At 42.4% G+C, this 72,089-nt stretch overlaps 1 protein-coding gene across 1 annotated transcript; it reads right to left on the bottom strand.

The window, feature by feature from the left end:
• Positions 1-60,180: 60,180 nt before the first annotated feature.
• SCD (stearoyl-CoA desaturase) lies at positions 60,181-71,451 on the bottom strand (the record flags this gene model as incomplete). Its single annotated transcript, XM_079718052.1, has 6 exons — positions 60,181-60,380; positions 63,754-63,986; positions 65,464-65,669; positions 66,639-66,769; positions 70,617-70,899; positions 71,425-71,451. 6 exons carry the CDS (start codon positions 71,449-71,451, stop codon positions 60,181-60,183), a joined length of 1,080 nt encoding a protein of 359 aa, XP_079574178.1.
• Between the last annotated feature and the right edge of the window lie 638 nt (positions 71,452-72,089).

Here is a 72,089-nt window from a genome sequence, read left to right as displayed (position 1 = left end):
GTTAGGGAGTGTTCCAATTTCATTCTTTTACATGTAGCTGTCCAGTTTTCCCAGCACCATTTATTGAAGAGGCTGTCTTTTCTCCATTGTATATTCTTGCCTCCTTTATCAAAAATAAAGTGACCATATATGCATGGGTTTATCTCTGGGCTTTCTTTCCTGTTCCGTTGATCTGTATTTCTGTTTTTGTGCCAGTACCATACTGCCTTGATTACTGTAGCTTTGTATTATAGTCTGAAGTCCAGGAGCCTGATTCCTCCAGCTCTGTATTTCTTTCTCAAGATTGCTTTGGCTATTCGGGGTCTTTTGTGTTTCCATACAAATTGTGAAATATTTTGTTCTAGTTCTGTGAAAAATGCCATTGGTATTTTGATAGGGATTGCACTGAATCTGTAGTTTGCTTTGGGTAGTATAGTCATTTTCACTATGTTGATTCTTCCAATCCAAGACATGGTATATCTCTCTGTCTGTTTGTATCATCTTTAATTTCTTTCATTAGTGTCTTATAGTTTTCTGCATACAGGTCTTTTGTCTCCTTAGGTAGGTTTATTCCTAGGTATTTTATTCTTTTTGTTACAATGGTAAATGGGAGTGTTTTCTTAATTTCTCTTTCAGATTTTTCATCATTAGTGTATAGGAATGCAAGAGATTTCTGTGCATTAATTTTGTGTCATGCTACTTTACCAAATTCATTGATTAGCTCTAGTAGTTTTCTGGTAGCATCTTTACGGTTATCTATGTAGAGTATCATGTCATCTGCAAACAGTGACAGCTTTACTTCTTCTTTTCCAATTTGGATTCCTTTTATTTCTTTTTCTTCTCTGATTGCTGTGGCTAAAACTTCCAAAACTATGTTGAATAATAGTGGTGAGAGTGGACAACCTTGTGTTGTTCCTGATCTTAGAGGAAATGGTTTCAGTTTTTCACCATTGAGAATGATGTTGGCTGTGGGTTTGTCTTATAGAATGGAATGTCCTATAAATATCAATTAAGTCCATCTTGTTTAATGTATCATTTAAAGCTTGTGTTTCCTTATTTATTTTCATTTTGGATGATCTGTCCATTGGTGAAAGTGGGGTGTTAAAGTCCCCTACCATGACTGTGTTACTGTCAATTTCTCTTTTTATGGCTGTTAGCATTTGCCTTATGTATTGAGGTGCTCCTATGTTGGGTGCATAAATATTTACAATTGTTATATCTTCTTCTTAGATTGATCCCTTGATCATTATGTAGTGTCCTTCTTTGTCTCTTGTAATAGTCTTTATTTTAAAGTCTATTTTGTCTGATATGAGAATTGCTACTCCAGTTTTCTTTTGATTTCCATTTGCATGGAATATCTTTTTCCATCCCCTCACTTTCAGTCTGTATGTGTCCCTAGGTCTGAAGTGGGTCTCTTGTAGACAGCATATATACAGGTCTTGTTTTTGTATCCATTCAACCAGTCTATGTCTTTTGGTTGGAGCATTTAATCCATTTACATTTAAGGTAGTTATCGATATGTATGTTCCTGTTACCATTTCCTTAATTGTTTTGGGTTTGTTATTGTAGGTCTTTTCCTTCTCTTGTGTTTCCTGCATAGAGAAGTTCCTTTAGCATTTGTTGTAATGCTGGTTTGGTGGTGCTGAATTCCCTTAGATTTTGCTTGTCTGCAAAGGTTTTAGTTTCTCCGTCAAGTCTGAATGAGATCCTTTCTGGGTAGAGTAATCTTGGTTGTAGGTTTTTCCCTTTCATCACTTTAAATATGTCCTGCCACTCCCTTCTGGCTTGCAGAGTTTCTGCTGAAAGATCAGCTGTTACTTATCGGGATTCCCTTGTATGTTATTTGTTGTTTTTCCCTTGCTGCTTTTAATATTTTTTCTTTATATTTAATTTTTGATAGTTTGATTAATATGTTTCTTGGCACGTTTCTCCTTGAATTTATCCTGTATGGGACTCTCTGCGCTTCCTGGACTTGATTGACTACTTCCTTTCCCATATTAGGGAAGTTTTCAACAATAATCTCTTCAAATATTTTCTCAGTCCCTTTCTTTTTTTTTTTTCACGGTACACAGACCTCTCACTGTTGTGGCCTCTCCTGTTGTGGAGCACAGGCTCCGGACGCGCAGGCTCAGCGGCCATGGCTCACAGGCCCAGCCGCTCCGTGACATGTGGGATCTTCCTGGACCGGGGCATGAACCCGCATCCCCTGCATCGACAGGTGGACTCTCAACCACTGTGCCACCAGGGAAGCCCCCCTTTCTTTTTCTCTTCTTCTTCTGGGACCCCTATAATTTGAATGTTGGTGCATTTAATGTTGTCCCATAGGTCTGTAAGACTGTCCTCAATTCTTTTAATTCTTTTTTCTTTATTCTGCTCTGCAGTAGTTATTTCCACTATTTTATCTTCCTGGTCATTTATCCATTCTTCTGCCTCAGTTATTCTGCTATTGATTCCTTCTAGAGAATTTTTAATTTCATTTATTCTGTTGTTCATCATTGTTTGTTTGCTCTTTAGTTCTTCTAGGTCCTTGTTAAACCTTTCTTGTATTTTCTCCATTCTATTTCCAAGATTTTGGATCATCTTTACTATCATTATTCTAAATTTTTTTTCAGGTAGACTGCCTATTTCTTCTTCATTTGTTTGGTCTGGTGGGTTTTTACCTTGCTCCTTCATCTGCTGTGTGTTTCTCTGTCTTCTCATTTTGCTTCACTTACTGTGTTTGGGGTCTCCTTTTTGCAGGCTGCAGGTTTGTAGTTCCCATTGTTTATGGTGTCTGCCCCCAGTGGGTAAGTTTGGTTCAGTGGGTTGTGTAGGCTTTCTGGTGGAGGGGACTGGTGCCTGTGTTCTGGTGGATGAGGCTGCATCTTGTCTTTCTGGTGTGCAGGACCACGTCTAGTGGTGTGTTTTGGGGTGTCTGTGAACTTATTATGATTGTAGGCAGCCTCTCTGCTAGTGGGTGGGGTTGTGTTCCTATCTTGCCAGTTGTTTGGCATAGGGTGTCCAGCACTGTAGCTTGCTGGTCTTTGAGTGGAGCTGGGTCTTAGCGTTGAGATGGAGATCTCTGGGAGAGCTTTTGACGTTTGATATTATGTGGAGCCAGGAGGTCTCTGGTGGACCAGTGTCCTGAACTTGGCTCTCCCACCTCAGAGGCACAGGCCTGACAACTGGCTGGAGCACCAAGACCCTGTCAGCCACACGGCTCAGAAGAAAAGGGAGAAAGAAAGAAAGAAAGAAAGAAAGAAAGAAAGAAAGAAAGAGAGAGAGAGAGAGAAGGAGGGAGGAAGGAAGAAAGGAAAGAAAGAAAGAAAAAAAGAAAGAAAAGAAAAGAAAATTACTAAAATAAAAAATAATTATTAAAAAGAAAATTTTTAAAGTAATAAAAAAAGACAAAAGAAGAAAGAAAGAAAGATGAGAACAACAAAACCAAAAAACAAATCCACCACTGATAACAAGTGCTAAAAACTATACTAAAAAAAAACAAAACCGACAGACAGAACCCTAGGACAAATGGTAAAAGCAAAGCTATACAGACAAAATCGCACAAAGAAGCATACACATGCACACTCACAAAAAGAGAAAAAGGAAAAAAAAAATGTGTGTATATATATATATATATATATATATAAAGAAAGGAGGAAGAGAGCAACCAAATCAATAAACAAATCTACCAATGATAATAAACTCTAAATACTAAATGAAAATAAACCTAAAGCCAGGAACAAATTAGATGCAGAAAGCAAACCCCAAGTCTGCAGTTGCTCCCAAAGTCCACCATCTCAATTTTGGGATGATTCGCTGTCTATTCAGGTATTCCACAGATGCACGGTACATCAAGTTGATTGTGGAGATCTAATCCGCTGCCCCTGAGGCTGCTGGGGGAAATTTCCCTTTCTCGTCTTTGTTCGCACAGCTCCTGGAGTTCAGCTTTGGATTTGGCCCCGCCTCTGCGTGTAGGTCACCTGAGGGCGTCTGTTCTTCTCTCAGACAGGACGGGGTTAAAGGAGTAGCTGATTAGGGGGCTCTGGCTTACTCAGGCCGGGGAGAGGGAGAGGTACAGAGTGCGGGGCGAGCCTGCGGCGGCAGAGGCCAGCCTGACGTTGCACCCGCCTGAGGTGCCGTGTGTTCTTCCGAGGAAGTTGTCCCTGGATCACAGGACCCTGGCAGTGGCGGGCTGCACAGGCTCCCAGGAGAGGAGGTGTGGAGAGTGACCTGTGCTCGCACACAGGCTTCTTAGTGGCTCCAGCTGCAGCCTTAGCGTCTCATGCCCGTCTCTGGTGTCTGCGCTGATAGCCGCGGCTCGCGCCCGTCTCTGGAGCTCGTTTAGGCGGTGCTCTGAATCCCCTCTCCTCACGCACCCGGAAACAGTGGTCTCTTGCCTCTTCGGCAGCTCCAGACTTTTTCCCGGACTCCCTCTCGGCTAGCCGTGGCGCACTAGCCCCCTTCACGCTGTGTTCACGCAGCCAACCCCAGTCCTCTCCCTGGGGTCTGACCTCCGAAGCCCGAGCCTCAGCTCCCAGCCCCCACCAGTCCTGACGGGTGAGCAGACAAGCCTCTCGGGCTGGTGAGTGCTGGTCGGCACCGATCCTCTGTGAGGGAATCTCTCCACTTGCCCTCTGCACCCCTGTTGCTGCGCTCTCCTCCGTGGCTCTGAAGCTTCCCTCCCCACCTCCCCGCCCAGCCCCCGTCTCCGCCAGTGAAGGGGCTTCCTAGTGTGTGGAAACTTTTCCTCCTTCACGGCTCCCTCCCAGAGGTGCAGGTCCCGTCCCTATTCTTTTGTCTCTGTTTTTTTCTTTTTTCTTTTGCCCTACCCAGGTACTGGGGAGTTACTTGCCTTTTGGGAAGTCTGAGTTCTTCTGCCAGCGTTCAGTAGGCGCTCTGTAGGAGCTGTTCCACAGGTAGATGTATTTCTGATGCATTTGTGGGGAGGAAGGTGATCTCCACGTCTTACTCCTCTGCCATCTTGAAGGTCTCTAACTTCTTAAGTTGTATGACGTTTTGTTCTCTTAAGTTGTATGACATTTTGTTCTCATTCTTGGGTCACTTGCTCTGGGGGAAGCCAACTACCCTGCTGGGGGCACACTCAACAGCCCTATTGTGATCATCTTCTTTTCAAAATCATTTAATGTTATAAATTTCCTTTCAGGTACTGCTTTAGCTGTGTCACATGTGTGGTATATTTATGTCACTCTACATATGTCATTCTACATATTTTTGAATTCTAGAGAATATATACTTGGTAATGTTGGGTATCTTCTAGGTATGTCCATTAGATTAAATTGTGAATTACGTTCAGAATTGTTAAAACTTCTTTTTTTAAAAATATTTTTAATTAATTAATTTATGGCTGCATTGGGTCTTCTTTGCTGCACGTGGGCTTTCATTGCGGTGGCTTCTTTCTTCGCGGAGCATGGGCTCCAGGTGCGCAGGCTTCAGTAGTTGTGGCTCACAGCCTCCATAGTTGTGGCTCACGGGCTTAGCTGCTCCGCGGCATGCGGGATCTTCCCAGACCAGGGCTTGAAACCGCGTCCCCTGCACTGGCAGGCGGACTCCCAACCACTGCGCCACCAGGGAAGCCCTGTTAAAACTTCTTGATGAATTGATCGTCTTTATCTCAAGTAATGCTTTTTTGCTTTAAAGTTTGTCAGATATTAATATAGTTGTTGTTAGTGTTGGCCTGGTATTTTTTTCCATCTTTTTACTTCAAAACGTTCTGTGTCCTTATGATTTATGTCTCTCTTGTAAAACCTCATATAGATAAATTTACTTTTAATCAATCTATCTTTGCTTTAACTGGGATTGTTTAATCCATTTACTGTGATTACCAACATATTTGAATTTCCTTCTATGCGATTTTTATCTGTTCCACCTTCCCCACATGTATCTTTTTCTATCTTTTCTTGCCTCTTTTAAAGGGATTGAATATTTTTTCATTCCTTATTTCCCTTAGAAATCATATACTTTCTCTATTCTTTTAGTGTTTACCCTTGAAATTTTATTATCCATATTCAACTTTTCAAAGTCCCAAGGTAATCAGTGTAAACCACACCTGCCAATAAAAGACTGTAGAAAACTTTGACTCCAATTATCTTCCTTCCAATTTATATGCTATTATTTTCATGCACTTTAATTCTATCTTGTTTTATTTAAGCCCCATAAGACATTGTCATTATTATTTAATCTAGTTATTGCTTTTTTAGAGTCACCCACATATTTACCACTTTCTTTTCTAATTATTTTATCTGTGGTCTCAAAAAAAAGATCATTTTCCTTCTACCTGCATTACAACCTTTAGAATTCCTGTAGTGTGTTGGCAAACTCAGTTTGTGTTTGAAATATTTTTATTTCATTCTTGTTTTTGAAAGATAGATTTACTAAATATACATTTTAGGTTTATAATTATTTTATTTGAGCATATAAATATATTATTGTTTTCTGGCTTCCATTGTTCTTTCTGAAATGTCAGCTGTAAATCTAATAATCTTTCTTTTGAAAGTAGTGACTGTCTGCTTTTAAGACAGTCTTTTTGTCTTGGATGTTCTGCAGCTACACTGTGCTGTTTCTAAATGTGGGTTTCTTTTCTCTTTTTTTTTTTGGCCAGACTACTTGCAGAATCTTAGTTCCATGACCAGGGATCAGCAGTGATGGTGCAGAGTCCTAACCACTGGGCCACCAGGGAATTCCCAAAGGTGCGTTTCTTTTTTAAAAAATTTATTTTATTGACATATACAGCAAAGTGATTTAGTTATACATATTTATGCATTCTTTTTCATATGCTTTTATATTATGGTTTATCACAGGATATTGAATATAGTTCCCTGTGCTATAGAGTAGGACCTTGTCATTTATCCATTCTCTATATGATAGTTTTCATCTGCTAATCCCAGACTCTCAATCCATCACTCCCCTCCCCCTCCCTTGGCAACCACACATCTGTTCTCTATGTCTGTGAGTCTGTTTCTGTTTTGCAGATAAGTTCATTTGTGTCATATTTTAGATTCCACAAATAAGTGATATTTGTCTTTCTCTTTCTGACTTACTTCACTCAGTATGATAATCTCTAGGTCCATCTATGTTGTTGCAAATGGCATTATTTCATTCTTTTTTATGGCTGAGTAGTACTCTATTATGTGTGTGTGTGTGTGTGTGTATATATATATATATATACACTACATCTTCTTTATCCATTTATCTGTCGATGGACATTTAGCTTGCTTCCGTGTCTTGGCTACTGTAAATAATTATGCCTCATTCTTGAATATCATCTAGTTTAAACGTTCCTCAGTTCTGTTTCCTTTTTCTCCATCTCAACTTTGAAGAGCTTTATCCCCAAAGCTCATTTTTAGTCTTAATAACTTCTCACTAAAGTGTGCTTTCACTGTTATCCATTCAACCTTCTTCTGGGTTGTTGGAATCCAGACCTTGTGCCTGTAACATGCTTTCTGTGGAGTTTAAGCTAAACCATAGATGGGCCAGTCAAGTTTAGGAGCTTTTCTAGGATCTGTGTCCTTTAGCTATTTCACTTCTCATTTGAACTTACAGATTCTTGAAAAGTCCAAGGACTTTCACAAAAGTCTCTTATAAAAACACATGTAGAACCTATCAAAAAAGAGATTAAGAAAGAGGTGGGGTGACATGAGGACTGCTCTTTTTAAGGCAGGTACTTATAAGTTGAGGTTTTCTTATGTAGGCACTATTTCAAGCAGTAGTGTTTGTGTCCAATATTGGGCTCACAGATGAAGCTTGAGACAGAGAATTTGACAAGGACAAAAGATAACAACAATGTTAGAAAATGTGAAGAGTAAAACTAGTGTTAAGAGGGCCTAATAACAAATTTATTCCTGACTATAAAAAGACAATTTAGTGATTCCATTGAGGACCAAATGGGAAAAGACAGCAATTGCTTTAGAAAGGATTTAGTCTGGATATTAGGAAGACCGTTCTGACAACTAAAAGTAATTGGATGCTGGAATTCATTTTCAGAAAAATGGTGAGATCTTCTCTGGAGATATTTAAAGAGAGTACAATCTGCTCTCCTTTCAAACTGCTTGAAGGTGGTTCATTCATTCATTCAACACATATATAATGAGTGGCTGTGTTGTTCTAGATGCTATTCTATGCACAAGGGATACAGCTCTCAAAAAGTAGGAATGAACTCTTTGTCATAGAACTTACATTACAGAGATGGTGATGGTGGGGGAGATGGATAATGAATAAGTGACAAAGCAATTTCAGATGATAAGTGCTATAAAGCAAGATAATTAATAAGAAATGACTAGAGACCTACTTTAGATCAGGTGGTGATGGAAGGCATTTCTGAAGAGGGGATGTATGAAATGAGACATGAAAGACAGGAAAGAGCCATCTCGTATGGATCCACGGAGGAGCAGTCCAGTGAATGGAACAGTAGATGCAAAGGTCCAGAGGTAGGAACAAGTTGGGCAGGTTTATGGAATGAAAGACCTGTAAGGCTGAAGCATAGTAAGCAAAGATGGGGAGAATAATTGGAGATAAGGTCAAAGAGGTAGAATAAACTAAATCAGGAAGAACCTTCAAGATATTTGGATTTGATTCTAAGAGAAGTGGGAAGCCGTAGGAAGGTTTTAAGCAGGGGAGTATTGTGATATGGTTTATATTATTGAAAAATGTATTCTGGTTGTTGTGTGAAGAATGCATTAGAAGAATGATAGAATAGAAGCAGGGAAAACCATTTAGGAGACTGCTGTGGAGGTCCAGGTGGAAGACGATGGTGGCTTAGCCAATGATGCTAGCAGCAGATGTAAAGAGAAGTAGACAGATCCAAAGATTTTTTCCAATACATTGGTTCTATGATTTTCAGAGGAAATTAATTTTTTATTTCAAAAAGAAAAATAATGTAGGCGTGCAAGAAACACGAACATTTAACTTTTACTGCCTATGATTTCACAATGGCTTGTACACTTAACATTGTTTGCAGATGGGAAAGGCATTCTTTAAAACGAGAGCACTGATGAAATCAGTATCATACTGGTGTTATGGAATGGTCTCAATGGAGATGCATTCTCTGCTTTGTACATTGACAAAGACCCTTCTCTTCTTCTCAGTTCTCTGCAGTCATAGCATGCTTATTAGTGATAAGGCTAGAAAGATCATTTATGGCACATCATGCAGAACCTTGTATGATAGGCTAAGGACACCATATTTTATTTTGTAGGGGGAGTCATGGAAGATTTTTCTGAACAGAGGAATACTTATGATTAAAAACTTTTATTAAAAATGTTAATTTGGTAAATAATGGATCAAAGCGGAGAGATCCTGGAGATAAGAGAATCACTTATAAAACTCTTGCAATTACCCAGGAAAGAAGTAATAAGGCTTGGGCTTCCCTGATGGTGTGGTGGTTAAGAATCAGCCTGCCAATGAAGGGGACATGGGTTCGAGCCCTGGTCCAGGAAGATCCCACATGCTGCAGAGCAACTAAGCCCGAGTGCCACAGCTACTGAGCCTGCGCTCTAGAGCCTGTGAGCCACAACTACTGAGCTCACGAGCCACAGCTACTGAGCCTGTGTGCCACAGCTACTGAGCCCGTGTGCCACAGCTACTGAAGCCCATGCGCCTAGAGCCCGTGCTCTGCAACAAGAGAAGCCACCACAATGAGAAGCCTGCGCACTGCAATGAAGAGTAGCCCCCACTCACCGCAACTAGAGAAAGCCCGCGTGCAGCAACCAAAACCCAACGCAGCCATAAATAAATAAAGAAAGAAAGAAGTTTTAAAAAAAAGTAATAAAGCTTTACTTTAGACTAAGATAGAGATAGAGGTGGGAGAGGAAGGAACTGATGAGATGAGAAACATTTTGGAGGCTGACTTACAGCCTTCAACACAACTTACAGATGGAACTGATTGGAATTAGTAAGTGGAAAAGAAGTAGGCAAAGGTTGTTTCTGAGATTTTGAATCGGATGACTAGGACGCTGTTAAGAGAAAGTGGGGTACAGAAAAGGAGATGGTTTGGGGCAAGAAGAAATAATTCACAATGATGAGAATTATACTTAACATTTCTGAACTGTACACTTAAAATGGTTAAGATGATAAATTTTATGTTATGTATCTTTTTACCACAATTTTTATGAAAAAAGAGGAAACAGAATAAAGGAAAGAGTAATAAGGGCAAGCTATTCTGTGTCAGCAACAGCAATCTGCCAAAGGACAGTCTGGAGAGAGAGAGAAGAATGCCTTAGTTTGGTGAATTATAGGGCAAGTCAAGGCGACCGATGGTGATTATTTAGCTTAAGTCCTGCAAGAGTGAAACATGGTATCTAATGACCATACCAGCCTGTCCAAAAGCCAGCCCTCCAAGAAATCCTCTGGGGTTTTATTTTGCTCTGGACTTCTGAAGAAATATGTTTCATATTTTTAGAAAATAAGCACCAAGCAATACACAAAGCTGTCCTTACTCAAGTGATCATACCTCTGCCAATGTGCTAGAGGAAGAGTGATGAAATGACACCTCACCTATGGCTTTAAATGGCTTCTTGCCTAGCCATTGCCTGTATTGTTTAGCTACCCAGGTTTCTTGAGCACCAGCCTGGATGGCTCCCTGTGAGGGTATTTTTTTGGTGTGTTTCCCACTAGTCATGGTTATCCCTTCCTTATCTGTCATTCCCTAGTCTTTCTCTCTCTCTTTTCTTTTTTTTGTAATTCAGCCATATTGAGGTATAATTGACAAATAAAATTGTAAGATATTTAAAATGTACATCTTGATGATTTGACATACATATGAAAGTGTTCCTCGAATTTGTTAATTAACGCATCCATCACCTCACATAGTCATCTTTTTTGTGTGTGGGAGTACACTTACGTTCTACTCTCTTAGCAAATTTCAATTATACAATGCAGTGTTATCAACTTCTACCCCTCCCCAGCTTCCTATCACATTTTATAAGCAACCGCTGATCTTTCTATCACTATAGATTAGTTTTCATTTTCTAGAATTTTATATAGATGGAATCATATACAGGATGTACTCTTTCTGTCTGTGTTATTTTATTCAGTATAATGTTTTTGAGGTTCTTCCAAGTTGTTCATTAATGAACAGTTCATTTCTTTTTTTTTTTTTTAGCTGAGTAATATTCCATTGTATGAATATACCACATTTTGTTTACCCATTTACCTGTAGATGGTCATAAGGATTGTTTCCAGTTCTTCATTTTTACAAAGAAAGCTGCTATTAACATTTAATACCAGTCTTTGTGTGCACATGTACTTTCATTTATTTGGGGTAAATACTTAGAAATGGAATGACTGGTTCACATGGTAGGTGCAGCTTAACATTTTAAGAAACTGACAAACTTTTCCAAAGTGGTTATATCATCTTACATTTCTACCAGCAGTGACCATTTTACATTTCTTCCAGCTACCTGGGGACACTGACAACACCAAATGCTGGTGAAGGTGTAGAGCAGCAGGAGCTCTCATTCATCACTAGCAGGGATGCAAAATGGTACAGTTACATTGAAAGACAAATTGGCAGTTTCTTACAAAACTAAACATACTCTTACCACATGATCCAGCAACCCAAAGGAACTGAAAACTATGTCCACACAAAAACCTGCCTACAGATGTTTATAGCAGCTTTATTCATAACTGCCAAAACTTGGAAGCAACCAAGATGTCCTTCAATAGGTGAATGGATAAATAACTGTGTTACATCCAGACAATGGAATATTATTCAGTTTTAAAAAGAAATGCACAATCAAGCCATAAAAAGGCATGGAGGAACCTTAAATGCATATTACTAAGTAAAAGAAGCCAATATGAAAAGGTTACATGCTGTATGCTTCCAACTATATGACATTCTGGAAAAGGCAAAACTATGGAGACTAAAATCATTGGTTGCCAGGGATTGGAAGGGAGAGATGAATAGGTGGAACACAGAGGATTTTTAGGGCAGTGAAATTACTCTGTATGATACTATAATGATGGATACATATCATTATACATTTATCCAAACCCATAGAAACCCTGGAGTGGACCCTAATGTAAACTATGGACTTTGGGTGATTATGATGTGTCAATGTAGATTCATTCATGTAGATTCATCTCCGATCTGATGGGAGATGTTGATAATAGGAGAGCCTATGCATATGTGGGGACAGGGGCGTATGGGAAATCTCTGTACCTTCCTTGTAATTTTGTTGTGAACATAAACCTGCTCTTAAAAAATATTTTTAAAAATCACTTAAAAGAAGTTAGAAGACAGCCTATCCTGGTATTAGAAGTAGATATGGGCAGAGGTGGATTTCCCATAAGACTAAATTAGAGCCCCTTGAACTGCCATATGTTTTTGTAAAATTTATAAAAATAAGACATTTTTGTATTCTTTTTCTTAGATGGCTCCCCAAATTGTATAAGCTATAGGACACAGAAAATCTAGATCAGTCCAAGTTATAGGGGATGGGATCCTTTATCCTGAGTGTTCTTTTTTGAAACTAGCTAAACCATACCTTTCCTGGGAAAGGGGGACTTAGGTTCTAATCAGTGAAAAAGTTCAAGATCATTGAATGAACTTGTAATCCTTTTTAGTTTAAGATAAACTAAAAAAGTTTAAAAATTCTAAACATTTATATTCCCAATATAGTTGGGATCTCTCCCAACTATGACAATATAAAGCTATCATCTGTATGTTAGATGTTCTTAGTTTGTCTTTAATATTTGTCACTTTCTGGGAATTCCCTGGTGGTCTAGTGGTTAGGACTCTGCATTCTCACTGCCAAGTGCCCGGGTTCGATCCCTGGTTGGGGAACTAAAGTCCCACAAGCTGCGCAGGGCGGCCAAAAATATATATATATTTGTCACTTTCTCTTTGATATTTTAAATTTCTTTTTGATTTTTAAAATTTCCCTCTTTTTCACCTTCTATTTCTCTTAAGGTGTTATCTGTTGTGTTTGTTCACTCTGGTGTTCCTGGTTGTTCAGTCTTTGTTTCTGAATTTTTTTCTTTTATTTCTAATTCTTTCATGAGTTCTGTCACTTTATTTCTGAGTATTTCTATTTCTGATTTCTACTATTCTTTTATGTCTTGTATCATTTAAAAATGTTTTTTGGTTTGTTTTGAAGCAGAATATAATAGCTTTAAGGTGTTCTGGTGTGCTTTCATTTTCATTGTCTGTAAAAATGTTATCTGCTTCTCATTCTCCTTTTCTTTATAATAACTTTTATCGGATTTCACCTTTAAAAATTTTTTTTATAATAATAACTCACCTTTATTGAGTACTTTCTATTCAATATATGTCAGACATTGTCCTAAATGCTTTACCTTTTTTAAAATTTTATTTATTTATTTATTTATTTTTGTCGGCGTTGGGTCTTTGTTGCAGTGCCTGGGCTTTTTCTAGTTGCAGCGAGTGGGAGCTACTCTTAGTTGCGGTGCGTGGGCTTCTCATTGCGGTGGCTTCTCTCGTTGTGGAGCACGGACTCTAGGCATGGGGGCTTCAGTAGTTGTGACACTCAGGCTCAGTAGCTGTGGCACGTGGGCTCTAAAGCGCAGGCTCAGTAGTTGTGGCACACAGGCTTAGTTGCTCCACAGCATGTGGGATTTTCCCACACCAGGGCTTGAACCCATGTCCCCTGCATTGGCAGGTGGATTCTTAACCACTGTGCCACCAGGGAATCCCTACTGGATTTAATCTTGATACTTTTCTGTTACTTATTTTTATGGGATGTTTGTTTTCCTGAAGTTTTACAAGATAGGTGTGTAGTGTTTAAAAATATGGTGTCTTACTTTCTGCAACTTCCTGACATTGTTCCCTTCCCCCACTTGATCTGACCTTCTCTTTCCCTGGCTCTGTTGATCACCATTACCAGGTGGATAGTTCTCTCAGGAAGGAGACAAACTGCTTCTGGTTGCTTTGAAAATAAACATTTAAGTAGTGTTAAGGTCCATCAAAAAATAACTGATGGCAGGTATTTGTCTGCACTTTGAGAGGTCTTGGCACTCAGGACCACTGGGTGAAGACCTCCTCCGTGAACTCTAGGCCGCTTTGCTCTAAGAAGATTCTCTTCGGGGGAATAGTCTAGGCTAGAGCCACCCACTGAGCTGGACTCTCTCAATACTGTTTTTCCTTTTCTCCAACTGGGTATGAGATTTAGTCTCAGGCAAAGAAGAAGGAGACTGTTGAGTTCCACTCATGAGACTGTAACATGGCACAGTAAAAAGGAAGTTCACAAAGTGAGGCTCTGGGCCCAGCTCCACCACTACTCGAGCAATAATGAGCAAGTCATTTCACCTTTCTGTGCTCAGACAAATTTCATTTGCCTAGCAAATTGGTTCCACATGCTTTGGAACTTAATTATAAAAAAGAAAAGAAGACGGGTAGGGCATGCACTTTCCAGTTCCATTTTGTAAGCATCACACCATTTTTATCCAACACCCTGTCCCTTCTTATATGTGCACGATCTGCTTGGCTTCTGAAAGCTTTTGAGTTTGATACCCTGGGACTGGGTAATTGTTCCCCCAGTTTTATTGAGGTATAATTGACATATAACATTGTATACGTTTAAGGTATACAACATGATTTGATACACGTATATATTGCAAAAGAATTACCACAGTAAGTTTAGTTAATATTCATCACCTGGGACTAAGTTATTTCTATGGCCATGTTTTTCAAAGTGTGAGCTAAGGGTTAAAGTGAAGATGCCTGGGCTCCACACCAGGTTTACTTAATCAGAATCCCGAGAAGTAGCCTAGGAAACTGTGCTTTTAATATGCGCTCCGGAGGATTCACTCGCTTACCAAACTTGAAAACTCCTGCTAGGTAAGTTCCAACTATATCATTCTAACATTAATGATGGGGGGATTAAGGACTGCTAAATATATTTATTTTATCTACCTGCTATGATTCAGAGGCAGGAAGAACACTTTCCTTATTTACTTTTTTTGCTTTGCGGTACGTGGGCCTCTCACTGTTGTGGCCTCTCCCGTTGCGGAGAATAGCCTCCGGACGTGCAGGCTCAGCGGCCATGGCTCACGGGCCTAGCCGCTCCCCTGCATGTGAGATCTTCCCGGACCAGGGCACGAACCCGTGTCCCCTGCATCGGCAGGCGGACTCTCAACCACTGCACCACCAGGGAATCCCCTTATTTACTTTTTTAACTGGTTATTGGAGGCAAGGATGAGCAGTTTTCCTCAAAACAGGGCATTAGGACATGAAAAAAATCATGTAGAGTCCTTAGATTACGCAGGTGCTCTAGAGATCAAGGTAGTGGGCTACTACTACTACTATTAATAAATACCATTTATTAATCATCATGTGCCAGGCAGGGTAAGGACATTAAATCACCTCATTTGAGTCTTTTATAGCCTTCAGAGGCAGGTATGACTATCTCCTGTTATAAATAAAGGTTCAGAAAGGTTAGGTAATTTTTTTAATGTCCCATAGTTGATGAGTTGTTGCTTAGATTCGAACTCAGTTCTGAATGACACCAAAGTTAGCCAGATCACCCCTGTTCCCTAAGTGGGATGATCAGTGAGTACATGGAAGGAAGACAATGCGGTCTCGTACTACGGAATTATAAATTTGTTGGGTCATCAAGTCTTTGCCCATAATGGGTGGGAGGAAACACCGAATAGAGGTCTGTTTAGTAAGTTCCTCAAGGAGATAAATGGGCTTAGTCAGTCAGTTGTGCTCTTATTTCCTAGAGAACTCACTGCCACAGAATAGATTCTCACTACATTCATTGTTTTTTTGTTTGTTTGTTTTTGGCTGCATTGGGTCTTCATTGCTCCATGCCAGCTTTCTCTAGCTGAGTACAGGGGGGCTACTCTTTGTTGTGGTGCACCGGCTTCTCATTGCGGTGGCTTCTCTTGTTGTGGAGCACGGGCTCTAGGCACGCGGGCCTCAGTAGTTGTGGCTTGTGGGCTCAGTAGTTGTGGCGCACAGACTTAATTGCCCCGCGGCATGTAGGATCTTCCTGGGCCAGGGCTTGAACCCGTGTCCCCTGCATTGGCACGCAGATTCTTAGCCACTGCGCCACCAGGGAAGTCCCCACGTTCATTGTTATTGAACTGAGAAATGAAAGCTGTGCTTGCTGCAAGGACTGATTCCTCTTAAAGTATTGTTTTACTTTCCAAATCTTGCATAAATGATCTTTGGGAGAGCTTTTTACTTTACTTTACTTTATTTATTTTATTTATTTATTTATTTTGCAGTACGTGGGCCTCTCACTGTTGTGGCCTCAGCACAGGCTCCGGACGCGCAGGCTCAGCGACCATGGCTCACGGGAGCAGCTGCTCCGCGGCATGTGGGATCTTCCCAGACCGGGGCATGAACCCGTGTCCCCTGTAACGGCAGGTGGACTCTCAACCACTGCGCCACCAGGGAGGCCTGGGGAGAGCTTTTTACAAAGGCAGGTGGGGACTTCCCTGGTGGTGAGGTGGTTAAGAATCCACCTGCCAATGCAGGGGACACAGGTTCGAGCCCTGGTCCGGGAAGATCCCACATGCTGCAGAGCAACTAGATCCGTGCACCACAACTACTGAGCCTGTGCTCTAGAGCCATGAACCACAACTGCTGAAGCCCGCGTGGCCTAAAGCCCTGCTGCGCGACAAGAGAAGCCACTGCAATGAGAAGCCTGCGCACAAGACCCAATGCAGCCAAAAATAAATAAATAAATTTAAAGAAAATGAAAAAAAAAACAGGTGACTGGCCCCTCCCCAAAGTTATGAATCAGAGTTTCTTGGGCTAGAATCTGGGATCTACACCTTTAAAAAAGCTTCCCTGGCGATTCTGTTGGTCAGGCAGGTTAGGGAACTATTGGATTAAATTTTCCAAAGTGAATTACTTGGGCTAGGGGATACGTTTCCTAATTGAAACAGGTCTGATTTGAGTTGCCAGGCAAGCCCTCTCTGGCAGAAAGAGCCAGCTTTCTTCCTTAGCCTCTAACTCCTCGTAATTCCCTTGTACTTCCCACCCTATATCTTCTCCCCGCTGTCACCCTGTCTTTCCCACCCAAAGCTGGCTGAAAAACGAGTTTAGAACAGCAGCGCCGCATTGTGGAGAGAAACAGTATAGTGCTACAAAAAGCACAGGACGCAGTCCTCATAGATTACTGGGGCTGCAGTTGCCATTTTGTCCTGAAGAGGGCACAACTTCCTTACGTTTTCTTAGCCGAGGAAGTTTCTTTTCCTTACCCACGTGGGTGATCTCAGTAAACATCCCCTATAACAAGGCACGGGGTGGAACATCGTGCTAGATCAGAAACCAAAAACCTCCCCGCTGTGAAACTAGAATAAACTGGGATGACTAAGTATGTAGGCATGCACAAAGCCTTCTGCTAAGTTAAATGCCAATCTCTGTGACAGTCTTGGTCAGGGTGAGACTATGGGTGGTCCCCATTCCCCAGTCAATATGTGACTTTATTTTTATTTATTTATTTATTTTTAAACAAGATGTTGGAGTAGGAATTTATTAATTAATTAATTTATTTTTGCTGTGTTGGGTCTTCGTTTCTGTGTGAGGGCTTTCTCTAGTTGTGGCAAGTGGGGGCCACTCTTCATCGCGGTGCGCGGGCCTCTCACTATCGCGGCCTCTCTTGTTGCGGAGCACAGGCTCCAGACGCGCAGGCTCAGTAGTTGTGGCTCACGGGCCCAGTTGCTCCGCGGCACGTGGGATCCTCCCAGACCAGGGCTCGAACCCGTGTCCCTTGCATTAGCAGGCAGATTCTCAACCACTGCACCACCAGGGAAGCCCCAATATGTGACTTTATTTTAAAAATGTCTATCTCGGGTAGTACCTGGTGTAAGATATGTCTTGGAAAGATTTATATTTTATATGGTACACATAAGTCAGGCATTAATTAATAGATCAGGCCTCTTATATAGTGATATTTCTCCCCAAGGACACATTGGTTTATTTTGGTGGAGCAGGTTGCGGTACCATAGTGTTGTTCGAATTATGCATCTTTTGATCGAATCCTACCTGGGGAAGTCTCTCTCTGTCTCTGTCTCTCTCTCACACATGCACTCCCATTTTTCTGGTATTTGTCCCTGGACACCTTTTTCAATGGCCTAATCATCTTTAGTGATCCAGCTAACTTAATACAGCTGGAAAGAAGAGGTATGAAAGTTTACATAAATCCATAGTCTACCTGGTTACATTCTCCTCTTGTTTTCTAACAGCTGCATGTAGGCTCCAAAGTTGGGAGGTAGAACTGGGGAGGACCCACGTCTCTGCAGATTTATGTAAGATTTCCTGGCAGGTGATGGCATGGCTTTGTTTCTCTGCTTTGAGACATCGAACTGCTTGGTTTTCTGAACTTTAGAGTTACACTGTTAGCCAGATCACAAGGTTTAGTGTCCTGGTTTCCTCGCGGTTTTACTTGCTCTGATATGTTTGCTGTCTCCCTAACTAGACTGTAAGCCCTTTGGCTGCAGGCTCCAAACCTAGATCTCTTTTATCCCTCAGACACTCACACTGTTGGATGTGCACTACCTGCTCAATACAAATGTTTGGGCTGACTGGATAATGAGGAAAGGTGTTTTAAAAGAGTGAAGTGTAAAGGAGAGCCAGGAAAGAGAAAGAGACAAAAAATAATGTTTCTAAAAGACTGATTTAACTGACCAGTGGAAGGAAGTACAGTTAAGAAGAGGAAGAACACGGCAGAGAAGGTCTAATCAAAGGCAACGTGAAGGGAGGAAATTAGAGTGTAGTTTTTTCAAAAAGTGGAAATGCTATTGTGAACAGTAATAACTTCTGAGGAGATATTCATGGTCCATACAGGAAGAAATAAGATTTCTTCACTGACTGAAAACCAAAATGAATGGTACAAAAGGTATCCTGTGAAAGAAAGTTATATTTTTGGAATGAGTCCCAATTGGTGAATGAGTCTACAGATTTAAAACAATAGGCCAGGCTTCAAATTCTTCCTGAATGTTACAATCAAATATTGAAGAACAAAACCATTTATTATTATTTATTTACTTACTTTTTTTTTTTTTTATGTGGACCATTTTTAAAGTCTTTATTGAATTTGTTACAATATTGCTTCTGTTTCATGTTTTGGTGTTTTGGCCGTGAGGCATGTGGGATCTTAGCTCCCCGACCAAACCCTCATCCCCTGCACTGGAAGGCAAAGTCTTAACCATTGGACCACCAGGGAAGTCCCCAAAACCATTTTAAAATCTGGCTTTATTCTTCTGTAGAATTGAGCCAGTTTAAGTGTCCACTAAGATTTCGGAGAGCTGGTTTCGCTTTAGCTCCTTAGATACAGTGAATTGAGGAAGACAGCCTAGCCTTTCTGACACTCAGTCTCATCAGTGAGGTACGTGTTCCAGAGACCCTTATTTAGCATATTTTAATGCTTAGAGAGATTTAGAATTTAGAAAGGATTAAAATTTATTGAAATAAAAACATACTTGGAAAATAGATTTTTTTTTCTTATTTTTACTTGCTTTATAGTTGCACATATACCTGACAGAATACATCTGGAGTGTTGTAAAGCAAAATTCGGGATTTTATCACTTCACTCATATCTATTTCTCTCTCTCTCTCTCTCTCTCTCTGCGCACACATGCTCTTTTTTTTTTTTTTTTTTTTTTTTTACAGTGGAGGAGAGCAGGAGTGCATGTTCTTTCCTCCTACCCAGGCCATTGACAAGAGACTCCCTTATTCCTGCCTCTTTAATAAACATGTTCTCAAACCCCAGCCTCTGCCTCTTTAAATGTCTTCCAGGCTTGCTTCTAGTCTCCTTAAAATGCCCTGCTCTCAAATATATGGACACCAAGGGGGGAAAGTGGCAGGGGGTGGGGGTTGGGATGAATTGGGAGATTGGGATTGACATGTATACACTAATATGTATAAAACAGATAACTAATAAGAACCTGCTGTATAAAAAAAATTAAATTAAATTAAAAAAAAAATGCCCTGCTCTCCTAAGCACCTACCACTTTAAATGTCTTCTGTCTGCTGAGCTGTCTGCTCTATCTTGGGCACCTGTCCTTTAAATGTCTAACCTATCCTGGGCCTTGGCCCCTTAATTTAAAAAAAAAAACCAAAAAACCCCCCAGAATTTTATCACTTCACTCTTATCTATTTCTTATTTAAATAATTGTTTTTTCTGTCTCTGAAGTGATTGTTTCAGTGGTAGCATCTCATATTATTTGAAGGAGAAATAATCCATTGATTTTAGTGGTATAAATGTGAAATGGTTGGGATCTGGATCAGTGATTTGGTGATGGTTGTAAAGAAGAATAAATAAGTCTGCAAACTGTAAACTGTTGGAATAGAGCATACTGGTTAATTGGGTTTCTGATTAACTATGGGTTAATGAGAAGACACTTTTGTTTGAAATCTCTCTAAATTGACTTGGTGCCTTTTCCTGCTTTAATAAGAAGTCTAATGAACATAATTAAATCTTCTCTTTCTGATTCAACCTCCTGCAATGCCTCAGGATCATTACTCTGAACATAATATATAATTCTATACCATACTGTAGTGACAGAAGGTTTAGGAGTTTAAAATGGCCCTGGACATTTCTGCGCTTTTGAAAAATAAGTCTCTGTGATCTATGCATTTCACTGTATGTAAATTTACCTTAATTAAGTAAATGCCTGTTACATATCATAGAATAATAGACTATTCGCTCCAGAAGAGACTTTTGAGATTATGAAATTCAATGCCATTATTTAATAGATGAGAAAACTAAGACCCAGAAAATAACAAGGAGGATTAGTATGGCAAGACTATGATCGATGTCTCCTGATTGCAAATCCAGAGGCCCTTTGACTCTACCATGCTGCAACTTTCAAATGGCTTGGGATTTTTGTCATTTGTCTCCCTTCCCCCATAAAAATGGAGTCCATTCTCAAAACTGGCTATTTGGGGGTCTTGGTCAAATGAATATAAGCTCCACTAAAATGTAAGCTCCCTAGGGGAGCCTGTTTTGTTCACTTACGTCTCTTCAACACCTAGAACAGTGCCTGCCCCTTGGAAGGCCCTATTTAAATGTTTGTTGAATGAAAGAATGAAATGAAAGTGGAATATGTGTTCTATACAAGATAACTTGATCTCAAGCTCATAGGCTACCTCTAGCTCTGTGTTAATCTACTCAGTATTTATTAAGACTGACATTATACAGATTACAGGTTAGAATCATTGGAGTTCATATGAACTTTGGGTCCATAATTAGAAAATGAAAGCAAATGGAAAAATATGAAATAACTATGGTGAAACATCATGAACTTTTGTCTCACTTTGACTGGGTATCTCAGTTTCAAACACCACGTATTTGAAGTGAGGGGCCCAGATGTTAAACTGTAAAAACCCTCTTCAGATGGTCAAATGGATCAACAAAAGAGAAGATGTCACAACTCAGCTTTGCCAAGCTGTTTGTTAAATATGAATTCTAATTCTGTTTAATATTTAAACATCTCTTCAAACAAGGCAAACAGAGCCATCAAAACTAGGGAGAACACAAAATTCTTGGACACTGTACCCTGTGCTTATTATCAGATATGCCCTTTGACTCTCAAAATTTGTGGGTATGTTTAAATCATCCGATAAGTGCTTCAGTATTAAGAAATACCTCAGAAACAAACTCAAGAATGAATGAATTGCAAAACTCCTCTATTTAAGGACTAGTTTAAAATTTAACAGTGTAAACATTTAAGGTTACATGCATTCACAGGTAGATTTAGACTTGGAGTCATGGTTTCAATAATACAAAAATCAGAAGATGGTACTTATCTACAAAACTAGATCCAGACGTTATCACTTTATATTCCTGAAAATGCTTTTAGGTCTCCAGAATTCTTTGAATTTCTTTTTTCTTGAATCACCGCTAAACCATAAGTTCCTCGAAGTGGACGATCATGTCTAATTCCCATTTGTATCTGCAGTGCTTGGCACAGTGGTGGAAAATAAAAGGAAATTAAGTATTTGTTGAATGAATGAATTTTAGGGACAGACTTAAGGGGCCTCTTGTAAATTATAAGGATATATGGAAACGTTAATAGGAAAATGTTTATGGTGTCCAGGAACATTTAACCAGAGTAAAGAGATGGGTAAAGATTAAAGGAAATGCAGACTTGTCTTCAGACTCCAATCTTGAGTATTTGTGAGCTTGCCTCTAAGCCCCTTAATCCTCATTATCACGAATATCCATTTCGAGAGCTTTGTGAGAAACACATACACACAAAAACATCTTTGCTGTTACCAAAGTACATTGAAAGGACAGCTTTCCAATAACTTCCTTATTTCTAATTTTGCCTAATTTCTGAACTACCATGCCTATTAATAAAGAATCTTACACATGCCATAGAGGTACTGCTTTCTGGGTAGAAATTTGACTTTCTATACTCTCTGCACTCGGATTTCTTTTCAAATCAACTTTAACCTCTCTGGAACAAGAAGTTATATGGTAGAAGGGATTACAAAGTGGTGAAAATGATTGGGCATAGGGAATGCAGAGAAGAGGAGACTCTTTCTGACCCTTAAACTAGGAACGTGCAGCCTTTTGGAAGCAAAAAAACCTGAGAACTGGCTACCCAGGCAAAGTCGATGGAATGTGCTTCCTCCTCAGTGAGGTGCTGTTAGGACCCAGCATCCCGTGGGGGTCAGCCTGAGACCTCAGGGGTCAGGGCTGTTGTGAGGGTCTGGTTTTTTGTACTTAAGGCTTGGAAAGTCATTGTTCATGCCAACTTTTCCTAATCTTATAATTCTAGAAATGTCAAGATCAGGGACGGAATCTGTACTTTATCTTTCCATTTTTCTAGTCAGCAATTGGGCTGAATGTGTAAACCTCCAGTAGTAACTGGCACTTTAGGTTAATGCTTAATTTATTAACCTTAGAAAAGGAAGTGTCCCCTTGTATTTTTATCATTGACTTTAAGGGTTTAAACATTTCACACAAATGTTTTTATTAGTTCTTCCCAACATCCTTATAACTAGATAAGGGGCACAAATGATGCTACACAACAAATCAAATTCCTGAACCACAAAAAGAGGTTAGCTGACTCTTAATCCCAACTTCTCAGCAAAGGGAGGTTTTGTTGTTGTTTTTAAACGTTCTTTGCTCTCTTCACTGGTGAGCTTCTTTGCAGAGGAGAAGCTGAGAAGCTTAGAGAAATGTCCTAAATATCTCAACAGAGCTTTATCTTCTTGCTATTTGAGTGAGGACCTTAACAAAATCTCTCTATGAGAGGTGGAGTTCCATCAGTTAAACTCTGACAGTAAATCCTTTGACCTTTTTGAAGGTGAGGATTAGGGCTGACATAAGGCAAAATGATGAAATAATCAAAGTTATCTACCTTTCTCTCCTCCCACTTATAGGCATGTACCCAAGAGTCTCCTTCTCAGCCCCACCCTCCCTGTTATCTCTTCATCGAGGACCGGATGACAGTCAGACTCTATTGCCCCTCTCTTTTCTTCGAAAATTCAAGTTCTTCATTTTATCCTTTCTGAAATCTAAACTGATTTTAAAGATGACAATGAATTAATCTGATAAATGAATGAATGAGCTGCTTACATTTGCTAAATCCATTTTCTCTTTCTACTTTCACCTTAATTCACTCTGGCTCTTTTGCCCACCACTGAATTGAAACTGGTTATCAGTTACCTTCATTGTTTGAGTTCCTAGATGCATTGGACATGTTGACCCCTCCTTCTTTCTTAAAATTCTTCTCTTAAACTTCAGACTCCAATTTCTGCTGGTTTTCCTCCTACGTAGAACAGTGTGGCCATTCCTCAGTCTCCTTTGTCAACTGCTACTCCTCTGCACGATCCTTAAATATTACTTCTTCAGAGTCCTCTCCTAGGGTCTCTTTTCTTATTCTAAGCTTTTAGTCTCAAATACTCCATGACTTTGACCATCTTTTCTATGCTCACGAGTCCCACGTCTGTCCAGCCCCTCTCTCTCCCCTGAGCTTTAGATGTGTATTTCCAATTGCTTCCAGAACACTTCCCCTGGGATGTTTCACAGGGACCTGCAACTCAACATGGTCAAAATTCAGCCTCCACATTTCTTCTTCCTCCTCCGTGTCCCTAACTCAGTGAATGATGCCACCATAAACCCATTTGCTCATAACCCAAAATATAATTTATTTATTTATTTATTTTTTGCGGTACGCGGTCCTCTCACTGTCATGGCCTCTCCCGTTGTGGAGCACAGGCTCCAGATGCGCAGGCTCAGTGGCCATGGCTCACGGGCCCAGCCGCTCCACGGCATGCGGGATCCTCCCAGACCAGGGCACGAACCCATGTCCCCTGCATTGTCAGGCGGACTCTCAACCACTGCGCCACCAGGGAAGCCCACACAAAATATAATTTAACAAACATATAGTTTCTAAGCACTGTTATGTGTCACATACTATGCTAGAACATGTACACAAGGATAAGGTGTTGGATAAGATTGGTCCCTGTCCTTGAGTTGCTTATAATCCAGTAGGGAAGGCAAATATTAAATAAATAATTGCACAGATACCTAATTCATCATAATTGTTACAAGCACTACCAAGGAAAAGATAAGGAATCATCTTTGACTCTTTCTCCTTCCTACACCTATCAATCTTTCTATCCTATCAGTTCTAACTCCTAAGTATCTCTTCAGTTTGTCCCCTTTTCTCTAGTCTGCTGCCACCAATAGCTCTCCCTTGAACTGAAATAGCTTCCTAACAGATTTCCTGTGTCTACCCTTGTGCCTGTGGTCTATTCACCACTCTGTATCCATAGTGATCTTGTACAAATGCACATCGGCATGTCACTTCCCTGTTTAAAACCCTTCAGTGGAATAAGATTGTTTATATAAAAAAGATAATAAAGTTGATAAGTTAATAGAGGTGAAAACATAACCTGGGGTTGTTGAGCAAAATGCTGGAAGTGGTTCAGAGAGGGAGGGAGATTTGACTTCCCATTATAAACTCATCTGTACCATTTCATCTGCTTTATGTACATGTATTACTTTAATAAAAATAAATAAGTGGTGACCATGTTGTAATGTATAGAAATATCAAATCACTATGTTGTGCACCAGGAACTAATATAGTGTTATAGGTCAGTTATACTTCAAAAACAAACAAACTCATAGGAAAAGAGATCAGATTTGTAGTTATCAGAGGTAGGGGGGAGGAGAGGGGGAACTGGATGAAGGTGGTCAAAAGGTACAAACTTCCAATAATAAGATAAATAAGTACTAGGGATATAGTATACAACATGATTGATATAATTAACATTGCTGTTTGTTACATATGAAAGCCTTTAAGAGTAAATCCTAAGAATTCTCATTACAAGGAAATTTTTTTTTCTTTTTCTTTAATTTTATATCTATATGAGATGATGGATGTTCACCAAACTTATTGTGGTCATCATTTCGTGATATATGTAAGTCAAATCATTATGCTGTACACCTTAAACGTACACAGTGCTGTATGTCAATTACATCTCAATATAACTGGAAGGAAAAAAATAAAGGCAATACTTCTCTGTAAAAAAAAGAAAAAGAAAAAATATTGAAAGTTAGTATACTTGGACCAGGGCGAGAGGAGCCTGTATCCTAAGCCCCAGGTTTTAGGGGCCCCTTTGATCTTCTTTCAATAGGTGGAGGCATCCATGGGACCAAAGGGCTGTGTCCACCCTGAATCTGTGTTCACCTCCTTCTAGACTAGGCTCTGGGGACTTGGAACCCCAGTACTTCTTGCCCATGTGGCCTCAAGTCCACTTCCGGAGCCCATGTGGGCCTCTTCCCTGGGTCTGCTCTCCAAGGGTGGACTGCACCACCTGTGCACACGTTGACAGACCCCAGGGGTGGCTGTTTGAAGGGTATGTGACTGGAGCTGAAGTGTGGGAGTTAGAGAGTTAGCCTTGAGGAGCGCGAGGACCCTCGCAGAGCAGGGGAGGTGTGGGGAAGTGTGTAGAGGCTGGGGGCTGGGAGCCGGCTATTCTTGGTGTGGAACTCTGTGGCATTTGGGAATTCTAAATCCAAATCTAGCCTTCTAGAACATGAAGGCATATGTGTCAAGGCAAAAGGAAAGATGACCTCTTTATCCTCTTTTACTTAACAGTTTGTTGGCTTCATTTATAAATTCTAAGTATTTGAGCACGGTATGTGGGCCTTTGTTCTCTTGCCATAGCTCTGCAAATGTTAGGGGCAAACCTGTTGAAAATCCTCCTGATAACCTTTGTTTCTCCCTTACTACTACAAAGAAAAGAAAAGAAAAGAAAGAAATTAGGAAAGTGTTGGGCCTCCCTGGTGGCACAGTGGTTAAGAATCCACCTGCCAGTGCAGGGGACACAGGTTTGAGCCCTGGTCCGGGAAGATCCCACATACCGCGGAGCAACTGGGCCCGTGCACCACAACTACTGAGCCTGCGCTCTGGAGCCCATGAGCCACAACTATTGAGCCAACGTGCCACTACTACTGAGGCCCACGTGCCTAGAGCCCGTGCTCCACAACAAGAGAAGCCACTGCAATGAGAAGCCCGCGCACCGCAACGAAGAGTAGCCCCTGCTCTCCGCAACTAGAGAGAGCCCGTGCGCAGCACCGAAGACCCAACACAGCCAAAAATAAATAAATACATCTATTAAAAAAAAAGAAATTAGGAAAGTGTGGTTCTAAAGCCCTCCGGACATGCCTGTGCCTTTCCACATAATATTTAAAACTGCTTGTAAACGTTTCATAAGCCATGTTGGCACAGACGTAACTCAGCTATGGGAAACCCAGCATGTGCCAGGCAGCCACTTTAGAGATCCCCAAGGTCAGTGACAGGAGATGACACGACCCTGTCAGGCCAGCCGCAGCTCCCTCCAGCATCTCAGGCTGAGCGTTTTGCTGTCTTAACTCCCTTCAGATTGAACCCAGCTGCGCTTTATGTATGTGAACTTCCATATGGTTTACCTCGTTCTTGTTACCCAAGCAAAGACATCGTGTTCACTTTACTGAAGGTTCATATTTTCAAACTGGCCCAAGTTTGTAGTTTTGTTAAAAATTTGAATTTGAAACTACTCTGATTCTCTCTCTCTCTCCTTTCCTTCCTTCCTTCTTGAAGACACGGCACATAGACATTTGTTCCCCCAAAAAGAAAGTTATTGTGAATTTATTTTGTCCTGAAAGCAAATAAGCTTTTCATTGGGAAGAAAGCAGACCAGCTTATGGACCCAGAGTCCAGGACTTCTCATCCCATTTCTAAGAGGGTCCCATCATGTGCTCTTCAGCAAATACTGTAGCTTCTTCATGCCTCTTTTTCTTCATCTCTAGCTACACAGAGCTGAGGCTTCTGTCCTACTGCCCAAAGGAAGTGGCTATCTGCATAAACTGAATAAGGACAGAAAAGTACAAAATGTCATGTGAATATGTTTTATTCATGAGAAACAGTATGAAAGCAGGGTACAGTGATGAAAGAACTATTGGTCACAGAGGGTATTTTTTTTCCAGCCACACCCACGTACTGACAACAATCTCAGCCAGTTGTGTTTTCTCTGATTACAAAGAGGTAACAGAAGAAAATTCTGGCTGCACCAGAGTCCCACTTCACATAAAAGGGACATTTTTGGAGGCAAGACTCATGGATAGCAAGACTAAGGGGTAGTCACAAGGACAAAGGTTCCTTCCAGTTCTAAAATTCTAGAATTTTAAATTTTTTGAGAGTTTGAGAGTAGGAATGTTGAGCTAAAAAGGAGAACTACTCCACTTTTCAGTGTTAGTGTCAAAATTCTGGCATCGCCTGGTCTGTCTGAGGTTGAATTTATCTTAATCTGGGATTAAGTCAGTTGACCTCACAGGATTAGAAATACAGGATTTCAAAAATTTTATTAGCTTTTCTGGATGAATCCAAGAGACAGAAATGTATACCTTTTACTGGCATCCAAAAAACCTTGACCAACACCTTTTCCTTTTATTGAATCACTCACTAAATTACCAGACTGAGGGGAAAGGAGTATAGATTTCCAAATCCAAGGATAATTGAAGGTAAGCCCTTCAGGGGTAGACCAAGAACAGGGCTGTGAAGGGTCTGGAGTCTATTTCTTCCCAGACAGAGGGTGGAGTGGGATGAATATATTAGACAGGGACAGAGAAGTGCATGTCTCACAAAATGGAAAGGAGGAACTACTGACAGAAGAAGCAAGGGCAGCTCCTGTTCATTCCTGCCCTAAGCCATCATTCTGCCCTCTGGCCGGCATCACTGAATGTTAGAGCCTACAACTGGCTGGAGAGACTCACCATCCTTATAAAGCCCCTTATTGAATAAAATGTTGTGAAGAGATCCACTTTCTTCATATAAGGCTAGTAACTGATGGAAGTTTCATACTCACTTTGAAGTTTGGAAACATACAGTAAGTCCCCTACATATGAACAAGTTCCTTCTGAGAGTGCATTCATTAAGCCCCATTTGTTCATATGTCCAGCAAATTTAGCCTAGCTACCCAACTAACACAATCGGCTATATAGTACTGTACTGTAATAGGTTTATAATGCTTTTCACACAAATAATACATAAAAAGCAAACACAAAAAATAAACATTTAAAATCTTACAGTACAGTACCTTGAAAAGTACAGTAGTACAGTACAACAGCTGGCACACAGGGGCACTACATTCACATCTTTGAAAGTTTGCAACTGGAAGGTTTGTATGTAGGGGACTTACTGTATTGTAGATCTTGTGTACTGGTCCTCCATCACCAGAGTGAGATGAGTGAATTCCTGTGTGTTTCCTCCTGATTCCTGTGGTAACTAAATCACTGCCAAAATAGCTTTTTCTGTGAAATGTTTAAAGAAGATAAAAATATTACAGTTGTTATTGCAAATGTCTTCATGAAAAGAATCTTTTTTTCTTAGAATCTCCCACGTTGGTCCTAAGGCTAGATGCAAATGGAATTTCCTTCATGAAGGAAAGCTAAGGATTCTCACTATGATATGCAAGTACTGACTTACCTCTTGTCTTCCTTAATGAGAGATCATCATTTCCCACTGCAATTCTTTGTAAGGGCCCCTAAGGTAACCTGTTGGTAGATTCTGACTCCAAACCCAGCTGCTATTGATATGTCCAAGTGACCAGTGTAGCTGAGATGGCAGCAAAGAATCTATGGGATGTCTTTGGTATATGCTCTATCTCTTTGCCAACCTAAAATCTGGGAAGGTTGCAGGTTAGTTTTTAACACAGAAGATTTACAAGCCAATGTGGAAATATTCTCACATAAGTTTATGAAACTTTCTGATTTCATCTATATAGATAGTGTCATTAAGTAGGTATGTACAAAAAGCTATGAAATTTTTTTCATATAGGTCTGTTAGTTAATAGCTAGTATGTGTTTCTCACAAAATCCTGGAACAGAATCAAACTCCCATTTTCAATATGGGGTGGGAGCTCAGATTGGAAAAGAGAGGAAGACATTATACAGAGAGTATAAAAGCCACTAGCTTCCAAGTCCTGAATTGCTTCGACCTCATTTCCCCATTGCTATACCAAAGAAATGTGCAAATATTTTTCATTCTGCTGATGGGCACAGTGATAATGAACTAATGTTGGCAAGATCTTTTGAAATGAGAATATAAAGTTTATTAAAGAAGCAAGAAACAAGACTAGAGAAAGCCCTTTTGATTGGCCAGATTTTATGTTACATAACATGTTTTTTGCACCAAAGGAATAGGGCAGCTGACTTTAAAAAGGATTTTTTTAAGTCTTCCTTTTACTTTGATAATAGAAAAAACCAGTTTGATTTAGCAATTACTTAAACTGTTTGAAAAGTCAGGCATCTGAGAGCCAAATGATGTAGTCCCTACTGCTTTGTTTTAATCTTTCATTCAGCAACATTTACTAAATTTACAGTGTATGTCAGCCATCTTCCAGACTGGGTGGGAGATAGAAAGATGTCTAAGAGGGAAACACCTTCCACAAATGAATTTATAATTTAGTAGAGGAGGTAAGGTATACATATACAAATATCCAGTATAAGACAATGCAATGCAGGCTGTAAGAAAAGTGCAAAGTACTTTCCTATGGTGATTGGGACATTTTGTGGTGAGTTGGCCTTGGAGCTGGTCATGAATAGGGCAAGATCTTCCAGAGTGAAAACACGGTCAAAGTACCTCCTCTGTGAAGGTTTTGCTGACCCTCTCCCCACTCCCCTTCCATTCCCTGCCCCAAATGGAGGTAGATTTGTGTGCTACTTCTGCCTTATTGCATACTGTAATTTATATAGACTTTCATTGTAACAATTATATTCTAATTGCTGTTTGCAAGTGTTGTCCCTCGAGGAAATTATAAAGTCCTTTAGGACAGGAACCATGTCTCTTCATGTTTGTTTTCCTAACATATAGCAGGGTTTCTGACAGTGTATCTACTCAATAAATATTGAGGGAGAAAGGAAATACATTACACAATACATTCAGGGATCAGTGTGTGCTGGAATTTGGCTGGAATCAAAGATTCATGAAGGAGAACAGTGAGAATTAAAGCTCCAAGAGTAGGTTGGAAAGTAGGTCTGAAACTATCAAGTGTTGGTGGTAAATGGAACAGTGGAAACTCTTCTATGCCGCTGGTGAGACTGTAAATTGGTACAACCATTTGGGGGAACAATTTATTAACATATAATAAAGTCAAAGATGCTCATATCTTGTGACCCAGAAATTCCAATTCTAGAGTAAGTCTTGCTCATGTTTACAAGGAGACAGATGTAGAATATCCATAGCAAAAAGTTGGAAACAAACTCAGTGTCCATCAGTAGGAGAATGGATGAATAACTACAGATTTATCAATAATGAGTAATGAATAGCTATAATATTAATTATATCTATGTTATATATATTCATATTAGTCATACCTAATGTATAATAATAAATAACTACAGATATATCAACATGGGTGAATATCATGCTGGTGTTTCACCTGTTGATACTCATAACAGCCTAAGGAGACAACCTCCTGGAGTTACAGTTAAGAATGTTTTATGGGGCTTCCCTGGTGGTGCAGTGGTTGAGAGTCCGCCTGCCGATGCAGGGGACACGGGTTTGTGCCCCGGTCCAGGATGATCCCACATGCCGCAGAGCGGCTGGGCCCGTGAGCCATGGCTGCTGAGCCTGCGTGTCCAGAGCCTGTGCTCCACAACGGGAGAGGCCACAGCAGTGAGAGGCCTGTGTACAGCAATCAATCAATCAATCAATCAATCAATAAAAAGAATGTTTTATGAAACACTGGAGCTCTACCACCCGCATTTCTGGGTGTCTAGCTTGCATACATACTAACTTCTGCAGATTTTGGCTTCTCAGCCTCCATCATCATGTGAGGCAATTCCTTATAGTAAACCTACCCACCTGTTGATCAGTCAATAGGTCAGTAGATGGGTAGATAAAGATCCTGTTGGTTCTTTCTCTGGAGAACACATACTAGTATACCTACTAAATAAAATAGGTTTTTATTTTCTTCTTAATTTGCTCACATTTCAAAAACTCTTCAATTCAGGTTCCTTATTTGAAATTAGGGCTAGAAACTTATGTCTCATCAGGCTGTGTGAGTATCAACAGGTGAAGCACCAGCATAGTGCTGGGCACATAAGCACTCACTTAAAGTTAGTACTTTTGATTGTGACCCTTGCTAAAAGAATATTGCTTGGTCAATTGATCATGAAGCCAGCCTGCAAAAATGTGGGTTGGGCCTTGAGGGGTGGGTGAGTGGGAGTGGTAGGGTCAAACCAGCTTACCTCAATATACTCCAGAGTAAATCTAAAGTCCAACATAAGTTCAATATTTTCTCCCTGACAAGAAAATGTGGGCTGTGTCATTCTTTTATCATCAAAGATATCATGATCATCACATGATTTTTACTGTACTTTTATTTTACTAACCTTAGAAGCTTATGGGTACTAACTTCCAGGAAGAAAATGAGGTCCAGCGATTTACCATTATTCCCACATACAAATGGAGAAATTGAAATTCGGGAATTGTGTCTTACCCAAAAGAATACGACAAGTCAGCCCCTAAGTTCAAATATCTCTCCAGATATATAGGCAGCTAGTGAGGTCAGGTTCTCTGTAGAGTTAAATGCCAGGTGAAGTGAGGGTGCAAAATAAGGAGAAGGCATTGGTGTCCCTTCAAACTAAGGATAAATAGAAGCTAAAACTTGTGGAAAATATGTAGAAACCCATCCTATGAGGAATATATATATTTATGATTCCAATTCCTTCAAGTCTTTGCTCAAATTTTACTTTCTCAATAACACCTACCTTGGTCATTCTATTAAATACTGCAGTCTACCCCCCTGCCCATTACTTCTGATTCTCCATTTCCTGCTGCACTTTCTTTTAAATTGAAGTATAGTTGATTTACAATATTGTGTTAGTTCAGGTGTACAGCAAAGTGATTCATATATATATATATATTTGCAAAAGAAGATATATTATATATATATATCCTCTTTTTCAAATTTTTTTCCATTATAGGTTATTACAAGATATTGAATATAGTTCCCTGTGCTATACAGTAGGTCCTGGTTGTTTATCTATTTTATATATAGAGGTGTGTATCTGTTAATCCCATTCTCCTAATTTATCCCTCTCCCCCTTTCCCCTTTGGTAACCATAAGTTTGTTTTCTATGTCTGTGAGTCTGCTTTTGCTTTGTAAATAAGTGCATTTGTATCATTTTTTGGGATTCCTATATATGTTATATCATATATTTGTCTTTCTCTGCCTGACTTACTTCACTTAAGTATGATAATCTCTAGGGCCATCCATGTTGCTGCAAATGGCATTATTTCATTGTTTTTTATGGCTGAGTAATAGTCCATTGTACGTATATACCACATCTTCTTTATCCATTCATCTGTCAATGGACACTTAGGTTGCTTCCATGTCTTGGCTACTGCAAATAGTGCTGTTATGAACATTGGGGAGCATGTATCTTTTTGAATTAGAGTTTTTGTCTTTTCTGGATATATACCCAGGGATTGCTGGATCATATAGTAACTCTATTTTTAGTTTCTTAAGGACCCTCCATGCTGTTTTCCATAGTGGCTGTACCAGTTTACATTCCCACCAATAGTGTAGGAGGGTTCCCTTTTCTGCATACCCTCCCCTCCTGCCATACCTTCTACCTTACCTATATAATACCTATTATATAATCTATGTATTTAGGTTTATTTTTTATTATCTCTCCCTATGCACACACACACACACACGCACACGCACACACACGAATGTAAATTCCATAAGTGCAAGGATATTCTGTTTTGTTCACTGATGTATCCCAAGTGCTTAAAGGGTACCTAACACATATGAGGCACTCCATGAATATGTGTGGGATAAACAGGTTCCGAGAGACTACAGGAAAGTTTCAAGATAAGGAAGACATTTTGAACACATGCATTTGCTCTCTCCCTAAACCCCAGTAAACGAATGGTAAAGAGATTTTTTTAAAGAGGCATAATTCCACAAGAACAAAAAGAATGGGGGATGAGACCACAATAAGACTTTGGAAGCTGGAAAACAGATGAATGAATGATGATTGCTTAGTAGAACCTGGAAAGCTAAAGCTTAAGCCGGCAGTGGGGATAGCCAAGAAGCAATGTGATTTACACTGAAGAGAAGCCACAAAGGTTCCAGATTTGCTGGTACCAGCTTCCTCTGCAAGTGTGTGTCTGTGTGTGGTGGAGGGGTGAAATTATGGCTGAGAACAGGATAATTGTTCTGTTGTGAGGAGATCCCCCCAACTCGAGGCATAACACTGGAGGTTCATTCATTGGACAGGGTAAAATCAAGGGTCTCTTGACTGGGAAACACCAGATTCAGTTAAAGGCAGAGTTATTGTGTCAGTCTGGGTCCATTCAGGAGACAGAAACTACATAGTATATACCAAAAAATGGGAGCTCAGTAGAATATTTACATACTGAAAGTCAGACTCCTCAGTCCCTTTCCTCTTTCAGCTTCTAAACGTTGGCAGCCAGGCTGAACTATTCAGGCAGGAAATTGAAGGAAGCTTCTTTGCAGACTCTGACAGCCTAAAAGGAAAAACCTATGATACTGAGAATGACTCAAAGAAATAATCCATTCGGGAACACAGAGATCTGCTTGCATCATTGAATGTGCTCAACGCATGCTTAGAGACTCTGATTGGCTTTTTGGTGCCCTACTACCATACATGAACAGATAGCTAAGTATCATCTGTTATCTGTGGAAACATATCTGCCCTAACAAATAACAGGAAAAAGAAAAAACTTGGAGGACAAGAGACTATTCAAGGAGAAGGAAAATATTTCCTCAAACTATCAATATTCTCAAAGGAATAAGAGAAAATATTGCATCCATGGAACAAGACAAGAGGCAATAAAAAGGAAAATTCCAAAAGAACTTTTGGAAATTAAAGTATGATAGCAGATCTTAAAAACAATAGAAGGTTGTAGGGTGCAGTTGAAGAAACCTCCTAGAAAATCAAGCAAAAGAAAAAGACATGTAAAATAAAAGAGAAAGTTTTTTTTAATAGAGGATCAATTCTGGAGATTCTATAGTGAGAGAAAGAATAAAGAAAATGGATGGCGAGGAATAATTAATCCAAAAAAGTTTGTCGGAATGGAATGACATTTCTAGATTGAAAGAGTCCACCAAATGTCCTTAATGCTGGATGAAAACAGATCCATACCAATTTCATATCATGAAATTTTGGAAAACTGAGGACAAAGAGACTATCTTTTTTTTGAATTTTATTTTTTTATACAGCAGGTTCTTATTAGTTATCTGTTTTATACATATTAGTGTATATATGTCAATCCCAATCTCCCAATTCATCACACCACCACCACCATCCCCCGCCACTTCCCCCCTTGGGGAGGACAAAGAGACTATCTTAAGAACACTCTTTTTCATGAGACTGACAGAGAATGGAGTTCTTCAGAATAAGGAGAAACTAAGAAGGAGGAACACAGAGGATCCAGGAGCAGGGAATCAAACCTAGGAGAGAAGAAAAGGGAATTTCTAGAATGATGCTGAAGAGAATTCCTAGGACAAGAGCTCTGCAGCAACTTAGAGAGCAGCCAATCTGGGTTGGAGCAAGTGAGATGGCTCCAGGGGAGATTTCTTCAAGAAGAAGAAATTGATAGAATACCTGATATCACCAAATGCATTGAGAAGAGATATAGATGATTGGTGGGGAGGTTGGGTTGAATTAATGATTAAATACATAGAAAACTAAATGAACAAAAAGATAATCATTAGGTCCAGAGAAAACAAAAAGTTGTGTAAGAAAGAAATCATGGATCTATGACATGGCTAATGTGTGAGCAATATTTACGTAGTCATAGCAATATAAACTCTGAATATTGAAATAACCAAAAATTACAACACAGCTGTTTGGGGAGGACGGGGAAAGTGAAGCCTACTCACACCTATGTGAATAAGGCAGAACGTGGTGGTGGTGGTGATGATCAAGAAGGTGAGGTTCTCATCTTCCATGGAGGGAAGTCAATAAATAACGAATACGAAATCTAAAAATCAACAGGTAGCCACATAAGCATGTCATTTATAGATACAGAGGTAAATGCCAAAAGAGTCGCTCTAAAGAGTTGAAAATGGTTACCTCTGGGGAGCAGAAAATGGTAAGGAGAGGTGGATGGCCTATTGCTATTTTCAAAACAGGCCTTATAAAACTATTTGACTCTTTAAACTATGTACATGTATAACTTAGGTATAAAATAAAAACAAAATTCAAAGAAACTGCAAGAGACGTTTCAAGTGAAAAGAGCCCATTGGGACATTCCCCACCCCTCCAATCTATTACCACAGCACTGTCTTATCTCATATCTCGCCAGCCTCTCCCCAACACCACCACCGCCTCAACAAACCAGGGTACTAAGAGAGGAAAGACAGACACTGGTTGAGTCTGGGATCTGCCCTGCCAGGATCTCGTCAGGAGCCCTGGGTCATCTTTAGTCCATTATCAAATAACTTCTCCCTAGACAGTTTAAAGGCTTTCTACCGAAGTTACAAATATCAAAACTTAGATGGCCTCTCCTAATGTTTTCCTCTTCCTTACGTTTCACTGACTATCTTGATTCCAAAACCCTTGATTCTAAATGCACCTTCTACTCCTTTCTTTAGATTCTCCTTCTTTAGAGACAGGGATGGCCTCAGGGTCCATCTGCTTTTGGCAGATTACTCACACTTGCCCAGTCATTAACACTTGTGTAACAGACTATTGTGTTGCCTTCACCAGTGATAAAGGACAGAGGTATACTATTAGCTATGGTTACTTTTTATAGAGAACATTACCCTTAACTTACCAAATTCTAGAATATTTTTTCTTTCTTTTTCACTGGCTATTCTACTGGCTCTGATCCTAAGGCTGGTCTGTGACATAAATAACAGAACTGTTTGGAGGACACAGTTAAGTGACCCTGGTAGATCAGGTGAGCTAATCTGTTCATTGCATGGTACTCCGGGGAGACGAATGTCTCATTTTAGATTAGTTCAAAACAAAACAAAACATTTTGCACTGTCCTTGGCTCTGACCTAGACAACCCTCTTATCCATGATAGAGAAGGCATACTTATCCTGTTTTCAAGTAAACAAAGCTAGAAGAGATGAAGAATGAATTGGGGATTCAAAAAACTTTCAATAGGTTGCAAAGTTAAGATTAACAAATGAATGAAATTTACCATGCTTATGTTCAAAATATTAACTTCACAAACAGCATGTGCAAGATTTAGCTTAACAGTTCATGTGAAAAATGCTACAAGTCTTGACTAATAACAAGTTTAGCGAGTTGACAGCAGAAAGTGGCTGGGGGTAACTGCCAAAAAAGTAACTGTTTCTCTTTCTACCTCCCTGAGAGCATAGGCAGGATTGTTTATGTTATATTAATCAATTCACCAATAAATATTTATTGAGGATCTGCTAGGTGTCTAGTATGAGGAAAGTGCTGTGATAGAGAACGAGAGGAAGAAAGTAACAATCTTTCAGCAGGTTGACAGACAACATATACTTAGGAAATTATAGCAGTAATGATAACGTACATTTGAATAATGCTTTAATTTATCATGTTCAATCATTTTTTGACTTATGGCTGCCCTATGAGGTGGTAAGTCAAATACAGTCACCATTTTAAAGATAAGACATTGAGGCTCAATGAAGTAAATCGCTGATGCTCAAACATTTTGCTCTCAGGACCCCTTTACACTTTTAAAATTATCAAGGTATTGGGTTGGCCAAAAAGGTCGTTCGGGTTTTGCTGTGAGATGTTAATGAAAAACCCGAACGACCTTTTTGGCCAACCCAATACTTCAGAGCATATTCAAAGATTAAACCGAAATGGATCAAAGACCTAAATGTAAGAGAACTGTAAAACTCTTAAAAGAAAACAGTGTAAATCTTTGTGACCTTGGATCAGGCAATGATTTCTTAGATATGACATCAAAAGCAGAACCAACAAAAGAAAAAAATTAATTGGATTTCATTAAAATTTTAAAGATACTCTCAAGAAAGTGAAAAGACAACCCACAGAATGAGAGAAATACAATTGACCGCTGAACAACATAGGTTTGAATTGCATGGGTCCACTTTTACACGGATTTTTTTTTTTTCTCAATAAATATATAGTCGGCCAACCACAGTCAGTTGGTTGAATCCACAGATGCGGAACCTGCAGATATGAAACCTGCAGTCACTGAGGGATTACTATATTTGCAAATTATATATCTGATGAGGGACTACTATCCAGAGTATATAAAGAACTGTTATAATTCAACAGTTAAAAGTAATAATAATCCAATTTTTAAATGGGCAAAGGATTTGAATAGACATTTCTCTGAAGAAGATATGCAAATGACCAATAAGCACATGAAAAGATACTCAGCATCATTAGATTAGGAAAATGCTAATCAAAATCATACTGAGATACTTCACGCTCACTAGAATTGCTATAATGAAAGAGGCAGATAACAAAGTGTTGGATGCAGAGAAATCAGAACCCTCATACACTGCTGCTGGGAATGTAGAACGGTGCTGCTGCTTTGCAAAACTGTTTGGCAGTTTCCCGAAGATTAAACGTACATTTACCATGTGACCCGACAATTCTCCTAGATATATATCCAAGAGAATTGGAAGCATATGTGCACATAGAAACTTATACATGAATATTCATAGCAGTGTTAGTCACGATAACTGAAAAACTAGAAACAACCCAAATATCCATCAACTGATGAATGGATAAACAAAAATGTGATATATCTATCTAATAGAATATTATTCAGCAATAAAAAATTGAAGTACTGATATATGCTACAACATGAATGAACCTTGAAAACATTATGTCAAGTGAAAGAAGCCTGTCACAAAGGGCTGCATATTGTATGATTCTGTTTATATGAAATATCCAAAATAGGAAAATCTCTAGAGACAGAAAGTAAAATAGAGAGTGGTTGCCTAGGACTAGTGTTGGGTGGGGGGAGGGGTGCTGGTCACGGGGGGATATGAGGAATGACTACTAGTGAGTAGTCATTTTTTTTTTTTGAGGTATAGTTGATTTTCAATATTAGCACAACATAGTGCTTCAAATTTTTTGTAGATTTCACTCCATTTGTTGTTATTATGAAATATTGTCTATATTCCTTGTGTTGTACAATATATTCTTGTAGCTTATTCATTTTATACATAGTAGTTTGTACCTCTTAACGGGTAGGGGGTTCTTTTTGGGGCAATGCAAATTTTCGAAAATTGATTGTGATGATGGTTGCACAACTATGTGAATATACTAAAAACTTTTGAACTATGTCTTTAAATGGGTGAATTTTATGATATGTGAATTATACCTCAATAAAGTTTTTATTAAAATAATTGAGGACCCAGAAGAGTATTTGTTTATTTGGATTTTACATAGTAAACCCACATAACCTATTAATAACCTATAATATAGTAACCTATTACATGTTAGCATAAACAAATAACATAACAAATTTTTATGAAAAAAATAACAATTTTCCAGACTTCCCTGGTGGTGCAGTGGTTAAGAATCTGCCTGCCAATGCAGGGGACACAGGTTCAAGCCCGGGTCTGGGAAGATCCCACATGCCACGGAGCAACTAAGCCTGTGTGTCACAACTACTGAGCCTGCGCTCTACAGCCCATGTGCCACAGCTGCTGAAGCCCATGCACCTAGAGTCCGTGCTCCGCAACAAGAGAAGCCACCGCAATGAGAAGCCGGTGCACCGCAACGAAGAGTAACCCCCACTCGCTGCAAGTAGAGATAGACCATGGGCAGCAACGAAGACCCAAAACAGCCAAAAAAAAAAAAAATTACAAAACAAAGAAAATATCTAGTGAGAGTAGAGTTATTGTTTTACATTTTTATCAATCTCTTTAATGTCTGACTTAATAGACGATAGCTGGATTCTCAAATTGGTTGTTTGGTTGAGGTCTATGAAGCAAGTTCTAATCTCATACAGATATAATTGGAAAAAAGAAAAGTATTTTAAGAGCCTTTTAAAATTTTAATTTAATTTTTTTTATACAGCAGGTTCTTATTAGTTATCTATTTTATACATTTTAGTGTATACATGTCAATCCCAATCTCCCGATTCATCCCACCACCACCACCACTCCCCCCTCCTTTCACCCTAGGTGTCCATACGTTTTTTCTCTACATCTGTGTCTCTATTTCTGCTTTGCAAACCGGTTCATCTGTACCATTTTTCTAGATTCCACATATATGTGTTTATATACGACATTTGATTTTCTCTTTCTGACTTACTTCACTCTGTATGACAGTCTCTAGGTCCATTCACATCTCTACAAATTACCATTCCTTTTTATGGCTGAGTAATATTCCACTGTATATAGGTATCACCTCTTCTTTATCCATTCGTCTGTCAATGGCATTTAGGTTGCTTCCATGACCTGGCTATTGTAAATAGTGCTGCAATGAACATTGGGGTGCATGTGTCTTTTTTTTGTTTTTTTTTTAGGATTTTTCATATGTTAACATTAATTTTTTTAAACATCTTTATTGGAGTATAATTGCTTTAGAATGTTGTGTTAGTTTCTGCTGTATAACAAAGTGAATCAGCTTAGGCTTCCATGGTGGCACAGTGGTTATGAATCCGCCTGCCAATGCAGGGGACACAGGTTTGAGCCCTGGTCTGGGAAGATCCCACATGCCACAGAGCAACTAAGCCCATGCGCCACAACTACTGAGTCTGCACTCTAGAGCTCACGAGCCACAACTACTGAGCCCACGTGCCACAACTACTGAGCCCACGTGCCACAACTACTGAAGCCTGCACGCCTAGAGCCCGTGCTCTGCAACAAGAGAAGCCACTGCAATGAGGAGCCCGCGCACCACAAGGAAGAGTAGCCCCCACTCGCCACAACTAGAGAAAGCCTGCACGCAGCAAGAAGACCCAACACAACCAAAAATAAATAAATAAAATTTATTTTTAAAAACAAGTGAATCAGCTATAGGTATACATACATCCCCATACCCCCTGCCTCTTGTGCCTCCCTCCCACCCTCCCTATCCCACCCCTCTACGTGGTCACAAAGCTCTGAGCTGATCTCCTGTGCTATGCAGCTGCTTCCCACTAGCTATCTATTTTACATTTGGTAGTGTATATATGTCAGTGCTACTCTCTCACTTCGTCCCAGCTTACCCTTCCCCCTCTCCGTGTCCTCAGGTCCATTCTCTACGCCTGCATCTTTATTACTGTCCTGCCCCTAGTTCATGAGGACCATTTTTTTTTTAAGATTCCATATATATGTGTTAGCATACAGTACTTGTTTTTCTCTTTCTGACTTACTTTACTTTGCATGACAGACTCTAGGTCCATCCACCTCACTACAAATAACTCAATTTCATTTCATTTTATGGCTGAGTAATATTCCATTGTATATATGTGCCACATCTTCTTTATCCATTCATCTATTGATGGACACTTAGGTTGTTTCCATGTGCTGGCTATTGTAAATAGTGCTGCAGTGAACATTGTGGTACATGACTCTTTTTGAATTATGGTTTTCTCAGGGTATATGCCCAGTAGTGGGATTGCTGGTTCATATGATAATTCTATTCTTAGTTTTTTAAGGAACCTCCATACTGTTCTCCATACTGGCTATATCAATTTACATTCCTACCAACAGTGCAAGAGGGTTCCCTTTTCTCCACACCCTCTCCAGCATTTGTTGTTTGTAGATTTTCTGATGACGCCCATTCTAACCAGTGTGAAGTGATACCTCATTGTAGTTTTGATTTGCATTTCTCTAATAATGAGTGACGTTGAGCAGCTTTTCATGTGCTTCTTGGCCATCTGTATGTCTTCTTTGGAGAAATGTCTGTTTAGGTCTTCTGCCCATTTTTTGATTGCGTTTTTTTTTTTTTTAATATTGAGCTGCATGAGCTGTTTATATATTTTGGAGATTAATCCTTTGTCCGTTGATCCATTTGCAAGTATTTTCTCCCATTCTGAGGGTTGTCTTTCCGTCTTCTATATAGTTTCCTTTGCTGTGCAAAAGCTTGTAAGTTTCATTAGGTCCCATTTGTTTATTTTTGTTTTTATATCCATTACTCTAGGAGGTGGGTCAAAAAAGATCTTGCTATGATTTATGTCAAAGAGTGTTCTTCTTATGTTTTCCTTTAAGAGATTTATAGTGTCTGGCCTTACATTTAGGTCTTTAATCCATTTTGAGTTTATTTTTGTGTATGGTGTTAGGGAGTGTTCTAAGTTCATTCTTTTACATGTAGCTGTCCAGTTTTCCCAGCACCACTTATTGAAGAAACTGTCTCTTCTCCAGTGTATATCCTTGCCTCCTTTCTCATAGATTAGTTGACTATAGGTGTGGGGATTTATCTCTAGGCTATCTATCCTGTTCCATTGATCTATATGTCTGTTTTTGTGCCAGTACCATATTGTCTTGATTACTATAGCTTTGTAGTATAGTCTGAAGTCAGGGAGTCTGATTCCTCCAGTTCCATTTTTTTTCCCTCAAGATTGCTTTGGCTATTTGGGGTCCTTTGTATTTCCATACAAATTTTAAGATTATTTGTTCTAGTTCTGTAAAAAATGCCTCTGGTAATTTGATAGGGATTGCATTGAATCTGTAGATTGCTTTGGGTAGTATAGTCATTTTCACAATGTTGATTCTTCCAATCCAAGAACATGGTATATCTTTCCATCTGTTTGTATCATCTTTAATTTCTTTCATCAGTGTCTTATAGTTTTCTGCATACAGGTCTTTTGTCTCCCTAGGTAGGTTTATTCCTAGGTATTGTATTCTTTGGGTTGCAATGGTAAATGGGAGTGTTTCCTTAATTTCTCTTTCAGATTTTTCATTATTGGTGTATAGGGATGCAAGAGATTTCTGTGCATTAATTTTGTATCCTGCAACTTTACCAAATTCATTGATTAGCTCTAGTAGTTTTCTGGTGGCATCTTTAGGATGCTCTATGTATAGTATCATGTCATCTGCAAACAGTGATAGTTTTACTTCTTCTTTTCCAACTTGTATTCCTTTTATTTTTCTTCTCTGATTGCCAAGGCTAGGACTTCCAAAACTATGCTGAATAATAGCGGTAAGAGTGGACATCCTTGTCTTGTTCCTGATCTTAGAGGAAATGTTTTCAGGTTTTCACCATTGAGAATGATGTTTGCTGTGGGTTTGTCATATATGGCCTTTTTAAGTTGAGGTAGGTTCCCTCTATGCCCACTTTCTGGAGAGTTTTTATCATAAATGGGTGTTGAATTTTGTCAAAAGCTTTTTCTGCATCTATTGAGATGATCATATGGTTTTTATTCTTCAATTTGTTAATATGGTATATCACATTGATTGACTTGCATATATTGAAGAATCCTTGCATCCCTGGGATGAATCCCACTTGATCATGGTGTATGATCCTTTTAATGTGTTGTTGGATTCTGTTTGCTAGTATTTTGTTGAGGATTTTTGCATCTATATTCATCAGTGATATTGATCTGTAATTTTCTTTTTTTGTACTATCTTTGTCTGGTTTTGGTATCAGGGTGATTGTGGCCTCATAGAATGAATTTGGGAGTGTTCCTTCCTCCACAATTTTTTGGAAGAGTTTGAGATGGATGGGTGTTAGCTCTTCTCTAAATATTTGATAGAATTCACCTGTGAAGCCATCTGGTCCTGGACTTTTGTTTGTTGGAAGATTTTTAATCACAGTTTCAATTTCATTACTTGTGATTTGTCTGTTCATATTTTTTATTTCTTCCTGGTTCAGTCTTGGAAGGTTATAGCTAAGAATTTGTCCCTTTCTTCCAGGTTGTCCATTTTATTGGCATAGAGTTGCTTGTAGTAGTCTCTTATGATGCTTTGTATTTCTGCAGTGCCCATTGTAACTTCTCCTTTTTCATTTCTAATTTTATTGATTTGAGTTCTCTCCCTCTTTTTCTTGATGAGTCTGGCTAAAGTTTTAACAATTTTGTTTTTCTTCTTAGAGAATCAGCTTTTAGTTTTATTGATCTTTGCTATTGTTTCCTTTGTTTCTATTTCATTTATTTCTGCTCTCATCTTTATGATTTCTTTCCTTCTACTAACTTTGAGTTTTGTTTGTTTTTCTTTCTCTAGTTCCTTTAGGTGTAAGTTTAGATTGTTTATTTGAGGTGTTTCTTGTTTCTTGAGGTAGGATGCTATTGCTATAAACTTCCCTCTTAGAACTGCTTTTGCTGCATCCCATAGGTTTTGGATCATCGTGTTTTCATTGTCATTTGTCTGTAGGTATTTTTTGATTTCCTCTTTGATTTCTCCAGTGATCTCTTGGTTATTTAGTAATGCATTGTTTAGCCTCCATGTGTTTGTGTTTTTTACGTTTTTTTCCCTGTAATTTATTGCTAATCTCATAGCGTTGTTGTCAGAAAATATGCTTGCTATGATTTCAATTTTCTTAAATTTACTGAGGCTTGATTTGTGACCCAAGATGTTTTCTATCCTGGAGAATATTCCATGTGCACTTGAGAAGAAAGCGTAATCTGCTGTTTTTGGATGGAATGTCCTATAAATATCAATTAAATCTATGTGGTCTATTGTGTCATTTAAAGCTTCTGTTTCCTTATTAATTTTCTGTCTGGATGATCTGTCCATTGGTGTAAGTGAGGTGTAAGTTCCCCACTATTACTGTGTTACTGTTGATTTCTTCCTTTTTGTTGTTTGTTATTTTTTGTTTTTTTGAAGATGCAAAAAAAATTTTTAATGTAATAATAGTAATAATTAAATTACGTACCTGTGACTTCTTGTAAGAAATGCAAACACGGTTGATTACTTCCAGGAATGCTTATTGAAATAGCCAGTGGGGTCTATCCTTCATAGTTCCTTGTGTTTGTGTCAGCTCCATAATTATATAACATCCGTGCACAAAGCACATCACCCCTAAGGGCAGACAAATGTAAAGGAGTCTGTCCATCTTCTAAGCGACCCAAGTTTGTGTCTGCTCCTCTCTGAAGGAACATTCAGCAATAAGAATGATTGCTTTGGGCTTCCCTGGTGGCGCAGTGGTTGAGAGTCCGCCTGCCGATGCAGGGGACACGGGTTCGTGCCCCGGTCCGGGAAGATCCCACATGCTGCAGAGCGGTTACGCCCATGAGCCATGGCCGCTGAGCCTGCGTGTCTGGAGCCTGTGCTCTGCAACGGGAGAGGCCACAACAGTGAGAGGCCCACGTACCGCAAAAAAAAAAAAAAAAAAAAGAGTGATTGCTTTTTATCACAGCATATCGCAACAGGAAACCCTTCTGAATGTTGATGTTGGCATTGTGTCCAGGAGTATTTTCACACAGCTTGACGTCTCTCAGATAATGGTGAGCTGAAGTGGTGTTGTGCCTTTATCGTTGAGCTGGTTGACCTCAGCCTTGAACTCCAGTAGGAGTGTCCAGATTCCGGTGTCAGTGAGCTCTTTCTTAATTTTTAGTGCATTTTCAGAGGCAGCAACAAAATACAGCAGCAGAAATGTGATCACATGAATTAGATGCTTAAATTTCAACCTAACAGATTCTCTTTATGGAGGATACTGGTCAGAGGCTCTCTGCTGCTTCTCTGGTGGGTGGGTAGCCCCATTCCTGCTCTCTCGTTTCTCCTATCCACCTCAAACCTGTCTTCTCAGCTGCTGCTTCTCTTACTTCTTTCAGCCTCCTCCTCCACACTCACCAACTTTTCCATTGAAGAAACAGCCCAGGCAGGGCCGTACACGGGTGTCCTTGATCCTCCATGATGCCTCATGGCCCCAGCCCTGCGAGCATCCAGACTGCTGAGCAGACTGGTGGTGGCAGTCCTGGCCTATGGGCAGCCTCAGGGCAGGGGTGCAGGGAGGAAGTCCTGGCTCGGGTTGGGGGGCAGTCCTGTCTGAGGGCTTGGGAGCAGGGGGCTGCTGTGTTCTGGGCTGGAGTCTCCCAGCTACGGGGGGACATGGGAGGGCTTGGGACAGCATGGTCCTGGGTCATTCAGGGCCCGATGTGCCAGCTGCGGAGGCTCCAGGCAGGGGGCTTTTGGGATGCACTTTGCACTGGACCACCCCTGCACCCTCCCTCCAGCACTTTGGGGTCACTGGGATGGGACCAAGCCTTCAGCAGCCAATCAGCAGCCGCACTGGAGCCTGAGTGTGGAGCTGTAAACCGGGTTGGGGTGGGTGGGGGTGGGGGGTGGAGGCGACTTGGTTGGTTGGTTGGTTACCTCCTTCCCTCCTCCTTACCCCAGCAGCCCCCACCCCTTGCCTGTGGTCCAATTTCCTCTTTTATAGCTGTTAGTATTTGCCTTATGTATTGAGGTGCTCCTATGTTGGATGCATATATATTTATAATTGTTGTATCTCCTTGGATTGATCCCTTAATCATTATGTAGTGTCCTTCCTCGTCTCTTGAAACATTCTTTATTTTTAAAGTCTACTTTATCTGATATGAGTATTGCTACTCCAGCTTTCTTTTGATTTCCATTTGCATGGAATATCTTTTTCCATCCCCTCACTTTCAGTCTGTATGTGTCCTAGGTCTGAAGTGGGTCTCTTGTAGACAGCATGTACATGGGTCTTGTTTTTGTATCCATTCAGGAAGCCTGTGTCTTTTGGTTAGAGCATTTAATCCATTCACATTTAAGGTAATTATCGATATGTATGTTCCTATTACCATTATCTTAATTGTTTTGGGTTTGTTTTTGTATGTCCTTTTCTTCTCTTGTGTTTCCCACTTAGAGAGTTCCTTTAGCATTTGTTGTAGAGCTGGTTTGGTGGTGCTGAATTCTTTTAGCTTTTTTTTGTCTGTAAAGCTTTTGATTTCTCCTGTTGAATATGAATGAGATCCTTGCTGAGTAGAGTAATCTTGGTTGTAGGTTCCTCCCTTTCATCACTTTAAATATATCATGCCACTCCCTTCTGGGTTGTAGAGTTTCTGCTGAGAAATCAGCTGTTAACCTTATGGGAGTTCCCTTGTATGTTATTTGTCATTTTTCCCTTGCTGCTTTTAATAATTTTTCTTTGTGTTTAATTTTTGCAATTTGATTACTGTGTATTTTGGCCTGTTTCTCCTTGGGTTTATCCTGCCTGGGACTCTTTGTGCTTCCTGTACTTGGGTGACTATTTCCTTTCCCATGTTAGGGAAGTTTTCAACTATAATCTCTTCAAATATTTTCTCAGGTCCTTTCTCTCTCTCTTCTCCTTCTGGGACCCCTATAATACGAATGTTGTTGTGTTTAATGTTGTCCCCGAGGTCTCTTAGGCTATCTTCATTTCTTTTCATTCTTTTTTCTTTTTTTTTTTTTTAAAGAAACTGCTTTATTTATTTATTTATTTTTGGCTGTATTGGATCTTCGTTTCTGTGTGAGGGCTTTCTCTAGTTGCGGCAAGCGGGGGCCATTCTTCATCGTGGTGCACGGGCCTTTCACTGTCGTGGCCTCTCTTGTTGCGGAGCACAGGCTCCAGACGCGCAGGCTCAGTAGTTGTGGCTCACGGGCCTAGTTGCTCCGCGGCATGTGGGATCTTCCCAAACCAGGGCTCAAACCCGTGTCCCCTGCATTGGCAGGCAGCCTCTCAACCACTGCGCCACCAGGGAAGCCCTCATTCTTTTTTCTTTATTCTGTTCTGTGGCAGTGAGTTCCACCATTCTGTCTTCCAGGTCACTTATCCATTCTTCTGCCTCAGTTATTCTGCTATTGATTCCTTCTAGTGTATTTTTCATTTCAGTTATTCTGTTGTTCATCTCTGTTTGTTTGTTCTTTAATTCTTCTAGGTGTTTGTTCTCTAATTCTTCTAGGTCTTTGTTAAACACTTCTTGCATCTTCTCAATCTTTGCCTCCATTCTTTTTCCAAGGTCCTGGATAATCTTCACTATCATTATTCTGAACTCTCTTTCTAGAAGGTTGCCTATCTCCACTTCATTTAGTTGTTTTTCTGGGGTTTTATCTTGTTCCTTTGTCTGGAACATGTTTCTCCACCATCTCATTTTGTCTAACTTTCTGTTTTTAAGATTTTCATCATTTTGTGATATGCAGCAGATGTGCTTTATGCATACTTCCTATTTTTGACACAGCATTTTTAAAAGATATGTTCTCAATGGTCAAGCTTTAATATAATTAATAATTTTTATTTCCTAATCAAGAACACTTTTAAGTGAAACTGAACTCCCTCCAAGTGTACCACAGTGAGAAATACAAATACAGATGGCCACTAGTACAGTTTGGTATTACTGCCTTGTTTCTTGTCAAGGTGCAAAGAGTTTACCCACCATTACTTCAGTACAAATGTCAACATGATGGTGAAAAAAGGCAAACAAAGGCTTAATATTATTATGAAACTCATTTTGGTCTCTAAGTTACCTTGAAAGCTTGGGGGATCTTCAGGGGTTTATGGATCACATGTTGAAGACCTCTCATTTAATGCCTCTCCCAACGTCATGCATCTAGTAAAGCGTGGACCACTTCTTGAAACTAGGGCCTATTGACTCCCCATCTAATAGTTTCTCCATTATATTACAGAATGCCAAAACGAGTGATACTGTTATGAAGTATAATGTGCACTCATATCAAAACCAAATAATTAAATACATGCACCGAATGTTTATAGCAGCACTATTTACAATAGCCAAGATATGGAAGCAATCAAAATGCCCATCAACAGATAATGGACAAAGAAGATATAGGACATATATACAAAGGAATATTACTCAAACATAAAAAAGAATGAAATTCTGCCATTTGCAGTAACATGGATGGACCTAGAGAATATTATGCTTAGTGAAATAAGCCAGACAGAGAAATACAGACACTGTATGATATCACTTATGTGTAATCTAAAAAATAATACTAATGAATTATTAGAAACAGACTCATAGGTATAGAAAACAAACTAGTGGTTAGCAAAGGGGAAAGGGAAGGGGAGAGGAAAATTAGGGGTATGAGGTTAAGAGACACCAACTACTATGTATAAAATAGATAAACAACAAGGATATATCGTGTAGCACAGGGAATTACAGCCATTATCTTATAATAATTTTTTAAATAAATTGATTTATTTTATTTTTATTTATTTTTGGCTGCATTGGGACTTTGCTGCTCCACAAGGGCTTTTTCTAGTTGCAGCGAGCAGGGGCTACTCTTCATTGTGGTGCGCAAGCTTCTCATTGCAGTGTCTTCTTTTGTTGTGGAGCATGGGCTGTAGGCGCGCAGGCTTCAGTAGTTGGGGCACGTGAGCTTAGTTGCTCTGTGGCATGAGGGATCTTCCCGGACCAGGGCTTGAACCTGTGTCCCCTGCATTGGCAGGTGGACTCTCAACCACTGCGCCACCAGGAAGCCCTATAATAACTTTTAATGGAGTATAATCCGTAAAAATACTGAATCACTATGCTGTACCCCTGAAACTAATGTAATATTGTAAATCAACCATACTTCAATAAAACATCATCATCATCATCATAAATTTCTACCAGAGCCCTAGTTAGAAATGCAATTAGTGGTTAACAACCAGATATGATCATTTTAAGCTCATCTAGTCCAGGTCATAAAAATAACTTAAATAAATGTGCTTAAAACCATGAAGAGAGGGCTTCCCTGGTGGCGCAGTGGTTGAGAATCCGCCTGCCGATGCAGGGGACACGGGTTCGTGCCCCCATCCGGGAAGATCTCACATGCTGCGGAGCGGCTGGGCCCGTGAGCCATGGCCGCTGAGCCTGCGCATCAGGAGCCTGTGCTCTGCAACGGGAGAGGCCACAACAGTGAGAGGCCTGCGTACCGCAAAAAACAAAACAAAACAAAAAAAACCCATGAAGAGATGGGATATAGCTAGACAATCATCAAAGAGACAAGATGGACATCCATTCCACAGATTGAAAATTACAAAATTTAACCTCTGTCACCTTTGGAAAGGGCTTTCATGTACTCGAAATCGTAGTAGAGTCTTAAAACTAGGTGGAACCTAAGAGGTAATCTCATCCATTACCACGCCCCATACAGGACCCTCCTCATAGCATCTCCAGAGGTTGGACGAATCTGGTGAGGAGTGCCTTACCCCTCTCAAGACCTTGTAACAGCTGTCCTTGGGTCTCATTTTTCTTATGGGGTCCCCATACATATGCAATTAAATTTGATTTTCTCCTGTTAATCTGTCTCATGTCAATTTAATTCTTAGACAAACAGAAGAACCTAGAAAGGGAAGAGGAAAAAGTTTTTCCTTCCTCAGCATTATCCTTTCTTTCTCCACTGATGGAGCCCTTCTTGTGTCCCAGGCACTATGCCATTTAATTCCCAGAATAACCCTATGAAGTAGATACCATCAACAGCTACCCCTCCCTTTTTTTTTTTTTTTTTTTTTGCGGTACGCGGGCCTCTCACCATTGTGGCCTCTCCCGTTGCGGAGCACAGGCTCCGGACACGCAGGCCCAGCGGCCATGGCTCACGGGCCCAGCCGCTCCACGGCACGTGGGATCCTCCCGGACCGGGGCACGAACCCGCGTCCCCTGCATCGGCAGGCGGACTCTCAACCACTGCACCACCAGGGAAGCCCTACCCCTCCCTTTTAAAGGCATTATGGGTTGAGGATTTTTGGTAATCGTATACAGCTGTGTAACTACCACCCCAATAGTGATATAGAACAGTTCCCTCACACTAAATTTTCCCTCGTGCCCTTTTGCAGTCACATATGTAATTTTTAAAAATAATTTTGTACATACTATTTTTTAATCTGAATGTTTCTCTTAACAAGATGTATTAAACATCTTTTGATGGTAATTAATATAGTTTTACAAGATAATCTTGTCTGCACAGCAGTCCATTAAATGAATGTTTCATAATTTATTTAACCAATGTCCTTTTTTCAGATATCTATTTTTTACAACATCCTGCTCCCTCTTCCTGGAAATAACTTGTTACTTGTCTTATATTAGTCTAGTTTGCTTGTTTTTTTCATATCTCATACTTAGTCTAGGTTTTGCTAGTTTTGCTAACTCTGTGTCCTCTTTAAGGAGGACACAGTTAAGTGTTGGTACGTCCGAAGATTCTGTTGCTGAATCTTCTTACTTTGTAATCCTTTCCCAGGTGATCAATTTTCTCCCTAATTTTGAAACCGTGCACCTCATATTGGGACTTGAACCCATGTTCCGGGACTCAAACCCAGCCAAAACCCACAGTCTTCTGACTGAGATCACACACCTGGTTTCAGGACTTAAGGAAGCTCAGGTTCTTGATGTCTCATCACAGAAAGAATTCAGTGAGAGACAAAGTGATAGGTAAGAAGTGGATATATTTAGAGAGAAACACACTCCACAGAGAGAGTGTGGGCCATCTCAGAAGGTGAGAAAGGCACCAGGGTACTGGGGTTGTCAGTTTTTATAGGGGTGGGTAATTTCATAGCCTAATGAGTGGGAGGAGTGTTCCAACTATTTGGGGGGGAAAGGGGCGGGGATTTCCAGAAATTGGGCCACCACCCACTTTTTGATCCTTATAGATCTTTGGAACTGTCAGGGCGCCTGTGGGTGTATCATTTAGCTTGCTGATGTGTTACAGTGAGGGTCTACTGAGGCTCAAGGTTTAGAGGAAGTCGACTTGTCCGCCATCTTGGACCCATTTGGTTTTAATCAGTTTATGTCACATCCTCGGGCTATGTTATTCTTTCAAAGGCTGTGCCCTGCCCCCTTCCCTCCTGTTTCAGTTTCACTATAAATCTTTTGGATCTCATCTTTATCTCTCTTCTAAACACCAGGATTCTTATTCCTTACCATCTTCTAGGTATTTTTTCCACATGGGTATTCTTGTAACTTAAACTCCACATGTTAAAAATTGAACTCCTATTCCCTTTCCAAAATCTGCTTCTCTCTCTATTTTTTTTTTTTTTTTTGCGGTACACGGGCCTCTCACTGTTGTGGCCTCTCCCGTTGCGGAGCACAGGCTCCGGACGCGCAGGCTCACCGGCCATGGCTCATGGGCCCAGCCGCTCCGCGGCATGTGGGATCTTCCCAGACTGGGGCACGAACCCATGTCCCTTGCATCGGCAGGCGGACTCTCAACCACTGCGCCACCAGGGAAGCCCTGCTTCTATTTTTAAAAAACTATTTCAGTTGGTGCAGGTGCTTCCCTTCTAGTCACACAGGAGCGAAACCTCAAAGTCATTTCTGACTCCTCTCCCCGTTCATCTCACATATCCAATCAATTAAGTGCTAGTGATTTGACTCCAAAATACCTCTCAACCTGTGCCCTTCCTTTCCATTTGACAGTTACTATCCTAGTTTTCTGGTCTCATGACCTCCTAACTGATCTTCCAGCCATAACCTCGTCCTTCTCTGATCTGCTCCTTATGTCAACTTTCTGAAACATCAGAGTTAACTTTCTGAAAGACTGAGATTATTTTCCTCTCCCGCTTCAAAATAACTGACGGCTCCCTAGCGCTCACAGAAGCAAGTCTGAACTCTCCAGGCAGGCTTTCAAGGCTTCCCTCCACGTAGCGATCCCACTCCCTCACTCCTCCTGCAGGCTCCTGTTACCTCAGCCCTGACCTCTCGGAACACATTCCTGTTTCTGCTCTACCCTGTGACTATCCAGTCTTTAGTCTGTTTTGCTGATTCTTTGCTCGCTGCCTCTTACATGACAGGTGTTTGGTCTATTGCAGATGAGAATAAAAATTAGCTCTGCCTACTGGCCTGTCGTGGTCAGCAAGGTCTCGCACTGCCTCAAAGTCAGTCATGGATTAAGAGCCCATATTGATAATCCTGAGTTAGGGAGGGGCTGGCAGTGAGGGAGGAGAAAGTCTCTCTACATTTGTTCGCAGCAGAGAAGCACTGGATTCTGCGTTGGGAAGGAAAGCACAGTGTTCTCCATTCCTATGTAAAACTCTCCTAGAATTCTATAGTGCAGATGTCTTCCCAGGTGAATGGTATTTCAGTATTTTCCCCATTTCAGTGAATGGCAAACTGAGGTCTAGGAGAGGCTGAGCTCTGAGTCAGACTCCCCTCCCCAAAAAGGGCGGCAGCCGTCCTGTGATTCAAAGAGAGAGAGGCTATAAGGATAGCACCTCCTGATTGGCGCAGACTGAGTCAGACAAGCTTGGGGGCTGCTGATTGGCTCCGGGTTGATCAGGCGCTGTTGGGCTGTTGTAAATGTAAATAGCTCTGTGACCGGCAGTAACCCCGGTGAGAGCGGGTGGAGAGGGAGGCTCTTCCTCTCTATTCACGTCTGCGCCCTGACAGGCCCAGACAGGCAGGCCCTTTAGCAGGGGGGCTGGGCAGGACAAGGCTAGGGCTTGTATCTTTGGAGATCTTAAGCTTGAGCTGAGAGTTAAAACACTCGCCTGCAAGTCTGAGACAGGGCTGGCAGCTTCCACACAGAGCTGCTTCCTTTCTGCTCTCAGCTTTGACTGTTTAAGACAGGTTAATGGAATGTTCTGTGTGGGGACGGAGGTGTTGGAGGGCGCTAGGAGGGTTGTTTTATGGGGTAACATAAATGGCTGTGGTGGTGTGCCACAGGGAGATGGAAGCCTGCCCTCCTCTGTTTCCTGGTCACAGAATCCTGTTTGTTGAAAAGGCAAGAGCAGAGGCAGAGCATAAGGCCAGAGGCGATACTGCTGCCCAGGTTTGTGCATTGATCGTCTTTCTACTAGAGGTGCAGCTTCTCCCACCCTCTACTCCGGGGGAAAGGGAAGTGTGTTGGGACTGGCTTTCTTGGAAGTAGGGAGCAGGAAAGGAACAAATGTGTACATGTTAAGAATAAAGGGTGAGGACTGCCCTGGTGGCGTCGTGGTTAAGAATCCGCCTGCCAATGCAGGGGACACGGGTTCGAGCCCTGGTCCGGGAAGATCCCACATGCTGCAGAGCAACTGTGCACCACAGCTACTGAGCCTGCGCTCTATAACCCACGAGCCACAACTACTGAGCCCGCGTGCCACAACTACTGAAGCCCGCACGCCTAGAGCCCATGCTCCGCAACAAGAGAAGCCACTGCAATGAGAAGCCCACGCACTGCAATGAAGAGTAGCCCCCGCTCACCACAATTAGAGAAAGCCCGCACGCAGCAACGAAGACCCAACGTGGCCAAAATAATATAATAAATAAATTTATTTAAAAAAATTTTTAGAAAAAGAATAAAGGGTGACCCTCACACATTGCTAGTGGGGAATGCTGCACCCACTGTGGAAAACAGTTTGGTGGTTCCACAAAGAGTTAAACGTGGAATTGCCGTATAACCTAGCAACTCCACTCTTAGGTATAAACCCAAATAAATTGAAAACAGGTACTCAATTACTTATACACAAGTGTTCATAGCAACACTATTTACAGTAGTCAAAAGGTGGAAGCAACTCAAATATTCATCAACAATGAATAGAGAAACCAATTGTGATATATTTATGCAATGGTATATTATTTGGCAATAAAAAGAAATGAAGTAGTGATACATGCTACAGGGTGGATGACCCTCGAAAGCATTATGCTGAGAGGAGGAAGCCAGACACAGAAGGTCACGTATTGCAGGATTCCACTTATATGAAATATCCTGAATAGGTAGATCCATAGAGACAGAAAGCAGACTGGTGGCTGCCAGGGCCTGGCAGGAGCAGGGAGTTGGCGAGTGGCTGTGGAACAAGTACAAAGTCTTCTTTTGGGGTGATAGAGAGTTTTCGGAACTGGATAGAGGTGGCGACTGCACAACGTTGTAAATGGACTAAAATGTCACCGGATTGTTCAGTTTAAAATGGCTAATTTTATGGTATGTGAATTTTACTTAAAACATATGTATATGAAACAAACAAATACAAAGACCGAAGGGTGAGTCCTTACTGCTGTTCAGAATTCTCTGAGGATCCGGACTGTGATGAGGAGCAATCTGCCCTTTCACTTTCCCTTTCCTCTGGTTGGTCACAAAGTTCTAAAGCCTGGCCTGACCCTGGCTGCTCCCTGCTCCTACGGTAGAGGGCCAGCAGGAGAGGGCCCCTCGGGCCCCTCGAGACAATCCTAGCTTGGAAGTAGAAGCGCCGCGTGAGTCAGCACAGCAGACACTTGGGCTTTGTGAGCTCTCTGTGGCCTGGGTGCAGCAGGCAGGGCAGGCCCGAGCGGGGGAGGGGCAGGCCCGGGTCCTGAAAATGGGAAGGCTGTGCCTCTAGCAACCCCAGTATAGAATCTCAGCTGCTTGGAACCTGCAATTAAGGCCTGTGGCATTTGCCCCAGAGTCAGCATGCAAGAATCAGCACTGTGCCCGCGGCTTAGTAAGTTACTATAGGTCACAGAATGCAACCCCACTCCCTGTGACACTTCACACAGTTTGTCGCAGGGACAGAACTCACAAGACATGAGATCTTTCAATAATTTTATCAAGCACTGATTGTTCAGGTGCAGGAGACATTTCTAAGAGAAGATGCCCTTAAGGATTTCAAAACGTGACAGCAGGGTGGAGTATGGTTTGCATAAGTATAGAGGAAATGTCAGCTATGCTTCTATGGTCTGAGAGCTTAAAACTCAGGGGTGGTTGAATGTTAAAACAGGTCACGAGGGGAGTGAGTGGGTTCTTCTGGACCAGAGGATGTGTCTGCAATTTGACTGAATAAATTAAGCTCCCTGCCATTGCAGCCAGGCTTTGCCTCTGAGTATAAGTGAATATCACTGGGCATCTGCTTGCATATCTGAGATTTATGCACTCTGGGTTTATCTAATTTGTCATCTACTTCACACCCATATGGAGAGCAGGTAATGAGCAAAGTTCTGGAGCTGGATCACAGCATCGTTGCTCACTCCCTCACAGTGTATTTTCTCTCCCAGTGAATTCAGTTCCCTCATCAGTAAAACTGAGGTAATAATAGCACCTGCTTTCCATACAGTGAGATAATGCACTGTGCAGCACTCACTACAGTGCCTGGCTATTGTGAATGTTATCACTGCGTCCACGGGTCTGGTGGACTCAGAAGTTGGATTTCCTGCATCAGAAGGTTGTGGGGGTTCTGTTGATGCCTGGCCTCAATCCCTCTATCTAATGTAGAACACGGTACATATATGGATTTTTCCAAGCAATCTGGTATTGCAAGTGTATCATCTAGACTTGCTATGGTTTACAGCAGCTGTCCTTTCTCATGTGGCTGGTGTCTTTGTATCCAAAGACAAAGGAGAGACTTGGAAGGAACAGTGCAATTATAGAACAACAGAAAAAATGGTCCAACCTGAACATTTTAAACAAAATAGAGGGAAAGGCCAGATATTAAGCAAGTGCCACCATCAACTTATTAAGGTCTGGCAAGGCCTCAATGAATATAGACTTGATGTTGGATGCTCAGAATCACTCTGAGAGAATCTTGCTTCTTGTCCAAGGTGAGGGTAACCTTACATTAGAAAGTGAGGGGCGCTGGTTCTGTGGAATGCTTAGAAGCCCAGGCATTGTCCAGGTGGCTTCTGTTGGAAAATGGAGCTTCTTCAAACTGTAAAAAGTCCTTCTGTTTTCCACATGAAGATTCTCAAATAAGGTGGTAAAAGCTAAAGCCTTTTCCACCTAATGATCATGAAGCCCTCTCTACCCCAAGAATTTACAAGCCTTCCCTGGGATTGTTTTTCCTGTCTTCCTGCTGTTGTTAATCAGCATTTTCAGGAAGCTACTCTGTTAGCGGGAGGGACTACATTTCAGAGGAATGACCTGGATGGCCCAGCCTGGGTTGCCAGGTACAGGACTGCTTTCCAGTGTCTCCTGCTGCTCCCTTCCTCTCTTAGTATCTCTGTTTTGGGTCCATGTGACCATGGGACACGCAGGAGTCCTGACATTTCCCCAGGCCCAAAGTGCCAGCTGGTGTTAATGTGTTTGATCTAATGGCAGCAGACTACTGGCTTCCTGTTGCCAAGGCTGAGTTTAACCTAAAGTTACCCCTAGGAAGGGCAGGAGAGCAGGGCGGGTTACTGGGGTATGAGTCAACCATTGTGGCTTCTTGTACTTCTTTTTTACTCTTAAAGATATAGGAACAGGACATAAATAAGGTGGTGAATAAGTCCCAAGAGACTGAATCACAGCCAAAAAAACCTCTCAAACACAGGGCAGTCAGATTCACTTCACTTTTATTAGGAACAAACACAATCTCAGATCAGTACAACTAGCTTCAGAGTTGATATTAATAGAAATTATTCCAAAATTATTCTTAGGTCACAAATAACTACTATCCCACATAAAAAGGGAAAAATCCCACCCAATCAAGGAAAAGGTATCCTGTGTATGTTTCCATGGCAATGTGTTTATGCATTCTCAGATTTTTGTCTGGCTAGTTATCCACCACTTATCTAATGGGTTTATTCAATCTCTCAGAGAGAACCATATAGATCCATGATAGCATCCAGGACACGTGGTTCATGGTGGACACAGTTCACGGTGGATACTGCTACTATAAAAATACTCAGGACTTAAGAGAATTCCTCTGCTGAAGGATCCCAAAATGCTTTATAAAAAGCATTAGTCACGCCTCAAAACTGCCCTTTGAGGTAGGTCAGTATTATTATCTCATTTTAACAGAAGGAAAACCGAGGCACATTATAGTTAAATGACTTGCCCAGGGTCACACAGCAAGTCCGTGGCACAGTGGTAGGAGAGGCCCTGGCCTTAACCACCCGTGTAACCTTGACATCGTGCTTTCTTTAACTTTTCACGCTGACCCATTTGAGCTACACTTACAGAGAATACACTCAGGATACTAGCTAACTAGGAGAAAAAGTTTCCATTTTAAATGCTACAACCATCTTTTAATATTAAAAAAAAATTATAAGTCAAATACATTCAAATTCCTTCCACCCCCCATCATATGTGGGCAATTAATAAAAACAGCCCTAAGGAAAGTTTCCAAAACAAAGCCCAGAAGGGAATCCTGCAAACAGCTATACTGATAATTCTCCAGCCAGGCCCCCTTTTCTACTAGCCACTTCTGCAGGCTCTCAGGTGCAAAAGAACTCCACAGAGGGAGCAGGGAGGAAGCAGAGCAGGCTCAGATGCAACACTGATTAAAAAAGATGTAAGGCACCCAGATAAGTTGTCAGCACGCCCACAAAGCAAGGACTGTTAGAAACTGGACCCCATCCAGCCTTGTGTAGGGTCATGGTATAGATCAGATCCATCGAACACAATTAGAATAGAAAGATAAAAGTTGGTTTTGATCATCAGGTGTAAAGCAGGCCTCTGATGACCTGTGGAATTAAAACTACCCCACAGGCATTTCCAAGGGGTAGGTACTTGGGTCAGTGGATCTAAACTACAGTGATCTTCCATTCGATTTTTTTCTACTGAAAGGAACAGCTCAAAAGACAAGGATGCCTTTAGTCCAGCCCAACCCCTGTGGCCTCCATCTATTCAATTAATACAGAAAGAAATGCTCTCCTCCCTTCCATCCTTGGGGCTCAACAGTGGACAGAGCATTTGGTACTGTACATTTCCAATCTTAATAGAGTAAAGCCAGGCTTCTGCATTGACGACTGAGGTTACAGGGACAGGAGTGGCCCAAGGTTCTCAGACACCGATGTTTCTTCAGAACTCCTCTATACTATTGTCTGCCCTAGGCTGTGTTGTGGGGAATGCTGGTTAGTTTGCTGAACAGAGACGCTGTTCAACAAAGTTCATGGCATCTCACATCCCAAGTCTCAGCCAAAGCTTTGCTGTATACCCTGGCTCCAGGGGCCGGGACCTCCTTTGGAGTGAGGCACTTTGGAACTTGCCTTTGCTTCTTGTGCTTCCCAGTGAAGACTTGGCTCCTCCTACTTCTGCAAGCCTTGCACTGTCAGCTGGGAGCACTGACTCAGGCTGGGCAGGCTTACTGAGTAAGCAGGAGGCATCCAGCATCCTCTCTGGTTCTGACCAGACACTGGAGACTAAAAACAAACCCTCTTTTGCTCCATGGCTGGCTCACTGGCACAACATGAGCATTTGGCTTGGCTATGCCTCATGCGGGAGAATGCCTGTGCCCAGGATGTCTCCAGCAGGGTTTGCTAGCCTTGTCTTGAGTCATCAGTGTGGTGGGGAAGCACAAGGGTGTAGGTGGAGACTCTGGAGGCCAAGTGAAAGTGGCAGCTCGCTCAACTTTATAAAGAGAAACAGAGGTTCAGCTACCCTGAGCATACTGTCTGTAGGAGAGGGAGCTGCCTGGACCACAGTAGCCATCACTGCCTCTGAATACACACGAAGGAGGCTTGCCTATCCAGAGAAAGAAGAAAACACTGGGGAGGAGATAGAACTGGCAGGAGAAAATGGACAGAGAGGGAGGAGCCAGGAATCCATAGTTAGGGTAGTTAAGAGATTCCTACCCCACCCCCCAGGCAGTCCTATACTTTAGGCTAGAAGTTAACAGAGAAGGAAGAGTGAAAGGGTTCAACACTGTGGGGAGAAGCCTTCTAGTTCTTTCTCAGTCCGAGGAGAAATCGAAATTAATGAAATGAACCCAACATCTAACTTGTTTGTATAACAAGCTTCCATATTAGGACACCCAATAACTTACTCAGTAACCTTCCAAATCCCCCAGCAGTGTGTTCTCAGAGCCCTTCTTTTGTAATGTTCCCTCTTAGGAACTGCCTACAGACCCTGCCCCTCAACCTCTCCATCTCCTGTCCAGCAGCGAGAGGAAAGGAGACAACCTGCCTAATTCTTCCTCTTCTTCAAGCCCCACTCTCCTTCAGAGGGAAATACTCTAAAAGGATTATTTTAATATTCCAAGCAAAGTACCCATGGACATATAGCTCTATGTTTGACCCAACTCCACCTCCGAAAATCCTTTCTTTTTTGGGAGGCAGCTATGCTCACCACTGTACCACCAACACATCTTTTTTGGATGTCTCAAAATGCTGAAGCCACCTTATTTCTATGAGGGGAGCTGATCAATATACCAAAGATGGCAAAGCAGAAAGATGAAAGAATTTTGATGATTCCATGAGCTGCTGGAATCACCAATTCTGGAAACAACCAACCCTCAAGATTTCTTGTTATCTGGAATAAGAAATCTTCCTGTTATGAAAGAAAGAAAAAAAAATCCTTCCCCAGCAGAGACCACTTTTACCATAAACTAAATGCTTCTTCTTTATCCTCAGCCTAAAGTATATTGGGACATTGAGATTTGCTTTTGAGTTCTAGCATTGCCAAGCTCCACGGCCATTCCCCAGTCAGAGTCAGGAGAGAAAGGAAGCATGCTGGGTGGTGGGCAGGCAGCTGGGTGTCTGATCACAGCAGGAGCTTCCTGCCTTGTTTCCCACTTCAACTCATCCTTATTTATCAATCATATCATGCATGCTAACTCTCTCCCCTGACAATTTACCTGCTTTCAAAGCTTTGTGCCAATAAAGTTATTTTTCCATTTCATATAGCAAAAGCCTAAGCTGAAGCTAACTGGGGGCCTTCCCAGAAGATTTTGTCATATCTCTAGCTTGAGCCACCCACCTTAAAGCTCAGGGCAGCTCAAGGAAAGGGTTATCTGGGGCAAAGACCACTAGTTTTGGACTCTAGAAAGGTTGTCTAGGCTTTGGAAGCTGGAAACCCACCAATGACTGACCAGCTGCTTGCCTGGGGGGCATTGAGGGGGAAGAGAAAGGAAGGTGATAGGAACAAAACAAAGGGGAGGATAATGGGACTAGAAGAGAAAGAAGAAAAGAAAAGAAATAAGAACGTGAGCTTAGCATCATAAAGGCAGAGTTGTTGGCTTTCAATTTTAAAAGAAAATTTAAAAGAATACTGTACTGGAGTGGGTTAACGTCATCATCTTTAGCATCCTGGTAGCATTATTCAGTAGTTAATAAACAGAACATTAAACCTCTGCCCAGCTGGCTTTTGGAAAAGGAAACCGAGGGACCCCAAATTCAGCCACTCTTGTAGCTTTCATCTCCAGTTCTTTTAATCCTGGCCAAGACGGCAGCCTTGGATACTTTCTTTCGGTCATAAGCCAGACCGATGGCAGCCATGCAATCGATGAAGAATGTGGTAAAGTTGATGTGCCAGCGGTATTCACTGGCAGAGTAGTCATAGGGAAAGGAGTGGTGGTAGTTGTGGAAGCCCTCACCTGGAACAAAGCAGAGAAAAGTTATGGAGCTACACTGGATTGCTGGCTTCTTGATCTTGGCACTCTGGTTACCTAGCGGAGTACCTCAAACATAGTAGAAACCTGCTGCTGTTGAATGAATGAATGGATGAATCCAGTCTTTTAAACTCTGAACCAAACAGATTCCCTCAGAGGCATCTTAAGAAATGACTGGGGAGACCCAGGTCACCATGGCTCTCTGGGAGCCTTTGTGGGAGGAGGACGGGAAGTTTCTGAGAGGATAAGATGATTTGAGAGAAACTTCTATCACTGGGAGTGGATTTTAGACTGGAAAATTCCAGAGCTTCACAAAATATTGGTATGAGACCCTAAAGGCTCTGTGTGTATGTGCATGTGTTAGGGTGGGGAGAGGAGAGAGTCCAGAATGAAGAACCTTTGCTGTGTTTCTTACAAAGGTGAGCAAAGGAGTACACCTTTCCCCACTGCATGGGTACTCTCTCCAAGGGTGGAAGGTACCAACAGAATTGGGCAGCAACAGTCAAGTCAGAAGAAAGAAGGCCCAGCCCATGGGCCCAAGTTCCTCAGCCTCCACTGGTTCAGAGTAGACTGCTCTGGCTTCTAATTCTTTGAGCTTTGACCCTGGTGTGGGGGGTGAAGCTGATAAAACAGAAGCTCTCTGAGGGAATAAGAATCAAAAGGCTTAGGTAGTCCCTCTAAGATTCTGAGATGAGCAGTTCACTTTGCTGGATAGAGGAAAATCAAAGAGATTCTGGATTCAGGATAATTTCTGTAATGCATCAAGCTGTGGAAACTCCACAGACAGAGAGTTCTCTAATCCGCGGCAGGATCTTCTTTCTGAACCCCATTCAACAATAACAATACCAACCCTTATGAGGCTGGGGTAAAGCTAGGTAAAGAAGAGCTAATAGGGACTTCCCTGGTGGCGCAGTGGTTAAGAATCCGCCTGCCAATGCAGGGGACATGGGTTTGAGCCCTGGTCCGGGAAGATCCCACATGCCACAGAGCAACTAAGCCCATGTGCCACAACTACTGAGCCTGCGCTCTAGAGCCCCTGAGCCACAACCACTGAAGCCCACGTGCCACAGCTACTGAAGCCCATGTGCCGCAACTACTGAAGCCCGCGAGCCACAATTACTGAAGCCCAGGCGCCTAGAGCCCACGCTCCTCTGCAACAAGAGAAGCCACCACAATGAGAAGCCCGCGCACTGCAACGAAGTGTAGTCCCCGCTCACTGCAACTAGAGAAAGCCTGCGTGCAGCGACGAAGACCCAACACAGCCAAAAAAAAAAAAAAATTAGCTAGTAAAATAGTGTGCTGAGCCCTTTGAAGATGAAAGAGCCCCAGTAGAGTAATAATGGCATTAGTAACCAAAAAGGAAGGAAGTCCTGTGATGGGAAAGACACCATCCAGGGCATCATCTCAAGGTACATCCTTTCTCTGACTATCCACAGTGCGGATCATCAGTTTATCCAGTGTGAAGTGAGTAGGAGGGTAGGAAAGCCCCAAGGCTAAAGGTACTGATGGAGGATTACTAATTTCCGTAAGCGACTTTGCAGCTAGGCTCTGTATAAGCACTAGCCAGGCCCACACTTATCAGATTTAAACTGAATCAGACACACGCACAGTTGCCAAGGGAGGAAAAAAGAGGAGGAAGGTCAGTGGGAGAAAGAAGGACGAGACTTTGCAACTGGGGCAGCAAGATACAGCCCAAGAGAGGCTCAAGGGGTGAGGCCAGCTTTAGCAGAGAGAAGATGAGCATGTGACTGCGGGGGAGGTAATTCAAGAAGAAAAAGATTAGAAAGGCAGGGCAGCAGGCTACTGGAGAACAAAGGGTGAGGTGATAAGCGGGGAGAGCAGGTATGGAGGAATGATAACAGAGACAAAGTAAGCTACTGGCAGCCACTTTGAATGGGTGGTCATAAAGAGGCTGGGGCTGGGGAAGACAGATCTGTTTGCAGGACAAGACCGATCTCATTCCAGAAACTTCCATAACGTTCATTAATTTTCTATGAAAATAGCCTGTATGATTGATTTCAAACATGGTTCAGAGTAAGAACATGGACAAGAGTACAAGGTGTCTGAAAGGAGGGGGAAGGTGCATGAAAGTTAAAAAGAGATGAAAAAATGTCTTTAGTGCAGATAGTAAAAAAAGATGGTCAGGGTTGAGAATATAAAGGTAGGTTTTAAAGAGAACAAAGCAAAGGCTAGGCCATGGTGTAGGTAAATGTGTGGAGCAGGGAGGCTGCCTTGAGATGCTGAATGACCAACAGCACTGATGACCAGTGTGCAAGAGGCCATGGGGTCTGCTTAAGGAAATCTAATTCCAGGCCTTAGTCAAGGTCTATATTTAGTTGAAAAGAGTGATGGACAAAAAAAAAAAAAAAAAAAAAAAAAATGGAGACAGATTGTAGAACCCTGTTGTCTTAGACTCTGGCTATTGGAACTGGAATGGTATAAATAAATTCTTGAATAGTCAGCATTAGATCAGTGAGCAGATACTTGTGATCAAACTAACTGCTTTACTGGGAGTTCCCTAAGCCACGTTGAGGGGAGGGAGTGCTCCCAGCGCAGAAGAGGAGCAGAAGAGAGAAAAATAAAGGACAAGAGATGAGAATGGTAGGTGGTGATAAAGGGCCACCAACAGTTGCTTTGATGTCCTTCATACTGGCATCACCAAGCAATAAGGCATGAAATACACTTCAAGTATGGCCTCTCTGAAAATAGCAAGGTGACAAAAGAGAAGCTTATTGAATTAAATGACAACTATTTGTTCTACATGTTGTATAGCATGTCTAAATATAAAACACTAGGCTTACCAGCCACCCAGATCAGAGATGATCCCCAAAGGGGATCATCATACATAGCATTTGGGGATCGTGCTGGAACCTGGAATCAAAGGCATTGTTATTTTTCACGCTTTTCTCATTTATTTATTTAGTTTTGGCTGTGTTGGGTCTTCGTTGCTTTGTGCAGGCTTTCTCTAGTTGCGGCGAGCGGGGGCTACTCTTTGTTGCAGTGCACAGGCTTCTCATTGCAGTGGCTTCTCTTGTTGCGGAGCATGGCCTCTAGGTGCGCGGGCTCAGTAGTTGTGGCGCACGGGCTTAGTTGCTCCGTGGCATGTGGGATCTTCCCAGACCAGGGCTCTAACCCATGTCCTCTGCATTGGCAGGCGGGTTCTTAACCACCGCGCCACCAGGGAAGTCCCTCACCCTGTTCTCTTTACATAGGACTTGCTGCTTAATTCTCAAGGATTTTTAATATTGCCCCTTAGTTTTATAGTGTAAAGACAGAGAGGGGTCATAAAACAGGTGAATCTGGTTTTTCTGGCTCCTAGCCTAATACCCTAAGCTGCAGACCACTAGATGTGACTTACCTACAGCTCCCAGTGAAACCAGGAGATTCTCTCGGGGGTTAATGGTCTTGTCATAAGGGCGATATCCGTACAGGTGGGCAGCACTGTTCACCAGCCAGGTGGCATTGAGCACAACGGCATAACGCAGGAAGGTGGCGACTAACAGGCTGTGTGGAAAAGTTTCACCCCAGCAGTACCAGGGCACGAGTGTGGGCAGGATGAAGCACATCACCAGGACAGCGGGTTTGTAGTACCTACATTGAAAAATCACATGCCCGGTCAGTGGAGAGAGGACTCTGAGACCTACCTGATTTTCTATTCTCACACGGTTGGGCTGTCTCTTTCTTTCTACATTGTGAGCACAGTGTGGCAGGAAACAGAGCAAGAGGGAGTGGGGTGGGAAATCTTCTGAGAATGTAGTGTTATTATCATACTTCTTAGATGAAGTAATGAGGGGTTAAATGACTTTTCTAGGGTCACACCACCAGGAACCAGGTGGAGCAAAGATTGGAATCCTTTGTCTCCTGACTCTAAATCCATTGCTCTCTTGCTACAGCATAATACCACTTTGGTAAAACAGGTGGGGTCCAAATTACAGACTGAGTTCTCCTTCCCGGGTTTTTCCATTCTGCCTTTGGGCTTACTTTCTCTTTATCAGTGCTCTTGGCAGAATCTATGTTTAGTATCTTGCCTCCATCTCCTGCTAGCCAGGAATCCTTCTCATCCTTCCTCTTCTTTTCCCTCAGAGAGGCACTCCGAATGTCCTAGATGCCTGCAGGTCTGTCCCTCTGGAGGCCCTGTCCCATTCTTCATTCTCCCAAATGTACAGCAGGCCATTGACATCCCAAGGGAGCTGATTTCCTACACCCCTCCAGCAGTCAAGTCTGATCCTCTTGTATCATTAATAACCCCTGCTTCCAACTCCTCTCCACTCCTACCACCACTTCCCTGCACGGATCCCCACTACCTCCCCACCTGTGGCCCTGCTTCCCACCTCTTTAGCTCAAGGCCTTCTCTCACCTATCCCCAGAGTGACCTTTCTAAAGCACACCTCCAACCATGCCACATTCCGGCTCAAAAGCCTTTTCATGGTTTCCTATTGCCTGGGTTAAAGTAAACCTCATCTGCTTTTAATACTCCACAAGAATGGCATCGGTTTCCCTTTCTAGCCTTATTTCCTACCACACCCTGTACTTCAAAGGACTCTGTTGCTGGAACAAACTTCAGCTCATTCTTTCTGTTTGCACTGTCCCCCCCTCCCCACCTGTGAAAATCTCTATCCATCAGTGGATTCCAAAGCTACTTTCTTCATAAGTAGGAATGTTCCCCTGATGTTCCCCACTCTGCAACCTCCCTCCCCTTTGTGCCTCTCCTGGGTATGGAAAATATTTTGCCACGTATCATAGGTATTTGGACACTTGGCTTATCCCTCCACTCCCCAATAAGCTATGAACTCCTTGAAGGTAAGGACCATGACACATTCAGCTTTGTATCCATGACCATCCTAGGTCAACAAACATTTGTTGAATTTAATTGGTTTGGGTAGCTCAGAGAGAAAGAAACAACAACAGTCTATGGCTATGGGCCTGTGGGCTATTAAAAATTAGGGTTTTAAATTATAATTTGGGATATGGAAACCCAGTAAATTTCTCAGCTCATGTTGACAAGTCCTAGGAGAAAAAAGTGGGTCACCAAATGCCAGGTCCCCAGCTCCATCATCATGTCACTCACCTCCTCTGGTACACCAACAGCTTCTCAGCTTTTAAGTCAGATAAGTTTAGCAAACCACCCTTCTCTTTGACTTCTGGGTGTTTGCGCACAAGCAGCCAACCCACATGAGAGAAGAAGAAGCCACGTCGGGAATTGTGGGGATCAGCATGTGTTTCCGAAAACTTGTGGTGGGCACGGTGATCTCGGGCCCATTCGTAAACGTCATTCTGGAGGAACAGAGAAGAGGAATGAAGGCCTGAGGAGAGACACCCTCTCAGGGGAGTTCCAATGGCTGGGGAGTCTGCACAATCTCTTCCTTCTCTTGCCCCACAGGGACAACGTGGGGAGCCTTCAAGGCATTAAGTGCTATGGCAGAGATGATTATGTAACCGTGGGATATTGCCATGGAGAAGGGGATTAATTTGGTTTCCTCTTACTCCAAGCTAAGCCTTGCACTACATGCTATCCTTTACCCACTGCTACTGCTTAATAACTATGAGTTCCCGTTCTCCAATTCCCTTCATTCTATCTCTGCTATAAACTTCCTGCTTCAACAAACCTCAACACTTGACTTAGGCAGCCTGGTAGCCCAACATAGGACCATAGCGTTGGTCTACCTAAACCTTCAGTGACACAATTTCCCCATCTGTGAAATGGGGATAACAATAGCAGCTACCTCCTAAGATCGTTGTGAGGGTTTAATGAGGTAATCTATGACAAGTGCTTAGAATAGTGCCAGGCATATCGTTAGCACTATAAAAGTCTATGATCTTCTTACCTGAAAACAACAGAGTTCATGAATCTGTGAAACATTAACTTCAGCCCCATTGTGGTGGAATCCTAAGACATTAAAGTAGTGAATGTCTTGTTCAATGTCTGCCAGGGAAACCAGGGTCAGTTCCTGCCTTATGCACTTATGAAGGACCACAATGGCCAGACTTTGTGATAGCAGAGGATCAAAAATGACCCTATACACTGAGAATATTTCCTCTTTATCTCCTACTTCCCTTTTCCAGTCACTCAGAAGTAAACTTATGTTTTATGGACTTCAGGACTGAACTTGAACTTGACTATAAGGAGAAAGTGAAGTGGCTGTCCAGGTGCTGCTCCTCTCCAGGCACTGATCGCCTCCATTCTACCCCCAGATCGTCAAGAAAGAGTGAGGAAAAAAGAGCTGAGCACAGTTGGCTTCTCACCTGGAATGCCATCGTGTTGGCAATGATCAGGAAGAGGCGTAGGGGCAGCCGAGCTTTGTAACTTCGGTGACTCCACAGGCGATGGGCTCCTGCTGTGACGCCCAGGGCACTAATCAGATAGTAGAAAAACGCTGCCCGGAGAAGACAGGGCAGGGAGTCATTAATCTGGGAAAGCATTCACATGATGTTCTCCTCAGGTCAGAGTCTGTGTGTTCTTTAGCCTCCCAGTGAGGTTCTGCTTTTTCCTGAACTCCAGGGATACCTTGATCTCTTAGGCTCCTTTGATTTTATCACTTGAAAAATACCATCACCTCTCATCCTCTCAACCTAGGAGCAGGAATAAGCTTAGGAGTCCCGGGAACTTCAGAAAGGCAGGACAGAGAAGAGGGCTCTCACCCTCCAGCCACTTGGCATTCTCATTCGTGAAGGACACTCTCCCAGATCGCATCTCCTCTGACCCTCTGCTAACCTTCTCCAAGGCTTGAAGGGCCGCAGACTACTCCTGCAGCGCTTAAGACACATAAGCAAGGATGGTATTAAAATATTTAACAGACAGTATGGTCTGGGCACTGACCAATTCAAGGGTCCCTGGGTTCTAGGGGACATTAAGGGGGCTCAGAACTAGGGCTATTTACCAGCTGGTACAAAAGCATTTCAATCTTTTTGCAGGTGGTGTGGCCATAGGAGGGGAAAATTTGCCCTGCATGTAAGTCATAGCTGCACAGCGTCTTAAGCTTCGCCAAGGATTTTATATTCTCCGATTCACTGGATACCCTGAATGGGGTTTAATATCCTCACTTTGCAGTTGAAGAAATAGAAGCTCAGAGAAGTTAAGTGTTTATCTATCGTCACATGGCAAGTAAGAAATGGAGCCAAGATTTGAAACTAGACTTTCTGTCAATAAGCAGTTTATGTTCGGAAGTCTGGCACAAGGATGTGTACCATCCACCTCCCCAAGATAGGCACAAGGTTCCTGTGTCTCGCCTTTGCCATGTCCCTCTGCCAGCCCACACTCCCTTTGGCAAGGCTAATTCTAGATAATAGCGGCACGGACTCAAAGCTGTGGGTGGAGCACCCCAATGCTGTCCTGCCTCACCTTCCTGGAGGCCTGCAGGCTCCGGGGGCGCCAGACAGAGTCTCTAACTGGGAGGCGGGTTGCTTGGCATACCTACCTTCCTCTGTTCAGTAACTCTAGGAGGCAGGGGCTGAGGCCTTGGTAGAGCAGTGGCTGTTGACAATGTTTCATTCCTAGGGAAGCAGCTAGAAACAATGGATCCTCAGTGGCCACTGAACTTAGTTGCAGTTGGAGACACCACACATTGTAACAAATCGTCCTGTGTTCTTCTTCAGCCATAGATACCAGTTTCCTAAACAAGCTCCTCCCACCCCACCCATCTTCCTCTACCCTATCCTATTCCTCCTACAGGACGGGGAGGAGAGCCATGGAGCTAGAGTCTGTCCCAGTGAGAGTTCTACCCACAGTCCCTCTGGGCTGAATTAAGGCCCCCTATGATTTGCTGGTCTCCGGCCACGTGGTAATATCCTCCCAGATGCAGTATCTTGCCTGCACCTGCACCTGGATAAATGACAGTTGAGCCACAGCCCGCCAATCACTAAGGGTGAAGAAGAATGTCTTTGGGCACAAAAGAAGCACTCAGCTCAGAAGCAAGGAAGTTACTGGGGTTGTTTCATGCCACCGAAGACCCTGGCAGGTTGACTCAGAAAGCACATAAGATCCTTGCATTAACAAAGGAATTGGGAAAAGCACCCAAGCCCTCTGGTGCCTTTTTCTCTAAGGCTTGTCTAATAGAAGGCCTTGCGTCAGTTGGAAATTCATTCTCTATTAAAGTCCAAATTGATGGTCAAGCAAAACCTCATAGCTTCAGTGCTAAGAAAGAGACTGGAGAAGTTTTGCCCCATGGCCCCTCAGTGTAGCCAGAGATATCTCTTCAGCCCTTCCCTCAGGGCTCTTCTGAGACACGCTCAAAATTGCTCAGTCATGAGAAATGCTGGAATCACAACCATCTGCTAATCTAGCACTGTCCTTAGGGATAACACAAGAAAAGGTGAAGGCAAGCTCCTGAACCCCGAAGGACCCTCTGACCCTCCCCCCAACCCCCTTTTGTTCCTTAGGAGTTCTGATATCCCCCTACCAAATCGGTCATTCCGTCAGCTAAGCCATCCACCACAGGGCCCAGGGACAGGAGTAAAAAAGTCACAACTTATCCAGTCTTCGTGTGACACATTTCTCTGTCCAAAGGCACAGCACACACCCATGGGCAGGGCACCAAAAATGTAGCGGGCACAGCCCTGGTTTGGGGACAGCATTCTGCCCCCTGCACTAGCAACCGAGGAAGAGGAGTGAGCAGCAGCAGTCTGGCCAAACTCTGGACTTTACAAGAGGCTTACAGGGAGACCTGAGGCTGGAAGGGGCTTGCAGGTGACTAAACACCTGGTGAAGACTCCTCTATTGGGGAGAAGGGGTAGAAAGAGGGGTCCACAGTCTCCCTGGGGAATCCTTATCCCTGCTCTTGATTCCTCACTCTGAACTAAAGTTCTGCTGGGTTCTCAGAAGGGCTAGAGAACAGATGTCCCCCTCCCCTCCCAAATATAAGAGCCCTTCCTGGTCTGCAGGTGAACAGATTTCATCTGCATGTCGCCGGCCCCAGCAATGACACACGTGTAACTTAAGGAGCACTACCTTTCTAATCTCAAAAAAAGTACTGTTGTCCCCAGTGTGTATCTGGAAAAATTGAGAGAGGGGTCTACCCAGTTGCATTTCTCTGTCTGTGGCACCAAGAGGATTCCCCAAGACAAAGCTCCGTGGACCTCGTTAGTCTAAAAGCACCTTTAGACTAAAGAGGTCCTGGAGGACTCGGCTGAGACCTGCCCACTGGCCCTACATAACTCCCCTCCAAGAGTGCAGCTGTCTGCAAGCGCCCCACACCCCGGACTGCTCTGGAAATCCTACAGTTGCTTCCTGGAGAGGGAGTTCTGGCCCACCCCCCTCAGAGAGTGGCGATGTGGGTCCCCTGGGTCTTTAGGCTTCCCTGCTCTCCCCTTCCGAAGTCAGACTTACTGTGGCAGAGGTGGAAATGCCCTCAGAGCGCATGTGTGTGTGCAGGGGGCAGGGCCCTGCTGTCCGCCCAAGCCCATGGAGTCCTGAAAGAGCTGAGCTAAGGGCAGGGCAGGGATGCACTGGGGACTGTCTCCCTCACTGCAGCAGCCTGAAGGCCAGGGCTGCCCAGGCTCAGGGGGCTGGAGCAGGATGAGTGGGGAATGGGACATGAAACACTTCTTTAACCTTATCTCATTCTAAGAACATTTTGTTGAGTGGCACGTGCAGTTCCCTGGAGACCTAATGGAGTCACAGAGCAGCAAATCTGTGTAACTTGGGTTACGCAGGAGACTTCTTCACCTGTCCTTGTGACTAAGGAGCCTGACAGGGCCAAGGGTCAGGGCAAAATAATTTTGTGGATGACCACCGCTCTGTTCCTCCCTCTTCTACTAACTCTTCCTGAGTAGCTTCTCTCGCTATCCCATGACTGTGCTCAGCATATGCCCTCTAAAGCCACTTGTCTAGTCTCATGTCCCCATGCCTCCCAGGTAGGGACCTTGATTCTTTCGTGGCTGGCAGGGCTGGGACAAGCAGTCAAGCAAAAGACTTGAAGCAGGAAACCTCTTTCCGGGAAAGCTGACTCTCTGGCACAGTTCTGCTTACTTCAAAACCTGCGGCCCATGGTCTCAGGGGTCCCTCCCCAACACCCAAATTAAAGGACCTCCAGAACTGACACTCCTGCATCCCAAACCCCCTAGGCTCTGTTCCCAGCCCACCCAGCCTCTCAGGACACCAAAGAGAAATGGCTGGGAAAACCTCGGCCTGGAAGGGCTGGTGTTTCTGCTCTATGTAAGATTCTACTTTATGAAGAGGGGAGAGAACCTGGGGTACTGGGTCAGGAGAACAGGGGGAACTCTTACCCCAGAGCAAGGTGTACATTTTGCAGGTGGGGATCCATGTGATCGCATACAGGGCTCCCAAGTGTAGCAGAGACATGAGGATGATGTTTCTCCAAACATACTCAAGCTTGGGATTTGGGCCCTCCTTATCCTGGTAGCTTGGGTCATAGATGTCATCTCTTATTTCAGGGCGGATGTCTTCTTCCAAGTATAGGGGAGTCTTCTCCAGCTTGCCCCCTCCATTCTGCAGGAGCCTGGAGGGAGGCGCTGTGATGGTGGTGGTGGTTGTGTAGGAGCTAGAGATCTGGAAGGGAGAGGAAGTGGAGGGTCAGGAGATAGGAGAGGACACGTGGACGTAGTAGGGGCCACTTCACTCGCTAATCAAGCTGGGAGAAGGGTGGGGTATAGGCACAGACCTGGCCCCAATACCCACGTTACCTGAGGGCAAGGTCTATCCCAGATGGAAGAGAGGGAAGTCCCTAGGAACGGTGCAGAGAGATTGGGGAGGGGGGCTGAAACCTCAAGGTGAAAGGGAAATAGGAAAGAGGAGTAAAACACTCGCACCCCAACGAACACACAAAGGCAAGCCCGCACGCCTACATACGTAAGAGTACCGGCACGACCGGATTTTTCTTTAAAGCTTAAGAAACAAAAGTTAGGGACCTAAGTTCCCAAATTACAATCCCCATTCCCAACAAACTGAAGGCAGTGCAACTCGCAAAAGATGGCTGTGTGCAGAGATCTCAACTCTCTTCCCCCACCGAGTCACTTAGAAGCCCGACCAGCGCCGGCGAACCCGCGGTCTGGGGGCCATTACTTGGAAGCTCACCTCCTCCTGCAGCAAGTGGGCCGGCATCTGGGCTCTCGGACGCTGGGATCACTTTCCCAGGGCTGAGACTGCGGAGCGGAGTTCGGGGCAGCCCGAACTGAGGGTAGATTAGTTCCCGAGGCCGCTTTTGCGCGGCGATCCGCGGCGCTGCGCTCGGAACCCTCTGCTGCACTGTGCGCGCTGGATCGGTGTCCGGACCCGACCTGCTGTGCGTGGATCTCCCCAGGCTGGTGATTTAAAGGCTAAAGCTGGCAGTGGGTAACCGGGTCCCGTATTTCCTCAGACCCTTTTATTCGTTGCCAACAAGGGGCAAAGTAAGCAGAGTTGGCTCACCGTGGGAGATCCGCATGGGCGGGAGAGGGGAGGAGACGCAAAAATTGGATGCTGCAGACACACCGCGGCTTGGCCGCCGCAGCCCCTGCCTCTGGCCCTGCCCCTGGGGAAATTCTAATGGGCTTCTGTAGACTCTGGCGCGTCATTGGCCGAAGGGAATTTGGTGCCACCTCGTCCTGCCGTTGCCATTGGCTCGGCGCAATCTGCTGTTTCCTCTGCCGCGAGCTCCTCACTCCCCCTCCCCTCCCTTTCTCCTTCTAGGCTTCTCTTCCACCGGCCGCTGGGCCTCTGCCCGGCACCCCGCCGCCTAGGAGGCGCTCGGAAGGGTCCTC

The sequence above is a fragment of the Hyperoodon ampullatus genome, assembly GCF_949752795.1.
Source record: "Hyperoodon ampullatus genome assembly, chromosome: 1".
Taxonomy (NCBI): domain Eukaryota; kingdom Metazoa; phylum Chordata; class Mammalia; order Artiodactyla; family Ziphiidae; genus Hyperoodon; species Hyperoodon ampullatus.
The sequence above is the reverse complement of the archived record's forward strand: the minus strand, read 5'-3'. Positions and strand labels throughout refer to the sequence as shown.